Genomic DNA, 60,488 nt, shown 5'->3' on the forward strand with positions numbered 1-60,488 from the left:
AAAACTTCGCATTAGCGCATGTCTTACATTTTTACATTTTATTAATTCATATATTTCATGACTGTAAGAATTGCCTGAATGGAATTGAGCTCTTGCCACAAACTCAGAAAAATCCCTATATTTTTGCAACCCAATGGTGTAGACTTTAGATATTTAAAACTATGAATTGTATTAAATCAAATAGTTTTAATTTTAAAGATTAAGTTTTACACCATTTGCAAAGATGTAGAAAATTAAAAAATTTTAATTTGTGGCAAGTCTGATTTTTTTTGTATGTTTTCAAAATTGTAATGAAATTAATTTATCAACCCTTACCAAAATAAAAAAGAGGAAGACAGGCGTGCAACCATTATTTTGTACACAAGTTGTAATTTAAACTTATTGGGCTTAGGCTGAGATTTCTTTTAAACTTTATTCTAAAATTAAAATGTTGAATTCTCTTGTATTAACTTTATTCTAAATTCAATTTGAGAATTAAAATTCATTTAATGGGTTGGAGACTTAACTTAAATAAAACACTGTATTTATAAACAACAACAATACCCTTGTGTTTCTTTTTCACAGTTGTATGCCGAGTCCATTAGCGCCTGATCAGGGTTCAGTTATGTGTTTGGTGTCTTTTCTGAACCAAACAAAATTGCATGGCGGTAACATTTATCTTTCTATCTATCTCATTATCCAATTAGAGATAAATGCTTGTATCGGCGCTATCAGTAAATGGAAATATTTACTTCTACTGAAACTATAGTGTTTTAATGGCTGATTTTGTTCAGTTATACGTTTTCTGTAAAAGTGAATTTTGCACAAATGGGAAAAAAATAATATTGTCTGAATTCAGTAGGATAGATAATCGACGATATCTTCCTAGATTGTTAATCAGTTAAATGTTAATCAGTGAATGGGACATGGAAACCTATACATGGAGGGCCACAGAAAGGGACTGTAGTGTAGAAAGCGAAATTTCAAGTTACTCTCTTTGCAATGATGGCTAATGTCAGATCTACAATTAGGGTTTCCACCGGAATTCTGGGTTACAGTTTACGTACGGAAATGATCCGGAAATTTTACCATTTCCATTATGGAAAAGTTTCCGGAAATCCGGAAAGATTTCGGGAACGATTTTTTTCCGTAACCCGGAAATTTCCGGGACGTTGTTCTGAAATTTCGGAACGTTACGGAATAGTGTTCCGGAAAATTCCGGTTTACGGAACAATTGTTCTGGAATTTTCCGGAAAAATGTTCTGGAAAACGTTGAAGACATCTTAAACTTATGTAAAAGATAAAACCAGTAAGTAATACTATCTACAGAATAATAGAATGTGCGCCTGGTACTACAATACAACGTGTAGTTTTTAAAAGCTTTTTCTGATCAATAATATAATTACATATATATAAACTTGTTTCTCTTCGAAAGTGACTTGCGAATTTTTGCTTGTAAGAAGCAAGGAGAAAATTATCTGATATGATTACTTTTTATATCAGATAACGATGGTTTCTTCCATTTGATCAGATACGGNCAAAATATGCCTCCCTTTGTCATTGGAAAATTGTAAAAAGTATAATAAAAGTCCCAGTTTTATTTTTTTTTCCTTATAAGCTTTTAAGAACTTCTTGCTTGATTTAATGTTTTTTTGTAAAAAGATGATAAAAGTCCTATTTTTTTTACAAACTTTTAAAAATTAGTTCCCTTCCTGAAACCTTATTGTAAAACATGATTTGTAGGATCTTCCGTTCAAGATTAACAGGGTTCCAGACACTTACACCAACTTCAGGTAAATTTTTCAGCAAAGTACAGTCGTCGTCGTAAATATCAATACAATGAAGACGACTTGTGATTACAATTTTTATTTCTAACAAGCTTTTAAACAGCATGGGTACACATAAACATGGAACCAACGAGAAGCTGCCAATTAACAGCTTCTTGTTGTTTACTTGTAAACTTGCAATTTGCAAAAAGCTTGAAATTGAAAATTAAAAAGTCGTCTTCATTGTATCGATATTAACTTCTACCACTGTATTTTAAATTGTAGTGCTATAACGAATAGTAAAGTGTATAATTCGAACGAAATAATGTCTGGAAATAGGGGTGTACACAGAACTAACGTGGGGGGGGGGGGTATCATGGTAGGGTACCGATTAAAACATCAACTTTTCTACTTAGAGTCTCAGATAACCCCCCCCCCCCTTATATATATATTTAGCCCCTGAGTACGGATAACAAAGAGATTACTTTACAAGGATGAGGAAAAGGTTAAAACATTTTTTGTTTAAAACTTCTATTGCCTTTCTTAGAGCAATTACAAATAGGTCCTTTGCAGAATTTTGATTAAATGTCATGAAAACAAGAAATCCGGGAACTATAAAATATTCCTATTCCCTGAATATGTGTTATCATCTACATGGCTCGCGGATTTTGACTAAAGACGACATTTTGTGTGATCAGAGAAGGTAACTCCAAACACCGTTGGGAATATTGTACGCCAGCGGTTGCTGGGGTGACCTCCTTTTGTTACATAATCAATATCAACAACAACAACAACATCAAAAACTACAGCATCACCATCATCAACAACAAGAACTGCATCACCTCGTTATGCTTGTAAAAAATGTATTTTCAATGATTTAGTTTGCTTGAATTTTACATTAAAGTAGATAACAATATAGATTTTCACGAGTTCTCTTTTTTTCTTTCTTAAGTGTAGAGTATAGAGTGCAGAGTGCAGAGTGCAGAGTGTAGAGTGTAGAGTGTAGAGTGTAGAGTGTAGAGTGTAGAGTGTAGAGTGAAGAGCGTGAAGCGTGTAGGGTGTAGCATGCAGCATGAAGCGTGTAGCAAGTAGCAAGTGGCATGTGGCGTGTAGCGTCTAGAGTATAGTGTATTCCTTATTAAAAGGAATAACCAAAATTGAATATATATATTATTCAACCTGAAAAAAAAATTGTTAAAGGGAGTGTTCGCGAAAAATGAAAGGGGATATAGACTTAATGCGATAAAAAGCGCTTTTGATCGCTACTAATCTTATTTCTATCTGTTCCGTCTATATTAAGAAAATTGTTAAAAACGACTCACACAGAAGAACGCAGTGTCCATACAAATTCGGAAAGATGCAACATTCAACTCGGATCGTAAACAAATCAATTTAATTCTAAACAAATCATTCAGATATTACAAACAGTAGTCATCGATTATTTTTCGACGCATTCGTATATAGTTAATATTTCATAACATTTTTGATTTTGTTTTTTAAAGATAATTTTCGCTGGCGCTGGATTTTCGAACATTCCTGGAAAATATGAAAATGTCGTCTTCATTATCAAAAATCCTCGAAACAGGAATAAATGTTTTCAAAAGTAACTCTCAGATCATGACAAATACAAAATATTAAGAAATATCAACTATTTTCGAATGCGTCGAAAGATAATCGATGAATATTGTTTGTAATATCTGAATGATTTGTTTGGAATTAAATTGATTTGTTTACGATCCGAGTTGAATGTTACATCTTTCTAAATTTGTATGGAATTAGTCGTTTTTAACAATTTTCTCCTTATAGGCGCAACAGATAGAAGTAAGATTAGTAGTGATCAAAAGCGCTTTTTTATCGCACTAAGCCTATACTCCCTTTCATTTTTCGCGAACACTCCCTTTAATGAATTGTTTGTGTGATAAAAAAATTAAATATTAAACGGGACCAATACAACTTTGGCATAGAAATACAATACAAATCATAGGATTTTTGATACACAGGAATTGTGGAGAGTACACAGACCCATTTTACTAAGTTGATTTTCACGGAACTGGAATAGCTATTAATTTAATTTATAACAATATTAAATACACAAAAGATTACCTTCCTTTTATCTGCTCCACTGTAGATAGAAATAAAGATCATGTAAAAACTGTTCTCAATCGAATATCAAACAGAAATCAGATTGGTTGTAAAATAATAATAACCGTTATGCTTTCATCTAACGACCAATATATTAGTTCTTTTTCAATCGAAAATGTATTATAGATATTTGTAAACCGCAAACAAAAATTCTCTTTAGAAAATATCATTTTAGAAATTTGTCTTTTTGATCTTATTTTTCCTGTCGAAAATATATATAATATCGAAAATATATCGAAAATTAAAAAATAACTTTTGCTAAAATATTTTTTTCTGCACTCTCTCATTTTAATGCATCAGAGTATAAGTTTGTTTGGTCGGAGAACATCAAACAACAAGTTAAAACTTAAAATGGAATGCAAGCACAATTTCAAGTGACCACTGTGATTTAAAGGTTCCAAGCTCTCAAGCAAACAGCCTTGAGAATTTTGCCAATTACTTCTTTAAATTCAAAGCTAAAACCAAGTGCTTAATAATGCTAAGATATACATGTAAAGGGCTACAGAAAAGCATAAGTGAGTTAGAGCGGTAAAATCAAAGCCCAAGGCGTTGCGACACTTCAAAGTCGACCCTGTCTAAAAAATTGATGAAACTTTCTAGAAGCAGGCTATTGCTAAATCTATGTGACCCTCTATGCAAAGATAACAATACTAGATTCCCAACCGTACCTTTAAAAGGAAAAATTCGAATGTTAATGTTCATAATTTTAAATTTTCAATAGAGGTTTTGCAACATTTTTACTGTAGGAAGACATCTTCCACAATGATGATGAAATCATGGTTTAAAGAATACCATTGGGAATCCATGGGATTATCATCTATATGCATGAAAGGTCGCTTAAAATTACATTTTACAAAGGAAATGAGTCTTTGCCACAAACTCTGATTTTCTAATCCCTGTATCTTTGCAATCTGATTGAGTTTACCTAAAATTGGACTTTATTTTCTAATCCTCATATCAGTGTAACCTGCTGTCATGAACCTTTGATATTTCATACAATGAATCTTGCTTGACTATAATATCGTAAATACTATGCTTTTGAAATTTAACGAAGGTTTCCGTTAAAGAATGGCAAAAAGCGGTGATTTAAAGAAATCGGTAACGGTTAACGATCCAAAAAAATGCAATATTAATGGTTTCTAAAATATCCTTCGTAACGCCGCTGATAAATGACAATGTACTTTAATCCTGCTTTAATGTAAAGACGACTTTTTAAGTCTTGTTTAGCCTCTAGTGTTTCAGTGGACACATTCGTTTTAACTGCATTCCATTTATAATAAACTGTGTCTGTATACTATATATTTAATAATAATTGACAAATTAAAGAAGATTTATACTTAACTTAAACTTGGGACTGTTGGGACAGTCATATTTGATTGAGTAAAGTTGCCTCTATGGGTAACCATTTATGAAGACAAATAGAAATCTTAAGAATTAATTTTGTATCGATACAAAAGACAGGAATGAAGCGAAGGAGATGCATAAAATTAAGATAAAAAACTAATCTGTGTGTAGTTTTCTCTTAAAGGGAAAGTTAGCGCAATTTCAAGTGAAACTCTATGCTAAAATGGAAATTTCCCCGATTTACAACTGTACCCTTGAAACCTTATTCGTATCAAAAATATGGAAAAACATACCGTCGTTAGTTCTGATCAAAAATATTCCATAAAATATTAATAATATTGAACACTATTCAATTGCAATACCTGCAATTTTCTGCACTTACCTTCTATCTATCTGTATAATAAAGCTCTTAACTCATTATATTTGTATATGTTTTCTATAGCTGACCAAACGGCTGGACCAAATTGGCTGACATTTGTTCAGCGAACCCATGAGTACCCTGAGCACTCCTGTATGCAGAGTCCATTAGCGCCTGATCCAATCAGGGTTCAGTCATGTGTTTGTTGTCTATTCTGAACCAAATAGTATAGAAATAGTATGGCGGTAACATCTATCTTTCTATCTCATTATCCAATTGGAGTTTTGAATCCTTCAATCGGCGCTATCAGTAAATGAAAATTTTTACTTCTGCTGAAACTATGGTGTGAGGGTAAAAAAGAAAAAGAAAAAAAATGTTATCCTTCATAAATCGAAAACTTTTTCTTCTTCAAAATTCGAATTTTTTTTCCTTTGTCTTGAGCTAGTAAAAAAAATGTTTCACGATGTAAGAAAGTAATTGATTTATTGTGTAACATGATTCAGTAACCTTCAAGATATGGTAGAGAGCCCACCTAATATATTTAATACGCAATTTTACAACATTTGGTGGTTTAAAAATCATAATTTTTAGCTCTCAGTTCCCCCATATAGCAAGACTCATAAACTGTAATAGGAATACGACATTTTATCAGTTTTTTATGTATTTAGCGTTGAAACACAAGCTTGAAAACTAACTCATATAGTGAGATGGGCCTGTGGAACACTGTACAGTGTACTATTCATGTACGGGTTTAATGCTAATTTTATTAAATTCATCACTTGAGTCAAACAGTCGTCTTCCTATGTTAAATAAGTTTACAACATTTTCAATAATAAGAATGGATTGAAAAATTAACATTCTTTTTTAGACTTCTGATGTTATGAACTTGAAAATGATTATTATCTTTGTCTTTATTGTGCAAGCAACTGGGCTGCCGCTTAATTGTGCCGAAGACGGTGAAAAATGTATGTAAGTACGGGAGTTTTATTCCATGGTGGTCACCAAAATTAAGTGGAATACATTTACGACATTCGATCCCTGTAAGATATCGTACAAAGTACCCTTTACCATTAGTAATTTTAAAACTGGTAGAAAAAAGCAATTAAATTTGTCGTTGTATTCGACATTATTTTGGAGAACACTGTACTGTATGATCATTTGCATTTCTGACAAGGCAGTAAATTTTAAGTTTTTAATGAAATCTAAAATCCTCCAGATGTTCAGTTTTCCTGGAAAGGATCTTGTGTTTGCGAGGCAGATAATCTTAAAATGTATGGAAATCAAATTGATCTTGGTAAGAAAGGAATTTTAAAATAAAAACATACGACTTAAAGGGACTCTAGACATAATTTCAAGTAACCATTCAAATAATTGTATCATTGCATGTCCTATTTATACTTATGTCCTTAATACACCTTAATCTAAGTAACAACTAACAATGAAGACAATAAATGTGTTTTTCATTGTTAAAAAGTGTTAATTTCTGACAGTTTGCTTTAATGGAAGTTTAATGGAAAGCCTAATACTAAAAATAAAAACGGGTTGACTAAATAAACAAGGATATCTCATTTATACATAATCAGAAAAGGGTTTTACCCCACTAAACAGGAAGAGTCATTTTTAATTACGTCTACAGTCCGCGTTAATGGGAGAGTTCGCAAAAAATGAAAGGGGTCTGATAAGACTTTAATATCGATCGCTACTTATTTTACTTTTAAGGAGAAAATGGTTTAACACGTCCATTTCACTTCACAGAGATGCATTATTCCACTCAGATTGAAAAAATTAAATTAAATTTCAAATTAGGCATTCAAATGTTGCAATCAAAATTTGCTAACTGAAGAGGACGATTTTTTGGCCGCTAGGTATCTCACCTAGCGGCCAAATAATCGTTGTTTAAAGTAAGTACCTCAATTGTCTTGTTTTTTAGGGAGGGAACCCCTGACCCCCATGAGCTTCCATACATTGTGAATTTCAAAATCAAACTTTTTAAGAAATAAAGATAATAAGAGAACCCATTCTGAAGTGAATTTGATTTGTCATAATTATGGTTTAAGTGAAACCTTTCTTAGACAAATTTTTTAAATCTAGATTATTTTTTTAAAAATTATTTTTCATTACAAGATTCATTTAAGTCTAATTTTTTTCTCCACTGCAATTATTGCATAAATAGGCTCATGGCTTTTATATGCTTTCTTGTATGAATAATAATAATAATAATAATAAATTGACCCTGAATAATTACGATCGTGATTTGTCTATGCCTTGTGAAAATTTGACTAGCGATAAATTTTTCAGAGAGTGGATCACTTATTGGAAGTAAACCGGATTGTATTGAGTATTGTAAGGAGCTAGAAGGCTGTGAGTACATTACACAAAACAAGCATACGCAAGAATGCTTCTTTAGTACTGGAAAAGGACCTGTAAACGTTACTGAGGATAAAGGGTATGTTAACAAGAACGTTAGAAAAAGTTGAGAAATAATATTTGAATTCAAGAAATTATTTAATTTGTCAGAATTAATGGAATTAAAGTTAGCAATCAAAATGATTTAAAATGGGTAGCTTAATAGAATGCGCTATCACGCAATTTATACACAAGGTTACCCTTACCAATACAATTTTTTTCTGTTAACGGTTGTGAACACAGAAGCCGAAGATAAAAAACATCAAAATATGTATAATTTTTTTTCTCATGTTTAAAAAAAATCAATCTCGTTTTCATTTTCAACCGTAAATTTTTTTTCTCAAGAACGGCTAGTCCTGTTCGTTAACGATTTAAAAATTAACGGTTTTGCCATTCATTAACGCATTTCATTATACAGTAAAATGACTTAATTGAGTTTCCTGAAGAACTATTAATTTGATGGAACTCAGAATCAAAACACATCAGATTCAAATAAGAATATTAGTATGAATCATTATTTACAACAAAGAAAATATTATTTTCAGATTCACATCATTTCACAAGGGAAAGTCAAAATTTAAACAAGTTTAAGTTAAATAGTAAAAATCCATGAAATTATAAGGTAGGAGAATTGTTACCTAATTTGACTATCTGCAATAGGACTGCAACTCAGGGAATCTTTAAAATGTTTTGTTAAAACAAAAAACCAAATCTGAAATCTGAAAAAACTTTTCTATGTGTATTGGTAAACGTTAAGATACTTTTTTAATGATTCACAAGATAAAGCGGAGAGTACAGTGGTAGGAAGTGATTATCAAGGAAATGAATATCCAGACGATGATAATTCTGATGATACGGTGGTAGGCAGTGATTATCAAGGATATGGGTATGATGATGATGGTGGTTATGGTTATCAAGAGGAGGGTGGCGATGATGACAATGTCAGAGGTAATGGAGATGGAGGATACGGATATGATAATGGCAATGATGTCAATGGTAGAGATAATTATTTTTTTATTATTCAATAACTGCTCAGATGTCAACAAATTAAAAAAAAGATTTAGATTTTATCTAAAAAAAAAGAATAAAACTGGCCATTGCTCAGAATGTTCTAGCCACAAAACGTTTTTAACGGTTAGTTAATATTGTTCAAAAAATGACTTTTCCCGTAGCCCTCCGTTCTTTAGCTAAGAACTAAAAGTTCCATTTGTAAATGGTAGTTATACCACGCTCTCTTAAAGTTTCTGTTCGTTAAAACTTTTTTATTTTTTATTCATAAACATCGTTAACGGAAGAAATATTATTAATAGCTTCATATTAGTTAACGATTTTATAATTATTGGTTTTTGCTGTTAGTTAACGAACGCTATGGTTAGTTTAAAAAAACTTGCCGTTCCTTAACGGAACATTGCAAGCTATAGCAGTGTTCCACATTTTATTTACTTGAATTAGCATAATGCCATTATTTAGACCAAGGTGATACCTATTATGAAGGAGAAGCAGATGAAGGTGATGGAGGGGATGGTGCTGCAGTTGAAGAGGGTGGAGATGGTGGTGGCGGAGCTGCTTATGATGAAGCTGAAGGAGATGATGGAGCTGAATATGACGATAATGCATATGAAGACAGCTATGATGAAGGTGGTGAGGTAAACCGTGAATATGGTAACAATGGGCAGTACAATAATCCATTCCTGGATAGCTCAGAAAATGGGGCAGCAGAGGGAGAAGCTGATACTTATGATGCAGAGTCTGGATATTATTATGAGTATTATTAGATACAATTTTATACAAGGTTGCAAATTTCAAATTGTTAAATAAATTGACAAACTGTTTTTTTTTCATTTATTCAGCATAATTTCCCTGTTATTTATGAAAATATGGGAATTTTTTTTCGAAAACTTCGCAGAGAAGGTGATTATTTTATTTTAATGTCCCAAGGGATGTTATGCAACTTAATATCCCTCAGTTGGGGGGAATTATCAGTTGGTAATATTGGTCAAAAGGCGGTAATGCTATTAAAAATTCATTGAGTTATTACTATTTTGTTTAATGAAGACAATAAATGTGTTTTTCATTGTTAAAAAGTGTTAATTTCTGACAGTTTGCTTTAATGGAAGTTTAATGGAAAGCCTAATACTAAAAATAAAAACGGGTTGACTAAATAAACAAGGATATCTCATTTATACATAATCAGAAAAGGGTTTTACCCCACTAAACAGGAAGAGTCATTTTTAATTACGTCTACAGTCCGCGTTAATGGGAGAGTTCGCAAAAAATGAAAGGGGTCTGATAAGACTTTAATATCGATCGCTACTTATTTTACTTTTAAGGAGAAAATGGTTTAACACGTCCATTTCACTTCACAGAGATGCATTATTCCACTCAGATTGAAAAAATTAAATTAAATTTCAAATTAGGCATTCAAATGTTGCAATCAAAATTTGCTAACTGAAGAGGACGATTTTTTGGCNAATATTAGTAAAATGTTTTGCCATTTCCTTTCCCTATATTCTTATTCCCTGGTCTGAATCAATTTATCCTTATTAATATGTGTCCTTAAGAGTAGTACTGCAGGGCACTATTGGAGTCTTTTCAAATTGTTATTGGTTGGAAATATCAACCGAACTGACAGGCTCATCAAGTCTAGTCAATCATTAAGTTTGAAATCAGTTTTTATTTAACTTTGCATTCACAATTAGCAGTTGGCAAATTTTAGTACGAGGGAGGGAACCCCCGGACACCATGAGCCTCCGCTTTGCAGACACGAGCCTCCCAGATTTACTAGGCAGACCTAGCCTCCTCTATGCAGATCGTGCCTCTGTTATGCAGTGACCTAGCCTTCACCATACAGAACAGCTTTTTTAAAATATTTGTTTTTATGTGTAATACAAAATGTTAACAATTTTTTTGACATAGTGGCATGAGAGGTTTTTCTAAGATAAGAAGTATTTATGAATTATCATTAATAGTTTCTAATTATGACTAACAAAGTGGTATATAAATTTTTAAACATTCTTTAGATGAAAGGAAAATATTTACAGAAAAAAAATTGAATTGAATTGAATTTCATCTTTTATAATCTTTGATTTAAGCAATACCTTTTTTTGTGATTCAACTCAAATCTACAAAATTTCGAAAATTTATTTAAATCTTAACATTTAAAAAAAGGTATTGTTTAAATCAAAGATTACAACAAAACAAACTAAATTTTCTCCAGGAATATTTCTCCAAATATCTTCCTTCAGGCGTAAGAAATGTTTAAACTAGTCATATACAGTGAAACCCTTAATAACGAATACATCGGAAGAATTTATCAAATGTCGTCTTGACAATTTTTCAATGAGTTTTATACTATATTACGTAAATTTCCGTATTTGCGAAAATAAATAAATAGCCATTATTATGCGGGAACAGTTATAAAGAGTTCCATATAATCATTTAATCAAAAAACTAAATATCTGCAACGTTCCATTATCAGAAAGTGAAGAATACGACATTTTTGATGAATTCTGTCGATGTATTCGTTATTAAGGGTTTCACTGTATAAATCTTATAAACCACTTTTCGAGTCCATTTATGTTTTTAATCATGACAATCAATAAATGAAGCTAATTCTTATGCCAATACGTCAAAAAAATTTGTTAACATTTTTCATTACACATAAAAACATTAAAATAAGCTGTTCTGTATGATGGAGGCTCGTTCACTGCATAGCGAAGGCACGGTTTGCATAGCGAAGTCTTGGTCTGCATAGTGGAGGCTCGGTCTGCTTAGCGAATTTGGGAGGCTCGTGTCTGCGTAGCAGGGGCTCATGGCGTCCGGGGGTTCCCTCCCTCGTTGTACTCATAGATTACAAATGACTTTAGGGTTAATTTTAACAAAATAAAGAAGCACCATTTCTCATTACACAGTTTAGGAAACTAAAAAAAAACATCCAAAAATTTGCTTTCTTTGACAATTATTTCTGTAGCCACAAGAAAAATGTGATTTATTTTGCCATTTTTTAATTTGAGAGTTAAAATGTTCGCTAAATCCCCAGTTTTTAATTTAGAATGATGTTTTATATCATTTTGGAAATCCCAAATACTGTTTGAAGACCAAACTTTAAAAGATTACATTGTTTGACAATTAGTCAAATTATTAACAAATTTAGCTAAAAAAATATCGATTTTTCTGCTGCGCACTTCAACTTATGACCATCGTCTCGCCAATTAAAAAATATTTCTTTTATATTTTTTCTCTTTTCTGTATGGTGTAATGTTTCTGAAATGTCCTTATTTATTCATATATCTTCAGAAATGGCCGATCTATAGGCATCTAAGAAAACGGGTGGCTTGACTCTTGTACAGGGTACCCTGATAAGGTTTTATTCAATTTCCGGTGTAGACTGGGGTTTTTTACTCAGATTTTTTTTTTAATAATGCAATCAACGGTAACAACAATAACTTTCCAATAAGCTATCAATAACGTAACTTCACCAATAAATAAAGAAATTGTGATATATTCCCATTCTTGATCCAAACACACCTCGTACAATGCCCATAACTTGAAATTTAAAACATTTTGCTCTAGAATGCCACTTTTGACCCTAAAATTTACTCGAAATGAACTAGGGCTCTTTTATAAGTTTTGCATCTTGCAAAAAAGTCACTAAAAGTTGACTTTATTTTCCGCATTTTAAATGAACTATTTCCCGCATAACAAGTTAAATCTTCAATGTAAAAACAAAATCATTTTAATATTCAGATTTCTCTAAGCTGTAATGATTTTTAAATTATTAAAACACAGTATGCTTTTTTCTAATTTGTTTATATTTTAAATGAACTGAAATATTTCATACGAGGTAAAATGCGGAATTTTTTTTATCAAAATAGGGATATGTTAGAAAATAAAACCGAGTATCAACTTATTCTTTGAGTCTTATTTTTATGTATAAAGAATGTGCTTAGAAACATGCTTGAACTCAGAATTTCTTCCTGTTTTTAGTTTAAAGTTGACATTTCTTGATTTCACATTTAGTTTTAGCCATTTCTTAAAAATGTATGGTATAGTTTTGTTCAGCTCGGCCTGGAATATATACGTTTGGAAAAGATAACTTTGCAGACTTGGCCCATTTTTAACACTCAGGTTAAAACTGAATATTAGTAAAATGTTTTATCGACGACCTCCCCATTTATCTAGCAACATTTCTTAACACAGCACAACGATCTTTAGCAAATTAAAAAGCCTAAACGCATTCTTTTCAGAGACACCTGTAGGCTGTATTTAGTATTGTACACAATTCAGAAACATGTTTTGTTTAAGAAGTTGAGTAAATAAATAAAAATTCAGTAGAAAAAATAAACTAAATATATCACAAAATATATTTATTAAAAAGAATTTACATGTTGGTTTTTCATAGATATTAATTATGAGTACTTGATACATAAATTCTTTTAAAATTCATTTAATAGATTTAGGAGGTAAATAAGTCTTCAAATCTGAGTTTTGAATTAATTAATGAATAAGTTAATTTTTTGAATTTAGAAGCTTGTTCTACAAAATTTTCTTAATTAGAACTTAAATTTTACTGTACCGGCCTGTCCTTCATTTCTTACAATGGTGACCTCTGACCACTGACCAAGGAGAGACCGACAAGAGAAGTGATTGGAAATAAACTTTTAAGATAGATTTTGAAGGTTCCAAACCCCAAGATATAGGCATGGCCAGGGTTTCCAGGGGTAGCTGTTGAGGTTAACCTTGTGGAGGAGCTGGGTCGGAGATCGGAGGTTGAAGGTTTTTAAAACTAAGCTTCAAGCTCGCCTCCTTCATAGCTAACCGTTGACATGCTTGAATCAAGGTGGAGCAAAGATCGCTTGCTTTACTCATTCGTTCGCCAGACTCACAAAACCGGGAAATCATCTAAAAAATAGCATTTTTTACAAAGAAAATAGCATTTTTACAAAAGGTATAAAGGTTTACAATTTAAAAAATACCACCCCCCCATGCCGTAATGTAAGGGAGGTAAGGGGAGATTTCTGTTACCTCCATTTTATTGAGGGTTTGAGATTTGTCTGCACTCTCAGGTATTCTCGCATTGAAGGTCTTCAATAATGATTTTATAGCATCTATCGTCTTCTGCCTTTCTCTGGGGTCTATAGAAACTCCTGAAAGATTTAACAATTAATAAGGATAAAAAAAAACAGATGCGACAGCAATTCAATCAAATCAGAACTTCTGTGTTGTGTATAGGGTTTCTAAATTTTCGATTTATCTCTTCCGCGAAATTTCGATAAAAAACGAAAACAAAAGTATCGATCATTTGAGCAAAACTTAGCGAAAATTTTCGTGGCGAGAAAAGAGATCCTTTTCGTGGCGAGAAAAGAGATCCTATGTAAGTACCTTTAACTTGAATATTATGATCAAGGTTTTGTAATCCATCCAACAACTCAACCATCATGTTTCCAGTATTCAATAGCTGGGATTTCAGACCTCCACCATCCTCTCCCCCATCTTCTTCTCCTTCTCTTTCATGTCCTTTAGTTCCAAGAACTATAGGACCTAATGTGTTCAAGATGTCCTAAAAGTAAAAAAAGAAACGTTAAATCTAGGGGCTTTCTTGCATTTTCGGCCCTTCTAACATTGAGTGTTAGAAATGGGCACAAATTTAAAGACTGGGGTTTTAGGATCCCGGCCCATATCAAGAGTAAAAGTAGATAATTAAATTTATAACCAATATTTTATTAAACATCACAAGGACAACAATTCCCAAATTAAAACTATTTTCTGAAATCAAAATCATAAAAGGAGTTCTTTTAAAAACCCCTTGACCGGTTTCAAAACTATGTCAGGTTTTACATTTTCGAACATATCCTGAATTTGAATCATTGTCGCGTTATCGAGACAAAACCCACTACTACAAAAAAAATCACTGAGAGAAAAAATTATTTCATGAAGCCTAAATTAACTGCTGAATTATATTTAGAATCTTAGCTCTAACATTTTATTTGTTAAATAAGAAAAAAAAGTTGATTTAGTTTCCTGCATTTCTAATTAAATCTACAGTGTAAGCACAAAATAAAATTAATAATTTTATTTCTCAATGCCGTAATTTTTTTTTATTTACAAAAGAACACTTTGTTTGTATTTTAACTTATTTAATATCTTGTTTTGTGACGTAAGTGCGTAAATACTTTAAAATTCACATTGATATGAATTCGAGTAATTGTCTCAAAACCAGGATATGTTTTAAAAACGCAACATGAGCTGATCTGATATGAGCTACAATTGACCAGCTCCTGTATATAGTCTAGTATACCTGTATATCTGATATGAGCTGTATATTTACCAGATCCTGTATAAACCCTGGTATACCTGTATATCTGATATCAGCTGTATATTGACCAGCTCCTGCATATAGTCTAGTATACCTGTATATCTGATATGAGCTGTATATTGACCAGCTCCTGTATATACCCTGGTATACCTGTATATCTGATATCAGCTGTATATTGACCAGCTCCTGTATATACACTGGTATACCTGTATATCTGATATGAGCTGTACATTGACCAGATCCTGTATATACCCTGGTATACCTGTATATCTGATATGAGCTGTATATTGACCAGCTCCTGCATATTAGTGATTGTCTGATATCTCTTCTCTTCCAGTAACCTCCAACCTTCAAAGAGCTTCCTTTCACATTCCTTAACCAACAAACTTTTTAACAAAATCACATGCGAGCAATTTATGGTGGATCGATTTTACACTCCCCCCCACCCCATAAAGATTCAGGTGTCTGAGGAATAAATATACCTCTAACAATACTAAGAACTTTCCCTAAAAAATTAAAAAAAACTTTAAAACGGAGATCTGATAGCTATTTAAGAAAAAAAATAGATACAAATGTTTATTATAAGACAGAATAAAATTATTGAAAATTATCGGTAATGGTATTAAAATAGTTTATATGATTGAGATAAAAAAACCTTTTCTGTTCTCTCAAGTGCCTTTTTGGAAGCAAGTAGAATATACTGGGACTGGATGTATCTTGAGTAAATTAGGTCGTATTCTTCTTCACTAAATATTCAAGAATTAACAAGTTAGATCAGCAGATTTTTAATTTAATTCTGTAAATCGAATCGAATCGAATCGAATCGAATCGAATGGAATCAAATCAAATCGAATGGAATCGAATCGAATCGAATCGAATCGAATCGAATCTACTAGATCAAGAAAAAAAGTATTTAAATCATTTCAATATAGTTCTCCAGGCTAATTTTTTAATCATCCCACCATTGTTAAAAAATGGCAATAATTTTAATAAACGACAGTCAAAAAAATATTACACCTTCGTCTTTTAGTAACAATTATTAAATAATTTTATAATAAAATAATTGAATTAATAGAAATACTAGATGTGTTTGTAACTTATGAGCTAAAAACATGATTTTCAGTCAACAATTTAAAGGGCTATACGTGTAATAATTTCAAGTGACCCTCCATGCAAAGATGACAAAGCACAACGGTACACTTAAAAGCTTTGTCTGATCAAGTATGAATTAGAGATCAATGTTTTTGTTTCTTTAAACTGTTTATTTCAATTTTCGGGTTCTCTGCAAAAGTGATTTTTTTTGCTTTTTAAGAAGCAATAAAGAAACCATCATAATTAACCACTTCTATTAGTCAGAAAAATTACGATATAATTACACTTTTGATCAGATGAAGGTTTCAAGTTTCATCATTGCCATCTTTGCATAGAGAACCACTGAAATTACGATTACAGTCCATTTAAAAAACAAGTTGAACTCTCTGATAGATATTTACCTCATGTCTTCTGGGTCTAGGGTTTCCTCAAACACTACTCCAGGCTTAAAAGCTGTATTTGCTACTGCAAATATTCACATCATCAGAAAAACGCCTGAACCGATTAGGACGTTTTTTTGTGGTATCTCACATAGTTCCCGAGAAAGGTTAATGCAGGATTAGAATATAAAAGTTTTGCTGCACAACTATTTGGATTTAAAAATAGTTTGAAAATCCACCCATGAGAAGAGGAAAATCCACCCATGAGAAGAGGAAAATCTGTGAAACTTTGTAATGAAAGGCATGCAGAAAGATGAACGAAAAAAGCCAAGACTTTACCAAGAAAATGAGCACTTAAAGTGTCCTTTACTTATGCCAAAGAAAAAGAAAATTGACGGTCTTAGCCATGTTTTATTTCCAAATTTCTAAAATTGGTGTCTAATATTCATGGCATTTTGAAATCAAAGAGACTAGGCACGTAATTTTAAGAACCTGTCCAGATGTTTAAAAAGGAAACATATCCGATTTACATTTACAAGACTTTAAACATGGAATACACTCATACATTTAGAAAACGCAGGAGTTCTCCTAGATGTATTTAAAAATAAATCCGAGGAATTGCCGGTTTTCTACTCATCTGCAAGTCAATTTTATAGAAAACCACGACTCATGACTCATAAAATAAATATTCAGATAGAAACACATGGATATCCTAATCCCTTTTCTCAAACGAAGATTTAAAGGTTACCATTGTTAACAGGAAACGCCAAACAATAAGTGGGGGACCCTTAAAATTACGTCAACCGCCTTCTTTGATTGACTCTTGCATCGGAGCTAGGTCCAAATATACAATTACAAAATTATGTCTTGATTCTGTTGCCTTTTTAACGGTTTTCCAGTGAACATAACTATTTCCGATGATTAGTTTCCTTTGAAAGCAGTTTGCGCTGGATTTCTCGGTTTATAAGTTGTTTGAGGTCTAGGTCTTCCTCTGATGGTAGTTTTCCGGGTTGTGTTTAAACCAGGACGGGTTGGTTCAGGGAGTAGGGTTGACTCCAGGTCTCCAGGGTTAGCTGAAGCTCCGGGATTGGAGAGGAAAGGAAGAGAACTGACTGGAACAGGAGCAGTTTCATTCAAAAGATCAGCAGTCTATATAAATTTTAAATTAAGGACGGATTAAAAACAAAACTGATTTTTATTTATAAAATACAGGGGTTTCTCTACTTAACAAATTTTATACACAAAAAATCTGCCACCATTAGTATCAAAGTCCACAAATCTGCTGTAAATAGCATCTTGTCTATAAAATCTACTACAGTATCTCGTCCATAAAATCTGCCACAATTAGTATCAAAGTCTACAAATCTGCTGTAAATAGCATCTTGTATATAAAATCTACTACAGTATCTCGTCCATAAAATCTGACACAATTAGTATCAAAGCCCACAAATCTGCTGTAAATAGCATCTTGTCTATAAAATCTACTACAGTATCTCGTCCATAAAATCTGCCGTAAATGGTATCTTTCCATAAAATCTGCCGTAAATGGTATCTTTCCATAAAATCTGCCGTAAATAGTTCTTTCCATAAAATCTGCCAAAAATAGTATAGCCTATAAATATAATATAAAGTATAAATATAAAATATCCTACAAAATCTGTCAAATATAATATAAAGTATAAATATAAAATATCCTACAAAATCTGTCACAAAAATGTCTTTAATGTTAAGAAATAAAGAGCATTATCTACCAACATCTTCCTTTCCTGTACACATAAAGGGTATTATGTACAGCTTTAATTTATGGTGCACACTGTCAACATGAAGGGTATTATTTACAGCATTATGTAATGGTGTAATGGTGTACCCTGTACATATGAAGGGTATTATTTACAACATTAAGTTAATGTACACTGTACACATGAAGAGTATGTGTACAGCTTCAATTTAATGGTGTACACTGTACACATGAAGGTTATGTGTACAACTTCAAGTTAATGGTTTACAATGTTCACCAGAAGGGTATTATTTACAGCATGAAGTTAATGGTATAAACTGTACACATTAAGAGTATGTGTACAGCTTTAAGTTAATGTACACTGTAGACATGAAGGGTATGTGTACAGCTTTAAGTTAATGGTGTACACTGTCATGGAGGGTATTATTTACAGCATGAAGTTAATGGTATAAACTGTACACATTAAGAGTATGTGTACAGCTTTAAGTAATGTACACTGTACACCTGAAGGGTATGTGTACAGCTTTAGTTAATGATGTACACTGTAGACATAAAGGCTATGTGTACAGCTTTAAGTTAATGGTGTACATTGTATACATGAAGGGTATTATTTACAACATTAAGTTAATGGTGTACACTGTACATATGAAGGGTATGTGTACAGCTTTAAGTTAATGGTGTACACTGTCATGAAGGGTATGTGAACAGCTTTAAGTTAATGGTGTAGACTGTCATGAAGGGTATTATTTACAGCATGAAGTTAATGGTGTAAACTGTACACATGAAGAGTATCTGTACAGCTTTAAGTTAATGTACACTGTACACATGAAGGGTATGTGTACAGCTTTAAGTTAATGGTGTGCACTGTCATGAAGGGTATTATTTGCAGCATGAAGTTAATGGTGTAAACTGTACACATGAAGGGTATGTGTACAGCTTTAAGTTAATGGTGTACACTGTCATGAAGGGTATTATTTAGAGCTTTAAGTTAATGGTGTACAGTGGTACACTGTACACATGAAGGGTATGTGTACAGCTATAAGTTGATGATGTAAACTGTACGTTAGGGTGTACCAACAAACAAAAAGTGTGAACGTTATTCTATCCTTTTGTCATTGGACCCTAAGTTAAAAATTAGCTTTAAAATTTATTTTAAAAAAACATTTCTCAGCAAAATATCACATTTGAAATTTTCCAAAATTTCTTTATCAAACACATTTTGTGTGGCTGAGTTTAGATGAGATTAGATGAGGCTGATCTTTGCAAGCAGCCTCCAGTTTAGGTCATCTAACCAGATTAAGAGAAAATCTTCAGATTTAAATAATTTGGAAATTCTGCATGCTGCCCTTTTTTGTAAAAATTGAGGTTATAGACATTCGATTAAAAAAGTTCTTTTAGATCCTTGCATTTGACAAAAACTGAAAGATAAGCATAATTTTTGCTCACACCAGAGAAAATGGTGAAATTACTTTGCTGTAAGAAGTGCTGAAAAAAGTACTAAGTACATAAAAGAGTAGCTACCTGTGTACTAATAACACTATGTACTGAGTACATATGAAGAAATATACCTGTGTACCGGGAAAAGTACATATCCTGCTGGCATCCCAAGAATCTGTCCTCAATTACACTCAAGATAAAATATTTGTAAAAAATAACAAAAAAACTTCAAAAACTTAAAATTTAAAATCTACAATTTTCTTTTATAGAACGTAAACAAAAATTTATAGAATTCCACATATTTATAAATTTCATTTGTAAGTTGTTAACTGTTGAGTATTTTTTTCCTAAAACAGTAACTGAAGCATATTCACCCTCAGTTGGTGTAGATGACCCTCTGAAACAAGAGAGAATAAAAACAGTGAAGTTGCGATCCAACAAAAACTTGAATGCCTCAATTCCTTCTATCTATCTACTATATATACTTTGCTCGTCTGTTTGTATCCAATAAACGTCCAAACGACAACTCATTTGACCTAGGGTAGGATATGGAAATATTTGAAAATACGCAATAAGAAAAGAAAATCCGCGAAATGACATTAACCAAAAAAAACTGACAGCTTGAAAAGCATCCGTTAATTAGAAAAGGGACACAAATAACCGTGGAAGCCCAGTAACATATATTTCAGTTCATTTTATTTCCAGCACCGACCTGTAGGGATTTTTGATTATTGTTTCAGGTGTTCTTTCCCTTCCTTCCTCGTTTCCCTAGATAAACACTATACACTATACACTACAGATATAACAAATACATTTCCTTAGATTTGAGTTTCTAATTTTTAACGTCTCGATTTTAAGGGTTTAAAAAGTTAGCAAAGCCCCCTGCCTTAATTTTTATGGCTGAGTATGCTTTATCCTTAAAATCTTTGTCTGGTCAAACATGAGTAAGATTTTCATGCTTATCTGATAAAAAAATTTTCATTCTGAAAACAATGGAGGTTTTACTAGAATTGAACACTTTTTTAGCCAGAAAAATGACGATATCTTCCACATTAGAGATCAGGAACTTGAGTTTAAAGTTTACCGTTGTGGACTTAAATTACAGCGAGAAAAACGACAAATAAATCCGGAAATCCTTAAATATGTTTTTTAAAGAAAAATGTCTTACATGAGTTCCATTGGTGGGACCTCTACCAATCCTAGCTCCACCTCCTTGTCCCGCCCTAGTTGCTGGACCCCCCATAGCTCCCAGTCCCACCTGAACTCTACCAGTCCGTACTCCACCCCCTCCCATTGATCGAACTCCGGTCAATACATTGGCAGGTTTTCCCCCTCTAGTAGAGACAGGAACCAATCCTGAAAAAATTTGTTTTTATTTCAATAGTAAACCGAATAAGCTACATTTTTCCCTGTCACAATTTGCCACTAACATTTATTTTATATAATTATAACGAGAAATCAAACTCAGTAATTCAGTGGAAAAAAAACTATTTATAGTGTTGAATTCAAATCATATGTGTCAGAGCAACTTCAATGACGTTAGGAATTTTATTTTGGCAACTCTCTGTAGTTTCGTCTTTCTTTTCAGTTTTACAAATTTAGTTTTAGAAAATTTTGCAAATATTTTTGCATATTTGAATTCGCCGTGGCAAAGGCTTTTCAAAAATGTATAATTTATCATATTTCGCGCACTTTTTGTTATGGTACATTATTGCTCCATAACTTGATATCGCAATAAATATTTGCAATTTTGTAATTTTTTTGCAGATTAAACCTGACGTCGGTTAAGCCTGAATAGGGTTAAACCTTTCTAATAGGGGATAACATTCTATGCAAATATTGTTATATTTGTTAAGCTGTTTTATATTGCATCATAGCTCAAAGAGAGAAACATCAAAACGTCATGTTTTTGTTCAAGAAAGGGGAAGAAAGGTGCACCCTTCTCATGTGTTTATACCATTTTAAAACCAGATTTATAGGGACTGTATACGTAACTTTAAGTGACCCTAAATTGATGAGAGTGGCTGGTCCGATTCACAATGGTACCCTTATAAACTGTGTCGGATCGGATCAAAACTTAAAATCTTAAGACTCTGTTATATTAATTTCCTAAGCCGATCATCATTTTCTTTAGATACATTAAAAACAAAAATTGAGAATTTTGTTTAAAGTTTTTCTTCTTAACCTTTTCGTCAAGATGGGTGTTTACATAAGAAATAAGAAATAATTATNGTTAAAAAATTTACAATTACAATTACAATTTTTGTAATATCAAGAAACGAACAAACTAAATGGACGGTACTCATCGGTTCAAGACGCAACTTTTAATACCCATATCAACATGTTTTAAAATTAATCAAATTTTTTCTTTTCTAAATGTTGCTTCAAGTTTGCCACTGCATAACTTTTGACATTTTCGATACAATAGTTTCACCCTTCGCTTACCTGAATATATTCTTCATTTTTTAGCAATCAGTGCTTAGGATCTAATTAATTTTGGTGCGGATCCGGATCCAGGTTAATTCTCAAAGATTTACTGAATTTTCTTTAACAAAAAATATTTTGAAATTTTTTATTTTATTTTTTTTTCGCTCACTTTTTCCCTAAAACTTGATGAACCATTTAGAAATGAGAAAGTTTGTATAATCTCTCTTTTTCAAAAATTCAGATTTGGGTTTTAGGGGTAAAAAAGTTTTTTTTTTGCAGTTTATCGTTGATATTTTACCCCTTGAAACCGGATCCGTGGATCCGCATAATTTTGCGGATCCGAACCCAGGGAGCCAAAATCTTGCGGATCCAACAGATCCGGATCCTAAGCAAGCTGGTTTCAATACATCATGTATCATGAGTTTAACGATCTGATGTTTCAGATCTGGAAGTCCAGCTTTGGACTAGGACAGGTTAGTACTTGCGCTTCTTAAAATACCTTTAACTGGCCCTCCTCCTCTTCTTTTAGTTTCTGCTCCGGCTCTCTGTAAAGGGAAATATTAGAGATGTAAATATATTTCTAAGGACTAGTTTGTTAAGCAAAAGGTAGTACGTGAAACACTTCAAAAATGCACTAAGCGATAGGGGTCATCGATTTAGGACTTTATTTAAAAACTAGAAATTCACAACATAGCAATTCTTTGTTTGAATTTCGTGTCATATCTTTCTTGGATTTTATGCTGAATATTAATTTGAAAACCATTAACAAATTTGCAAATGTAATAAGTTAGAGCACGAGCGAGAATTTACAAAATAAACGATTTAAAAAAAAAGTTTTTAGACTATTAGTAGTTTGCCTTGTACAATTTTTTATGTTGTCGAGTCTGAATTGAGCATGAAATTTCCAAGAAAAATAACCAATGGGGGTTTCCGATTTATTAGGCTACAAATTGGCACAAAGCCTTGTCAATAGGGTTACTATAGTTGTTTAAGCGATTATATCAATATAATAAAGATATTTTTTTCAATTTTGATTTATATTAAGATCTTTAAAACAACATGGATACACAAAAACATAGAAACAAGGAGAAACTGTAAATTTAAAAAGCTTCTCTTTTTTATTTGTAAACTGTAGTTAACAATTAAAGCTTGAATGAAAAAGTGGTCTTAATCAAACTGATATTTTTGCATAAACCATATGAACCTAAAGTCTAAGATCTATCACCCCTTATAAGGAAATCGCTCTGCAATCTCTCAGAAATAAAATAAAATCGACTTTCAGGTTGACCTCCTTACTCTCGACTCCTCAAACTTGAAATTAATAATTCAAAGTAATGTCTGGAGAAAGGTCTTACGCCTTCCAGACAGTATGGTTCTATATTTATTTTTGTTCTGATACTTTTTCCGGATTGTTATACTGACAGTGCTTAGGATCCGGATCCAACAGATCCGCAAGATTTTGGCTTCTTGGATCCGGATCCGAAAAAATATGCAGATTGCGGATCCACGGATCGGGCTTTAAGGGGTAAAATATCAACAAAAAACTGAAGAAAATAACTTTTTTATTCCTAAAACTCAAATTTGAACTTTTGAAAAAAGAGAAGTTAAAAAAAGTCCTCATTTCTGAATGGTTCAGTAAGTTTTAGGATAATAATAAGCGAAAAAAATAAAACAAAAAATTTGAAATTTTTTTTGTTTAAAAAATTCAGTAAATCTTTAAGAGATGACTTGGATCCGGATCCATTTTTTTCCAGTGCGGATTCAGAATCCAGATACGAATCATCAAAATTAAATGGATCCTAAGCACAGGTTATAAACCAGTTAAAAGTAAAATATAAAATTAAAGTTAAACCACTGAAAACTTTTCTTACTTTGAATAAAATAATTTATTTTCTTACTTTGGCAACTGAGGCAGCTGTGGGTTTAAATAAACGGCTTGTAATCAATACCTTCGAGATTTTATCCATTTTCGTTATTTTTATCCTTTTTTCAATAGATTTTGTTAAACTTTTCCGAGTTTAGGCTAAATAAAATAAAGAGAGACAACTATAGATGAAAATTGAATTTTAAAAATCCAAATACCTAACACGTGCATTTTAAGATTGCCATGTTTGCATTTTTAGAATAATTTTGTTTTTGACAAAACAACACATTCAAATCATATTTGTGTTACTTTACTTATATCAATTATGCTACTTAACCTAGAAAAAAATGTTATACAGCGAATTAGAAGCTTCATGCACAAATTTAAATTCAGTATCTAACAAAAGAAAGATTTTTCTAGAACTGAGGAAACCCTAATAAACTTTAAAAATATTCGAAAAAAGGTTTCGATCTAAGTGCAGTTATTTATTATTTTGTCTTTCCTTAATCCATTTTTATTAGAATTTTCTTTCAGTCGTATTTCGATACGATAGCTGGATAAAATTCCTTTTTAGTTCCTGGAGGTCCACCAGATTTATTTTCAGATGATTCTGCACTCTTCTTCTCAGGTTTAATTTGAGAATTATTTCCAGGATTAACTCCACTCCTGTTCAACGATTTCTCTCCACTTTTGCTCAAGCATTTCTCTCCACTTTTGCTCAAGGGTATTTCGCCATTTTTGCTCGACACTTTCTCTCCACTTACACTCAAGCATTCTTCTTCACTTTTGCCGATAGATTTTTCACTCCTTCCCGAAGAATTTTCTCCATTTTCAGTCGACATATCTCCATTATTACCTCCTTCTCTAACATCAATTGAAAATTCTTCATCTTTAGAATTTTCCCCTGAAAACTTCAACCCGTCAGAATCAGCTTTCTTGGTTTCCATTGCTGTAATCTGAAAAACAGCGAAATCTTAACCTTAAATTTAGGTCATATTTTATAATTATTACAAAACGTCGTATTTTTCTAAAATCCAAAAACAAATTCTTTTTATCACAATTAAGTTACAAGAAATCGAAACACTAACATTTATCAAATGATAAAATCTATTAAAAAACGTGTGCAGTGTATCCTACAACTTTATGTTAACATTTAGAAGAGAATACAATAAGGAATTAAACCATATAAAACAGTCTTCCATATTTAAATATTATGCTCGGACACCCTTCTTATAACAATCTGGGAGATCTCCTGAATGTTCCCTCGTCTCTTAGCTCCGCCTTATATGGTCGGTAGGCGGAGTATGGTTTCTTGTTGGGGTGTGACGTGGCGTAGTTCTCTCCGCCCTATATGGTCGGTATGCGGAGTATGGTTTCTTGTAAGGGGTGTGACGTGGCGTAGTTCTCTCCGAATTCGCCCCCTGCACTCGTTCAGCCAGGACTCATGAGAAGGTCGGATTCGATGCTGTGTGTCCTTCAGACGAGGATGTTTTGGTTAAGTATTCTCAGCCTCCGCTACAGCAGGTTTCCTCTTCTCCTTCTTACTGGTTGCCGTTTGGTCAGAGTGATCTAAAACAAAAATATATTTAAATATTTTGCTTTTATGTTTGTATTCCATAAACGTGGATAAACGAATAAACTGATCATCACACTAATCCCCAGGGAAGGTTTATTTAATGTCAAAATTTATTAACAATAGGCTTTAAGGGTGCTTCGCGCCCATCTTCTATTTAATTGTGAACATTCTATCTTTGTATCATAGTAAAACAATAACAAAAAATGTTAGTGGATTTTATAAAATTTAATTAAAATCGAATTTTGTTGGAGGTAAGTTATGAAATTTTTATCACCCATGAACCTTTCCTTCGGTCATGTGAGGTCCCACACAAAATAGGGGTCCAATCAGTTGAGCCGTTTTGGCGTTTATTCATTCAAACGATAAACAAAAACAAACAGACAAGGAAAGTATATTTATAAAAATATGACCCTCCGTATTTTAAAATCAGTGTTGATTAAATCTTAATTCTAATCGCAGAAAAAGAATTAAAACGTCTATTTTGAAGAGTGGAAACGGGTTTTGAAATATTTGATAGTTAAGGGATAGTCTAGATAAATTAACAAAAACAGACAAGTTCTTTCACCCATTTTCTACTGTTCACCCAAAAATTTCTAAAAACCATTTTTTCCTCAATTCAAAGACAAAATACTCATTTTTTAAAAACCCCTGAAATCAGTATGTTTATAACCTACTTGATAAAAATCTAAAAGTTATGAATTTCAAGACCGTTTAACATTAGCATTAATGTTTTGACATTCTCTAAGCGGACTTCTAACATCCTCATTGTAACCTTACTCCCCCTCTATAACCTACTCAACAGACCTACCTCCTATCCTTAACCTACTAATCAACCGACCTACCTCCCCTCCATAACCTGCAAATCAACCGACCTACCTCCCCTCTTTAACCTAGTCAACCGAACTACCTCCCATCTCCTCTCCATAACCTATTCAACAGACCTACCTTCCATCCTTAACCTACTAATCAACCGACCTACCTCCCCTCCATAACCTGGTAATCAATCGACCAACCTCCCCTCCATTTATACTTACTTATCAACCGACCAACCTCCCCTCCATTTATACCTACTTATCAACCGACCAACCTCCCCTCCATTTATACCTACTTATCAACCGACCAACCTCCCCTGTAACCTACCGTTTGTCCCGCAGGATATTCCTGTTTAGTGGATTGTTCCTTCTCCAAGAACCTTGTAGATATCCTGAACATAGTCCACAGCAAGCTGGGGATCTCCAATATCATCCTGAAAATCCGCGAAATTACATTTATTTTAATTACTAGCTGAAGGGTCCGGCGTTGCCCATGAAAAAAAAAGATTTTGAAAAAAAACTGGGAAAAAAAATATCGATTTTTTTTATCCTATAACACCCCCCGGCCACCCAAGAGTGCCCACAACAAATTTCAGCCCAATCGGTCCAGCCGTTTGGCCGGCTATACGCAACATATATAAATATTTTAATGTCTAGTTTAATTATATAGATTTGTATTACATCTAGTCTAGAAGTTCTTGAATGGGGTTGAACAAAAGTTATAGTAACTGAAAAGTCTAATTTATGACAAAAAATGCGAATTTAAATTTGACGGAACTTTTTGTAGTTTCAAGTTATTCTCCAATTTTAGAGTGACATGTCCCGAATCACAATGGTACCTCATTTATCTCGTTCATTATTATTAAATTTAAAGGTTAAAAAGGTATGGGAATCAAACATCCATTCAACATTTTTGAAATCAACTGACCTTGTCGATGTCCTCAATCTCTGGAACTGCGATATTTATTCCGGAGACGTAAATCTCCTACGCCTCGTCCTTCAAAACATACATCTTCTTATCTTCCTTCTTCAATTTCTCTTCAACCTGAACAATAAAAACAAATATATTTATTTTATATATTTTCCTAAAAAATCAACTCCCCTCTGTCCCTCTTCTTTGAAATCTTTTATATACTTACTAAGATAGGCATGAAAATCTGTAATTGGAGGGTCAGTTCAAATTTCTGCGAGTAAAAAAAATTCGGCGCCACATACTCCGATGTGGCTTGCTACAAATATCTTTTGTGAAATAAAATAAAAAATCTTATATTTTTGAACTTAATGAGTTTTCCTTGTCTCTGATATCTCCCAGAACACCCCTGGTTCCCCTGGGAGCAGGTTGAATATACTGTTTGCCGTCAATCTGTCCTCTATCATATTTATAGCTAGGTTGGAGACGGTCAACACACGGGCTCTGCTAGTTGGCATTTTTATTACTAAAAAAAGAGAGAAGTGATATAAATGGTCATTTCCTTAAAATATTTAAATTTTACATAAAATGACACAACGGTAAGTAAGCAATATAATAAGGGATGGCACAATTTATAATATAAAAATAATCAACAAATTTTCAATTTAGGCTTCCTAATAAAAAACAAAACAAANCCCGTGTCCCCCTCCTATCAATTTTGTACATAGGTCTGAAAGGAAGTGTCTTAACTTAACCTAACCCTTGGCCGCATCGCTCGGCCCCCTAGCCCATCCTAGCCACGGCGCTAGGCCCAGAAAGTGTCTTAACCTAACCTAACCCTAAATAACAAAAAAATAAATAATAAATTTGCTGAAAAATAAATGGTCATGTACAAAATTCGTTCCTGGGACAGACCCTTAAATCTTGAAACGATGGTTTAAAGTTTAATCTGATCGCGCGAAATTTTGTGTCTGAAAATAAACTGATCATGAAGCTGAACATGTTGATTTGTACCGATATATTAACCGACCTATTTATTATTATTTTCGTGAACACTTTTTCGGTTTCAAATTAACCTAAATAATTTGCAGGAAGAAGTCCAACGATCATGCTGCGAAATTGCTTTCTGCTTACAATAAACATTGAAAATTTAAATATCCTATAATCCTTCTCTTAAGTTTTCCGCGAAGAATTGCGTAATCAGAGGCCTCCTTCCTGCCGCCTGTGATAGGTCAGATATTCAATCATCTGTTAAATCTGACCAATGAGAGACAAGGTAACAGCTCTACCGCCAGAAGCCGTTCCTTCCATTTACAACAATGGCCGACAACTTGACGTCTTCTATATCGGTCGTCAAATGTACGGATAAATTATCTTTCTATTGAGACATCTACCGCATCTAACGGCCAACAAATCGTCCCAGAATTACGTAAACTACAGGGTGTCCCACATCATATTAGACCGTCAATGGGTCTAAAATTGCGATGGGCTAATAAGAAAATTGAATTAGAATAAATCAATTTGAAAAATAACATAAGGCTTATATAATAATTTTCTTGCGGAAAATGATAAGTTTTTCGAGTATTAAGGGTTTATTTTGTCGTTAAAGATTAGAGATAATCTAATATGATATGGGAAACTCTGTAGTACACCACTATCTGTAGAGATCATAGAGAGAACGGGCTCAATTGAAAAAAGCATTATGATTAAATGTCGTCTTTGAATATTTGACATTTTTAAATTATGTAACAGAATAACAAACATCGGTCGGTGAATATTTGTTTGAACTATTGAATTGGTCGTTGGGTTATATCAGGTTATGTCGGGTTATTCGGGTTACCTAACTGCAGTCTCATACATGGTCCAATCCACTTGGAATTGGTCAAGTTGTAGCAAAAATGCAAAATTCATATTGTATTTAAAGGAACTGTAACGGAAAAATGAAAAGGGGTACCTGCAAGTAACAATTTTGCGGAAATTAACAGGAAAGATTCCTGGGAATCCGCGGAAATTCCCAGGAATCTTTCGCAGAAAAATAGGTGAAACTGTCGACAGCTATTCCAAGGAATTTCTTATAACCCGGCCATTCCACGGAACCAATATGGCCTGAAGAATTTTTGTAACCCATTTGGAGAAAATTCTCATAACTCTATCCAAGGAATTTCTTGTAACCTGCAATTCCAGGAAATTTCTTGTTACCAATTCTGCAGAAAAATCGTCGAAAATGTCGACAAAGTTTGTGGAAATTCTTTGGAATTTTCAGAGAAAGTTTGTCGGAACCAATTCCAGGGATTTTCCTGGTAACTATTCCCAAGATTTTCTCAAGAGTTCCTCAGGAATCCTTTTTGAGAAAAGCGGAACTTGAAAGTTCTGTGATGAATTCCTGAGAAGTACTCAGGAATTTCCGGAGAAATTAACTTATTATAAGGTCTGTTTAAACTATATATTTGGTGTTCCTCATGTTCATATTGGACTACTGAATTCACAAGTTGAGTCTAAAAGTCGACTTCCATTCGTGAGTTTTCTAGCTATCACTGTACTAAATTTGTTTCATTTTAATAATATAGAATGATCTTCTGCTATGATAAAGGTAAAAATAACGCATATCTCATTTTCATAAAAAATGCCAAATATTTACGGAAAAAATTTTTCAGATTTCAATAAACAAAATTTTCTTCTCCAGTGGTATGGCAATTATATAAAAAAAATAAAACGAATTTGAATTTAAATTTTTTTCAAGCTTTTATCGAATTACAGTTTATACACGTTTAAGGCAAGCTTTTCTTTTGACAGCTTTCAATTGTTTCCATGTTTGTGTATCCTTGCTGTTTAACAGCTTTTGATATAAATCTAAGTAAATTTATTACTGTATTCATATACAGGGTGTCACACGAAATATGACGTAGCAAGACGACTTGAACGCCGTTTTAGACTTTTTATTATAAATTACTGCATTTTTTGTCAATAATCTAGTCTTAGTATTTCCAAAATGTACTTTGGTATTTTTTGTACTTTCAATATTACCCGAGATATGAAAATTTCGTTCAAATTTCGACAATTTTATTTTTTTAGCAAAATCAAAATCTTATTATCTCCAGATAATATCGACGGCATAAAAAGGCAGACCACATTATGGAAATCCCAGGAATAGGAGAATTTTATGGTTAATGTTTGCAGAATCATAAATGTTTAAGTAGGTTTAACGACTTAATTTGTCCCATGTAAATTCCAAGAACAAAACAACATTCCAGTCGATCTTGTTACCGTCATGTTTCATGGAACACCCTGTTTATGCGACGACGATTGTACAACAGGATGAAATTTTATAGGCTACAATCTTCGCAACGGCCTGTAAATTGTTCTGCCTATTAATAAAGGGGTTGCTTAGAGACTCCACATTTCAAGACGTTCTTTTAACTATTTTTTTTCTAAGATCACGGGAAAGAATTTGCCGACAAAAGTACATCATTAATATCTGTAGGAATAAATACTGCTAACTTAAGATTACATCATACATCATATCGTCAAAAACTAAACGCATATAAATATATAATTCTAATATAATTATTTTATTGATAAAATATATATTCTTATAGTATAAAAAAGCACTGATGCATCGATACAAAAATACAATTTAACAAAATACAAAATCGGGAACCTGTCAATTAAACTTGTTGGTTAATTCAAGTAAAACTTTGTAATGCAAAATGTTGACACTGTACATATAGGGCAGTGAAGCATTAATAACATTCTAGTATAAAATGTCGAATTTCAAGGGGTTAGTCGTCTTCAAACTTCAACATTGGTCGTCTTCATACTACTTTTCAAGGCAAGTAGTCTGCACAATAACAGCGGTCACCTAAATGATTAATTAAAAAAATTTGAAATTTTAACAGTTTGAAATAAACCCAACAAACCCAACGGGGCATTTCTTATGTTATTTTTAAGTCAGCCTTTTCTGGATTCCATCAGCAAAACTGTTGTAGTCATATATTTCATAAAATTTGCTTACCCTGTAGGGATCGCAGTTAGAGGATGGTCTTCGGTCCTCCAGGTATCCGTATCCTTGTTCAGCAACCTCCCTGGTCATAGAATTGTTAATTTTCGTTTGGGTTTACTTTTAAACTTGAAACAAAACTTCCAAGATTTTAAAATTGTTAAGTCTGCTTTTATTAATTTTTGCTTTTAATGGTAAAAGGATCCTAAAATGATTGTTAAAACACAATCGTTTTTGGATCGTTTTTGGATCGTTTTTGGATACATCTTCTGCCATGTTCAAAATTTTACATAGTATAAGAAAGAAAAGTGTTTAGAATAAACAATTTTACAAACATTTGCTTTTCTTACGCTTTGCCCAAAGTTGACCTGGAACGTAAATTTATGGGAAAAAATCGACCCAATGTACATGACTACCTGGGAATACGGATACTACAGCCTCTGTTAGCAACTCCAGCGGAGAAATCGTGAATAGACGAAGTCTCGTGGGCCCCGGTCAACCTACGCTCGTTATCCTCCACAAATAATTATGATAAAGGGACTGTGCGTGTAAATTACAGGAACCCACCATTTAACGAGTAGCAGATCCTTTTCAGATCCCTCTAGATCAAAGATAAGCGGGATTTAACTCCAAATTATTTATAATCTATTTGTACATTTATCTGCAGATACAATCAAAGGGAACCGTTGTGAATCGGACATGCGACGCGTTAAATGGAGAGTTATTTAAAAATACGCAACATTTAGGAAATATTTTATGACATCGCTTTAGCTGTTATAGAACTTTAACCAAGAAAAAATGTTCGGAAAATTTTGATATTATTTTAACATTTTTGTAAAAACTCTTTTACCTTTCCATCCCTAGGATCGTAAGCCCTAATATGCCTGATGTGATGCTTAGACATTTTATCAATAGCCTCCTCGATAGCTTTCATTCCTCCTGGTACTCTCATAGCTTCAGTTGAGAAGTTAGTATGAGCTCCGGCTCCGTTCCAGTCTCCAGTCATAGGTTTAGGATCTAGAGAGACAACCACTCCAAACTCTTCTGCTACCCTAGAAAAAGACAATAATTTTTTACAAGATCAAATAGAGTTCAACAGATGGTTACTAAAAACGGACTGTACGCGTAGCTTCAAGTGATCCTAAATGCAAAAATGCCTGATTTACAACATTACCCTTAAAAAAGCGTCGTCTGATCTGTAGCATGAATTATATATGCATGACTTTATTTATTTAATCTGTTAATTTTTATTTGTGGTTTTGCTTGTCAAGTAGCAATGGAGAAAACAACGGTATCATCCACAGTTTTGATCAAGGGTTGCATCAGTTTTATGTCGGGTATTGCCATTTGCATGGATGGTCACTTGACATTGCGCTTATAGTCCCTTTAAGCATTATAATTTATGTAAGAATAACCCGCAAACGATCTCTAGGTTGAATAAAGCCTTCTGCCTTGCATATAATCTTTTATGAAACTATTATGTGCTTTATCATTCTTTCTCACTTCATCGTGAATTTTATAATGAACGTGCTATAAAGTAATTATCATGCTATAAAGTTAAATTAGCAATATATTATAGCACGTGTGCTATAAAGTTTTGGTAGGTTTCCGGATTTTCTTCAAACAAATTAGGAAATTTTCAAAAAATTTTTTTCAATTGAAATAAAAATAAAATTGAAATCAACTTTATATATTTTCTTCTGCTATGTTTCAAAGCTTATTTGATCTAAAAATAGCCATTTCATAAAATTACCAGTAACACTATTATTTTGGCAGAACGTGCTATACAGTTTTGGTCTTAAATTTTCTCAATTTTGACAAAACAAGAACTAAAGTTTACTCTTTAAAGTTTCATTTTTCAAACTTCAAATAGAAAAATTTAAAAAGTTCAAAGACGACCTTTAATAATTCAACACTTATGATGGAAAACCAACGCTGATATCTTCCCCTATAAGTTGTTCAGATTAAGATCTAAATGGAACCTGGTGTAAATCGGAAGTGAATTAATAAAATTTAATTTTAACCTGTGCAAAATGTATCTAGCGACCCAGAGATCATCTCCCATATCAATTCCTTCTGTTGGTCCAACCTTGGGTTAAATAGTGGATCGATTAAAAGAAATTCATGATTGATCAAATGTAATCAATTATTATTAATTTTATTCCATTTTAATCAATTTTATTTACCCATTTATTTATACCCAAATATGATGCATTTTAGTCAAATCCCAATTGATCAATAATATTAAGTAAGTAATCATTGATCATCAAAATTAATGGTAATTTCATAGAGAAAAAGTGGTTGAAAAAGTGGTCATGTACAAAATTGAAAATCGTTCTCTAAGACGGACCCAAATTAATATAATTATAAAAGCAAAACAAACCGAATTAGACAAAATTAGAACACTGGAACTAACATTAGACCAGTTAAAAATAAAACCTGACATTTCTTCAATGATTAATAAAGCAAATAACCAAGGAAATGAGTCTTTCCCACAAACTCTGATTTGCTAATCCAAATATTTTTCCCCCCAATGGGATTGGGGGGATGAATGCAAGGGTAGGATAAGGATGGGGGGATGGAGTTGTAAAATAAACAAGATTAATCGAGTTTAAACTTGTTATACAAGTTTTAGACCAGACCATCGCTTGATTTCATTTATACAGGGTGTAATAATAAAATCTGAAAACATTTATAATTTCACTACACAGGGTGTCCTAATAAAAGCAGAAAACGTTTATAATTTCACGACACAGGGTATAAAAGAAGAAAACATTTATAATTTCAATGCACAGGATGTCCTAATAAAAGCAGAAAACATTTATAATTTCACGACACAGGGTATAAAAGCAGAAAACATTTATAATTTCACTACACAGGGTGTCCTAAAAAAAAGCAGAAAACATATATAATTTCACTACACAGGGTGTTCTAAAAAAAAGCAGAAAAAAATTTATAATTTCACTATCGAGAGTGTCCTGATAAAATCTGAAAACTTTTATGATTTTACTACACAGGGATATATCAATTTTAAAGTTTTTTTAAAAGCGGAAACGGTTTAAAAAATATGCGGAAACGGACCTAAAATATGGGAATCCCCTCAAAAATATTGGGAAATCCCTCGAAAATATTTTATTTAAATAAAGCGGAAATGGATCTAAAATTTTGGTAAATCGATCTAAGAAAAAAGAAAACTCCTCAAAATCTGACTTTAGAGGAATTTCCGAAAACTCTAAGAAATTGCGGAAAAATATCAAAACTGAGTAATTTGAAGGGTTTCTGCTAATTTTAGAATACTTTCCGTGTTAGCACGTTTCCATGTCACCCAGGGTGTCCTAATAAAACTGAAAATTTTATGATTTTTTTTACACAGGGTGTCCTAATAAAAACTGAAAACTTTTATGATTTTACTAAACAAGGTGTCCTAATTAAAGCTGAGCACATTTATGATGTCACTATACCAGTAAAAACAGAAGACATTAATGATTTCAATATACTGGATGTCCTAGTAAAAAGAAAAAACATTGTGTTTTCATTATAAAGGGTGTCCTAGTGAGAAAAAAAATTACGTAAATTTTTAACTAACCTGGAACTCCCATTGGGCGGGCATAACTTCAGCATTTGTACCAGATACCCTAAACAAAATTATTTTTTAGTAGAATAATCACACTTCTATAATTCAACTATGAAGCAAAAATCATAGAAGGGGGGGGGGAGAGTAGTTGGAATCCACCCCCCCCTGCTATATTAAACAAAAATTGCTGCCCAAACGGATAAGGGTTAAAACCTTAGAAACTTTGTATTTAAACAGGTTTCCTCATTGCGCAAGATTAATATAACATCCCTCCCCCCCTTCCTTCCCGGGGTTAGCGGGTGAAAAAGTCAATTTTAAACAATATTTTTCACCGAGATTGAGTAAATTGGGAAGGTTCGTGTTTTTGTTTGTTGAAATTAAGTTTTTTAAAGGCTTAGTTAATGATTATTTCTGAATTTAATATTTCATAAGATTTTAATCCAATATATTATCGAGTATAAGTGCAATTTCAAATGACCATATTCCATGAAAAAGGCAATGCCCGATTTACAACGGTACAAAAAAGTTTTTTTTTTCTAATCCAGTATGAATTATAAATAATTATTATAAAGGGGATGGTGGAGTTGGCACAACTAATTAGGCGTGCACCAAAAAAATTGGAAGATTTGAACCAAAAATGAAGGCAGGGCCCCCCCCCCCCTACATCAAATGTGCCAACTCCACCATCCCCTTTGAAAATTGATTATTTTAAATTATGTTCTCTCTGCTCCAGGAGATGTTATCAGAATAACACTTTTAAACTTAGAAAATCAACAATAGCTTCCATTTTATAGATCATGCAGATAGAGGTTTCAAGAGTACGTACATATCACTTAAATTTACGCTACCAGATTCTTTGAAGGAAAGAACATAATGAGGTCTAACGTAGAATTTCGAGGGGTGGAGGAGGGGGGCCACTAAAATTCTGGAATTATCTCTCCCCCCCCATCCCGCTTTCAATTTCTAGGAATTAAAAAATCAAGATATCGATATAAATAGGATAAGGGGGGGGGGAGTTAAAGTACACGTAAATCTTGAAAAATAAATCACCACCCTTCTTCCCCTCCCTCTAGTTAAATTCTAAGAATTACTAACTAATAAGTTCGAGATATGTGGGGTTAAAACAGGTTTTTTTTCATTATAAACATACAACATCATTTATTAGTTACAATTCCTACGATGATATGGGTAAATAGAAAAAGATGGGATGGGTAAATACATTAAATGGGATGGGTAAATAGATTTAGATGAGATGGGTAAATAGAAAAGATGGGATGGGTAAATAGAAAAAGAAAGGATGGGTAATTAGAAAAAGATGGGATGGGTAAATATATTTAGATGGGATGGGTAAATAGAAAAGATGGGATGGGTAAATAGAAAAAGATGGGATGGGTAAATATATTTAGATGAGATGGGTAAATAGAAAAAGATGGGATGGGTAAATAAATTAAATGGGATGGCTGAATAGATTTAGATGAGATGGGTAAATAGAAATAGATGGGATGGGTAAATATAAATAGATGGGATGGGTAAATATATTTAAATGGGATGGGTAAATATATTTAAATGGGATGAGTAAATAGAAAAAGATGGGATGGGTAAATATATTAAATGGGATGGGAAAATAGATTTAGATGAGATGGGTAAATAGATTTCAATGGGATGGGTAAATATATTTAAATGGAATGGGTAAATATATTTAAATGGAATGGGTAAATATATTTAAATGAGATGGGTAAATTTATTTAAATGAGATGGGTAAATATATTTAAATGAGATGGGTAAATATATTTAAATGGGATGGGTAAAGGGAAACAAATTTTATATTTGAAAAACCATTTTAAACATTTGTTTTGAACGAGATGCTTAAATTGTAATTGAAGTATTTTTTTTAAAAATAGTATGACATGGTAAATGAACAATATGTTTAAATATTTTACCTGGGCCAGAAGAGTGTACTCCTGTTCTATTCCAAACCAAGGGTGATCATCCTTAGCCTTGGTCATTATCTCAAGGCATTGCTACAACATAGAGCAAATTAAGACACGCCTACAATATCAAGAAAATTTAGAGGCGCCTACAATATCAAGAAAATTTAGAGGCGCCTACAATATCTAGAAAATTTAGACAAGCCTACAATATCTAGAAGATAAGACACGCTTAAAACAATAAAATTAAGAAAAGCCTACAATAATAAAATCAAGATACGCCTCATCCGACATCAGAAAAAGACACGCCTACAATCATAAAATTAAATCACGCCTATACACCAAGAAAGCAATCACGCTTACAACACCAAGAAAATTTTACACGCCCTAAATTAGGACACGACTAACTATAAGACAATTAAGACACAACTAACAATAAGACAATTAAGACGCGCCTAACAAAGACAATTAAGAAATGCCTAACTATAAGACAATTAAGACACGACTAACTATAAGACAATTAAGACAGGCCTAAATATAAAATAATTAAGACACGACTATACAACAAAACATTTTCGCCGCACCTAAATTTTACACGCTTAAACTGTTGAGAAATTTAAGACACGCCTACAATTCATAGAATGAGTTAAAACACGCCTACAATACATAGAATGAGTTAAGACAACCCTACATCATCAAGAAAATTAAAGCACAAAAAAAATTGAGACACTTCTTCAACAGAAAAATCAAGTCTTCAAGCTTACAAATTTAGAAACGCTATGGGGGTAAAAATTAAAAGTTAACGCAGACATTAAAAAAAGTATAAGTTCATGAAGAGAGGCATAAACAAATCAAAAACACATTTTAGAAACAAGAAAATCAAGAAATAAACATTTTAGAAACAGGAAAATCAAGGAATACACATTTTAGAAACAGGAAAATCAAGGAATACACATTTTAGAAACAGGAAAATCAAGGAATACACATTTTAGAAACAGGAAAATCAAGGAATACACATTTTAGAAACAGGAAAATCAAGGAATACACATTTTAGAAACAGGAAAATCAAGGAATACACATTTTAGAAACAGGAAAATCAAGGAATACACATTTTAGAAACAGGAAAATCAAGGAATACACATTTTAGAAACAGGAAAATCAAGGAATACACATTTTAGAAACAGGAAAATCAAGGAATACACATTTTAGAAACAGGAAAATCAAGGAATACACATTTTAGAAACAGGAAAATCAAGGAATACACATTTTAGAAACAGGAAAATCAAGGAATACACATTTTAGAAACAGGAAAATCAAGGAATACACATTTTAGAAACAGGAAAATCAAGGAATACACATTTTAGAAACAGGAAAATCAAGGAATACACATTTTAGAAACAGGAAAATCAAGGAATACACATTTTAGAAACAGGAAAATCAAGGAATACACATTTTAGAAACAGGAAAATCAAGGAATACACATTTTAGAAACAGGAAAATCAAGGAATACACATTTTAGAAACAGGAAAATCAAGGAATACACATTTTAGAAACAGGAAAATCAAGGAATACACATTTTAGAAACAGGAAAATCAAGGAATACACATTTTAGAAACAGGAAAATCAAGGAATACACATTTTAGAAACAGGAAAANCTAATATAGAAATAAAGAAAACTAATATAGAAAAGAAGACTGCATTAATTTTAAAGTTTTATATTTAAAGTTTTATATTTCTATATATTTAATTTGCTTCATTGAACGCTTATGTTTTTGTTTTTTTTCAAAATCGGGTTTAATGACAATCCGGAAAAGTGGTAAAGCCCTCTAAAGCTCTCAAATCCAACCATTAGGTCATGTAATAAGTTCTATCTATCTATCGTAGGCCCCAATAAACAATACCCATACGTATATTAAGTAATAAACCGCGAAATTCAATTTCGGAATTAAATATTTTAGCAATCAACGTCGATATAAATGAAACTATCAATCAAACCCATCTTTAAAACAAATTTGATAAAATATAAAAATTCTAATAAGAGAACTTTTGAGAAATATTTGACCTTTCTATGATTGGTATCAGTGGGTTCTTTGTTGTATTTATAAGTTTCACACATCACAAGGATATTGTCTCCTAGCCTGAAAAAAAACTCATTTAAAAAAATCTGTTCAGAGATGAAAACTATAGAATTATCATTTATTCCTGACTAGCCTGCAAGTCAAAAAGTCAAAAAGGTATGAAAAATGTTTAACTTTGTGACCTTGTTGCTCCTCTAATTTTGATTCCCCCCCAAGTATGAGAAAAGAAATTAATTTAAGCACATATTAGAGCTACAAAGGTTTTGTTATTCTCAATGGCTATTCAGAAAGAGGAGTAATTAATGAAAACATGTTATTTTCTAAGATAGGGTCACATCAACTAACTGTACATGGATAGATAATAAGATACAAAGCTACACAACGTGAAATAAACTTTTTACTTTTAAACATAAAAGCCACCTGAAGGGGTCAGGATAGATTTTGACCGGGTGGAGGTAGGTGTCAGAGTTCTTTCCTTCAGCCTGAAATATGTATCTATATACTAAAGCTCTTCGCTCATCAAAATATATACTTTGCTTGTCTGTCTGTTTTGGTGTTTGTCTGTTTGTTTGCAAACAATAAACGTCAACATAACGGCTGATGGTCGAATTTTTATAGTTGGCTAAACGGCTGAAATTTATTTTAGGGAACCCGGCCATGGGGCAAATCGTAATTTAATTTTTCATTGTGTTTTTTAAAATTCAACAGGCAAGAATAATAAACAAGGCGTTTTGGGCGCTTCGCGCCCATCTCATATTTCAATGGTGAACATTTTCTTTGTATATATTGTAGAACGAAACAAAAAAGCTGGTAGATTTTAAAAAAAAAATTTCGTGGATTTTTTTTAATGTAAATTGAATTTTGTTGAGATGTAAATATTTGAAATTTTGATCATTCATAAGCCTTCTCTGAAGACACGTGAAGTCTCGCACAAAATTTGGGCCCGATCGGTTCAGCCGTTTTGATGTCTATTGGATAAAAACAAACAGACAGCAGGCAAAGTACATAGATTAACGAACTAGGGAACCTTCATATGAAAAGTTGTATATCTTTACAAATTTGTTTCATGAAAACTAATTGAATTATATTTTTTTTGATTCTAATGTTTAGTCAAGCTTCCTAGACAATTGAATTCCGGAATTTTGCAGCAGAGGCAATGTAGAAAAGGAAATCTTTGGAAGATAGAAAAATGGCTATTTATTTTTTATTGTTAATCGGATAAAGGGTTAAACGGAACTTCGGACAGTTTTGAACTTTAAACATTTTGAATTCAGGGTCACTAAAAAATAGGCCAACAGTCCCTTTCACAAGAAATTCGTCCCTGATTTTTAAAACATTAAAATACAAAACTGTGCCAAATTCTGGAATGTGACATTAATATTTTAAGTTAATAGTTAATTTCTGTAATTCCGGAAAATTAAATCGGAAATACTAACATTAAGATTTTGTTATGTTATCGTTTTCGTTATTGTTGTTAATGCTGTTGTTATATCTATTATCATTGTTTTTGTTGTTGTTATAATTGCAGTTAATGTTGCTATAGTTGTAGTTAATATTGTTGCTATTGCTAATCTTGTTAATGTTGTTGTTGATGGTGTTGTTAATGTTGTTGTTAATGTTGTTGTTGATGGTGTTGTAGATTTTGTTGTTGATGTTGTTGTTAATGGTGTTGTTAATGCTGTTGTTATTTCTATTATCATTGTTTTTGTTGTTGTAGTTAATATTGTTGCTATTGCTAATCTTGTTAATGTTGTTGTTGATGGTGTTGTTAATGTTGTTGTTAATGTTGTTGTTAATGTTGTTGTTGATGATGTTGTAGATTTTGTTGTTGATGTTGTTGTTGAAATACTAACATTAAGATTTTGTTAAGTTATCGTTTTCGTTATTGTTGTTAATGCTGTTGTTATTTCTATAATCATTGTTGTTGTTATAATTGCAGTTAATGTTGCTATAGTTGTAGTTAATGTTGTTGCTATTGTTAATCTTGTTAATGTTGTTGTTGATGGTGTTGTAGATGTTGTTGTTGATGTTGTTGATGGCGTTGGGGATGTTGTTGTTGTTGGTGTTGTTATTAATCACCTGATAAGTTGAGCTTCCATCATAGTTCCAGATTGGTAGTTCAGAAACATCAGCTGGTTTCTTCTCTAAGGTCTTAGTTTTAGCCCTTAAACCTTCTCCTGTTCCATCTATCCAGATATACAGGGCTTGAACCCTGAATAAAAAAAACTTAAAATAATTTTGGAAAGAAATTTCAATGTATTTCGCACAATATCAAACCAAATTTGTGAGTTAAAGGTTCACACAATGTTCTAAATTTCAAAAACTTTTGTTATTTTGATTTTTGATATAACGAACAAAAGTAATGGTTTCTTCTAATAGTGCACTATAAAAATATTCAGTAACAGTTTACACTGCTTTTGATTTGAACAAATAATAAGATGGAGATGTAAAAGTTTTCTTATTCGATATAAATATGTATTATTTAATTCCCTTGACAACCTTTGATCCTAAAATATGTATTATTTAATTCCCTTGACAACCTTTGATCCTAAAATATACTTAGATGTTTCAGCCTGAAAAGATAATTTTGTTTATCTTCGATAATTTTATTTTTAAAAGAAATATGCAGATTCATTTCTGCAAAGATTTTTTATATTTAACGTGGGTGAAATAAATTAGTTGAGTTTAATTACGTTTGGGTTGAGTTTGGGCTGAATTTGGGTTGAGTTTCGGTTGAGTTTCGATCATTACGTTTGAGTTGAGTTTGGGTTGAATTTGGGTTGAGTTTAGGTTGAATTAGGGTTGAGTTTGGTTGAGTTTCGATTAAGTTACGGTCATGTTACGTTCAAGTTACGGTCAAGTTACGGTCAAGTTACAGTCAAGTTATGGTCAAGTTTCGGTCAAGTTTCGGTCAAGTTTCGGTCAAGCTTCGGTCAAGTCTCGGTCGAGTCTCGGTCGAGTCTCGGTCGAGTTTGGTCGAGTTTTGGTCGAGTTCCGGTCGAGTTTCGATCGAGTTTCGGTCGAGTTTTGGTCAAGTTTTGTTCGGGTCGAGTAGTTGAGTTTAGGTTAGGTTTAGGTTAGGTTTAGGTTAAGTTTAGGTCGAGTTTACGTCGAGTTTAGGTTAAGTTTAGGTCGAGTTTACGTCGAGTTTAGGTTAAGTTTAGGCTAAGTTTAGGCTCAGTTTAGGCTCAGTTTAGGCTAAGTTTAGGCTAAGTTTAGGCTAAGTTTAGGCTAAGTTTAGGCTAAGTTTAGGCTAAGTTTAGGCTAAGTTTAGGCTAAGTTTAGGTTAAGTTTAGGTTAAGTTTAGGTTAAGTTTAGGTTAAGTTTAGGTTAAGTTTAGGTTAAGTTTAGGTCGAGTTTAGGTTAAGTTTAGGCTAAGTTTATGTTGAGTTTAGTTTAAGTTTAGGTTAAGTTTAGATTCAATCAAGATTATTTTAGGTTCTGAGTATAAAAACTGTTTTTATTACTGCAATGTTAGAATATTTACTATGAGAAATATTGTTTACCTCCCACCCTGGGGCAAATCCAGGAACTTTTTTAGAACCAACTTGTCAGTTTGGGCGTTGTTGTTCTGCATGATGCTGAAAAAAATTCAAAATTATTTGAAGATATAAAAACATTGAGGTTTTGATCCTTTTACAAAACAAATTCGCTTTAAAGATTTTTCCACAAACATTTCTTGTTATCTGATTTATTTCTTGACGAAATCTTAAGAATGGTTTAGATGAACATGTAAATTAAAAGACAATTTCTGAACCTCATCAAGGTTTAAGAAATAATAAAGAAGGAGTTATATGAGTGTACAAGGACATTTGATGGAATACTACAGATAAATAATTATCATCTTATCTCTTAACTTTCATATGTTGAGAGTAGGGTTTCCATTTTTCCGGAATAAATTTTAGCTCAATGTTAAACAGGAAAGCAATGTTAAAACATTAAAATTTACAGTTACAGTTTTCACTTTCTCTACAATATTTTTGACAAATTAGTTTTTATTTTTCAGGAGGGTCATCGAATAGGCTAGCCCCCTCCGTATTTGATCAGGATGGGATAAAATGAACCATATAAAGAAGAGTTTGTAAAAACTAGGCTTTACAATGGTGAATTAAAAAACAAACATTTTTGCCGCACAAACTTTTAGATTAAAGTTATGACTTTAAATGGTTCTTTGAACATGAGACTCGATGATTACGTAGGGCATATACTTTAGATTTTTGGGACAAAAAATCGTCCGGGAAATTGTTCCGGAATTCCGGATTTCCGGGACCTTTCCCCAAATGGAAATTGAAAAAAGTTCCAAAACATTTCCGTAGGTAAGCATAACCCGGAATTCTGGTGGAAACCCTAATTGAGAGTAAACTGACAATATATATATATATTTAAACTCGTCTCCAGGCAACTTTAAACAAACACTTTTTTGTGGTTAACATGGAAAATTTTGATATATTAAAAAACATTATTCTCCAAAAGTTGTTCTTTTGGTAAAAATGTTGTCCTGAAAATGTTGTCCTGAAAATGTTGTCCTGAAAATGTTGTCCTGAAAATGTTGTCCTGAAAATGTTGTCCTGAAAATGTTGTCCTGAAAATTTGTGTCAAAATTTTATTTTTAATAATTTGAACGTTTAACTCAATTTTTATTTATTTACTATATTCTCAAACTTTAAATGAGTTTCTTCAAAGTCTAAAACCTTAATAATTGTATGAATTCTTTTTTGTTCTGTTTTACAGCGAAAAAAAAGAAAAATTCACTTATAAGAAAAACACTACTAGACATTCAAAGATGTCAAAGTGATTTAGAGTTTATAAAATGCTAAATGTACACAATTCAGTACATTTGTGTACAAGTGTACAACTATTTTAATTCGTGTACTTTGTTCAGTAGATTTGTAGAGTCCAAAACTTTAGGGTTATCAAAACAGAATAAAATTGCCAAGTAAATATAATTATTTAAAAATCCGGTAAAATGTTCGCTGAAAATGAGTAAACGTCTAATTCAATTTGGAATTGGAAACCCTACGGTTTGAGTCCGTCCTTGGGTGAAGGATTTCACCGAATGAAAAGATTACCGTAATATGACCTCAGAATATGAAATAATTATAATGAAAATGAATTTTTCTGTTTATGTAGCACTACTACTAGCCACTTAATAACTTAATTTGAGACATTTTAAAAGAATTGTTAAAAAAATTAAACAAGTTTTATTGTAGTGTAACAAATAAACACTAAACTGTATGACGACTTTTCCCAATTACTTAAATATGTAATATGTGAATTTTTAGTTTTTCAATTTTAAAACAAAACCCTTAAGAACATATGGGTTTGGCTCAAATATAATCGATCTGAAATGTAAAAGAACTTCCTAAAGTTAGTTAAAAATAGCATTCCAATAATAAATTTTTCTAAAAATCCTCGGAAATCATTGCACAGTGTAAACTTACGTTACTCTGTACTCTAACTGATAATCTAGACGACTACTAGGTATTGAAGAAGAATTGATGAAGAAAGGGTAAATTGCCCGTCAATTATAATCATATAAATCGATTTTTTGCTTTCACAGCAAATAATTGTTTGCTGACAAGCAAATGAATATCAACCAAAATTAAATATCAAGCAAAATAAAATATCAACCAAAATCAAATACCAACCAAAATCAAATATCAACTAAAATCAAATATCAACAAAAATCAAATATCAACTAAAATCAAATATCAACTAAAATCAAATATCAACCAAAATCAAATAACAACTAAAATCAAATATCAACTAAAATCAAATATCAACTAAAATCAAATATCAACCAAAATCAAATATCAACCAAAATCAAATATCAACTACAATTTAATAGCCCTATTACTAAAGAAGTTATTTCGATTCACTAATTTACTGATAAATACTTTTTTCAAAAAACAAGACTGCTTTATAATGAGGATTTTTTTGGTTTCTAAAGAAGGAAAAACAGCACGTTTTCCCCAAGAACTAGCAGCCTTACATATAAGGATATTTATGCAACAAGCCATTCATTGACACGAGGAAAATGTGCAAAATTGCAGCGTCAAACGTGACGCAAGATGGCAACTATTACTAAGCGTTTTGCACAATTGTTCCAATACTGCATTCAGACGTTTTTTTTTAAAGGTTGATAAACAAGTCAGTTTTTTTAAAAGATGCATTTGCACTTTGCAGTATATTAGATTGATGTGAATAATTGCTATCGCCTTGATGTTTTTTAATTTCCAGAAAAAATAATTCATTAGATTTACTTACAATGTACTTATGATAAAGTACATTAGATTTACTTACAATGTACTTATGATACAGTACATTAGATTTACTTACAATGTACTTATGATACAGTACATTAGATTTGCTTACAATGTACTTATGATACAGTATATTAGATTTACTTACAATGTACTTATGATACAGTACATTAGATTTACTTACAATGTACTTATGATACAGTACATTAGATTTACTTTCAATGTACTTATGGTACAGTACATTAATCTGCAGGATTGTGACCAATTGTTGTCTCTTGAGAAAGTTGAAATAATGATTTTGATTTATTATATTTTTATATTTTTACTACAGTGAAACCCTTAATAACGAATACATCGAAAGAATCAATCAAATGTCGTATTCTTCACTTTCTGATGATGGAATGTTGCAGATATTTAGGTTTTTAATTAAATGATTATATGGAACTCTTTAAAACTGTTCCCACATATTCATGGCTATTTATTTTGCAAATATCCCCCCCCCCCACACACAATTTAAGGGTGCTTGATAAGAAACAAATCATTCGCTATTGATAATATAATATTTACAAACAAAAAGAAATATTTGTCATGCAACATCTTTTTATCAGATATAGACAGCAATCATTATTATTGGGTTATACAAAGAATTGTAACTTTTTCTTCCCCTTAATCATACATGATAAAATGGTAAATGAAGACAACTTCTCTAAATATACAGTGCTCCCCAAAATAAAATGGTAAGCATTGGCGACTTCTCAAAATATACAGTGCTTCCCTAAATAAAATAACAAGCATTGAAAACTTCTTATAAATATACAGTGCTCCCCAAAATAAGATGGTAAGCATAGACGACTTCTCAGAAATATTCAGTGCTCCCCGAAATGATATGGAAAGTGAAGACGACTTCTAATAAATATACAGTGCTCCTCAAAATAATATGGCAAGAATATACGACTTCTCTTAAATATTCAGTGCTCCCCAAAATAATATAGTAAATAAAGACGACTTCTCATAAATATAGTGCTTCCCAAAACTATATGGTAAGCATAGAAGACTGCTCATAAATATACAGAGCTCCTCAAAATAATATGGTAAGTGATGATGACTTTTCATAAATATACAGTGCTTCTTGAAAAATAGATTGCATATTAAAGAAAAGTCGTCTTCACATCACCCTTTTGTTACCGTGTATTTATTAAAAGCCACCAATCTTTACCATTCAATTTTGGGAAGCACTGTTTATTTAATACAAGTCGTCTTTATTTTCCACTTTATTTTGGAGAGCACTTAATATTTAAGAGAAGTCATCTATTCCTACTATATTTTTTGAGGGGAGCACTGTTTATTTATAAGAAGTCGTCTTCATTTTCCATATCATTTTGGGAAGCACTGTATATTCTGAAAAGTCGCCAATACTTACCATTTTATTTTGGGAAGCACTATATATTTAGGAGAAGTTGTCTTCATTTACCATTTTATCACGTATGATTATGTCCCTTTTCCACGTACTGCACCTAATAACAATGATCAGTGTAGTTGATTAACCTAAATACACACGTCAGAATCTAGCGTACATTTTCCTCCAAATGTCCTGACGGGGCCACTTTTGTATGCAGGGTCACTTTAAACTATGCTTACATTCCCTTTCAAATTGTTAGGCTGGAATATATCTTTTTTTAAATGATTTAATTTTAAAACAAACATTGTTTTATCACAAAACAATGCCTAAAGCTGTAGTTAGCAAGGTGTAACCTTAACATTTGTATTTAAGTCAATGCATTTATTGTTGTTTTTTTGTTGCACCAAGTGCATTAATTTGCAAATTTTGCTGACAAGCTTTGCAGTCTCACAATATATAGTATAGGCTGGGCAAAACTGCATTTATCCAGATTTAGAACAAGACGATTCTGCACCAGGAGGTCGAGGACTACAGGTAAGTGCTCCAGACGAAAACAAAGGGCAAACCTCTGAAAATCCTTTCTAACCTGATGTTAACCTTTCACTAGGTCCAGTTTAAAAAAAAAAAACTGTGCAACCGTATGAATTGTTTGTGAAATCTCAAAGGTTTGGTAACGAGTTTCTATCAGGCCTGGTCACAATGTTCATCAGTGGTAATCCCCGCAAGGATTCCATGATCCATCTGGTTTAGGAACCATTTGGAAATCTTTTGGAACTCTTCCTTGGCGGCTGCCAATTTCACCTGATCCATCTTGATCACATGCTTAATCTGGTGGTCTGGGAGTTGACCAGGGAGGCAAGGATTCCAAGCAGCAGGATATTTGTCAATATCAGCGGCAAGCTTGGAGATTGAGGCAATGGCGGAGTCGGTGGGTGAAAACAGAGGAATAGCAAAAGGTTTCAACAAGGAGTGTTGAATAACTTGACCTCTGGCTGGGTCCGCCAGGAAATCAAATTCAGCCAAAAAATCTGCTCCAAGAATAGGATTATCCATGGCGGCTAGCAAGAACGGAAATAGAGATATATGAGTAAACCGTTGACGGGCAGGCTGCTTAATTTCTCCTCCTCCTGTAGGCTCTCTTGAAACTGAAAGGAGGACGGCAATTATTATCCCCAGTGCCAAAACATTTGTGGACATAATACTCTCTGGAGCTAATTAGCAGGACCTGGAGTCTTGCTGCTCCCATGTCCACAAGCATGGGACGCAGAGGAGGGGGTCTGCTGGTTGAACCCAACGAGCGTACCAATAACTTGTCTGCTTGCAAGGGATTTTTAAAACCCTTGGCAACTAGATATTGCATCTCATCTCAACTGGTAATCATTACAGGAATAGGTCAAGAAATAAACTACCTGGAACCTCGTTTTCAGGGAGAAGAGCTATCATGGCTCCAATCAGTGAAGTAGGTCGATGGCCTCCTAACCCAGGGTGATGAATGAGTTTCGTCACTCTCTGCCAGTGTGTCAGAGTATAGGACAAGACCAATTTGGCCTTGAGGTCCTCGTAGGGGGTAGAAGACTAGGATGCGGAGCTCATGATCAGGCTTCTGACAGAGACCATGATGTTTTGTGGCAGCTTCTGAACAACATGGTTGTGTTTTGTATGCGAATGAGTAACCTGAGCATTTCTATATGTGGATTCAGTGTGCTTGAACCAGAGCTCAGGGTCCTTGATCCAAAAAACTGGAAGCTTGACAGCAATCTTGGTGATGTACTCAGTCAAGATGGAAACTTCTACGGTTATGATGATGCAGATTTTTGCTATAATTAACGAAACAGATCACTGACTGTTCGGAGTCGGGTCACCAATATAGAGGTCTTGAGGATGGTCTCAAAAAAACGAGGCTAGACTTGATTCCGTGTAATATATATTTCTTCATAGTAATACAAGATAACTCTAAAAACAGTCTTCAATATTACACGACTAAAACTATATAGATATATTTGGTTTGGCGAATCAGAGGACGGAAGCTGTGGAAATATAGTCTTCCACAATTATAATAATAATAAAAATAGAATTTTTTAATTCGAAGTTTTAATTTTTTTTTTGATTTTTGAAAGAACACTTTCGATTTTTGAAGTGAGAAGTAATAGATCTAAGGAGGGTGGCCACGGAGAACTCAAGGATTCCACAAAAAAAAGTGAATAAAGACCAAATTTATAAGTATTTCCAAAATGCATAGTCTGGCTTTTTTATGTTTTTGAAATAAGCAGAGATAGAAAACCTTTAGTTCAGTTATGATCAATGTTAATTTGATAGATTTTTCGTGGGACACCACACGCATACATATATATAATTATATATATACATATATATACATCGTGGGACACCACACGCATACCTTTATATATATTTATATACATATATATACATATACTAGAAATTCAAGGCGCCCTTCTTTCTAGGCTTTTAGGGCGCTTCGCGCCCATCTTCTATTTAAATTGTGAACATGTTCTTTTTGTTTACAATTAAAAACCTCTAAAACACAAATTTTTAAAATTTCAATCATTCATAACCTTCGCTGGGGTCCCTAGATGTCCCACAAAAAATTTGGGCCCGATCGGTTCAGCCGTTTTGACGTTTATTGGATACAAACAGACAGACAGACAAACAAAATAATAATAATAATAATAATAAATAGACAAAAAATACTTTCTCGGTTTCGTTAAAAATAAAGACAAAGAATTTCTTGCAATTTTCGAAATGTGATAACCTTGATATTTAATTCTACAGTGAGCACATGCAAATTTTGGTATATGAAGACGATTATTAGACTCAAATTAAGACTTTAAAAAGTCCAATAGACATGAGAGACAGCAGTTGTGTAGCGTAATCAGGCCCATTTCACTCAATAGGTGATTTAATTATTATTTGAACTTATTGCTTTTTAGGAACATAAACTACACTATAAGCACTGTTTTCATGTCGTCTTCCAATTCAGCAGTTTTCTGCTTCTCGCTGTAGTGAATCGAGCTTTTGTAATATATGTTTATTTGATATTGTAAATGTAAAGTAAGCACCAAACACTCAAGAATAGGAAGACGACTTTCCGTTTAGACTTTAAAAATTGTCCAAAATACATGAGAGACAGCAACTGTGTAGTGTTAACAGGTCCATTTCACTCAATCAGTCTTTAACTTCTTGGTGGAACAATTTGCTTTTTTTGCAACATAAAATGTTTTTGTTTTATGTTTTTATGTTATCTTCCAATTCCACAGTTTTTATAATATGTTTATTTAGTAAATATTTGAAAATTACTTACATTCCCGCCATTTCCTTTCTCTAGCCTGGGAATATTTTAAATCCTGAAAAAAACTCCAATTAAACAATTTGTTTGTACTTTCTTATCAAACTTGCAGTTTATCCAAGACAGATTGCAAACAATTCACTTTAAAGGGACTGCTGGTGACATTTACCCTTGACATGACTTTAGAGACGATTATTAAGGTTCATTTTTTTTCCGTTATATTAAAGGGACTGTAAGTGTAATTTCTAGTGACTCTTTATGCAAAGAGAGGGATGTCTAATTTACAACGGTACCCTTTATAACCTTAAAAACCTTTCACTCGAGGGCAGAGCAATCTGTGTGGATATCTCTCAAATGATGTTCAAATTTTAAACTGAAATGTACGCTGGCGTACATTGTGAACTCAACACAGCTGACGTTACATTCCTTCAAAAATCCCGAGGCTGTTTTCAAAAATTCAATATAGGTCTTAATTTTCGAAATATAGTTGGTGGAAGCCTTGAACCAAACCAGATTGGAAATAAAACGATAAACACAATTTTTTAGTAAATATATTTCGACATTTCTGTGCAGTTCATTTATTTATTTATTTATTGGTAACTGTTGTAAAAATGAAAGATTCACTGGAAATTACGCCTAAAATACCTTTCTTTCAAGTTTCGTGCATTTAGATTTTTGCAAAATATATAAAGGTAAATAAATAATAATAATCAGCTCTATTGATGTTAGATGAAAATATAAGAATATGGGTGGCTGGGGGGGGGGCTATTGGGGTTAAGCCCCCCCCCCTAGAAAATATTCGTCACTGGAAAACATTGTAATTATTTGCAATTGATTTCTTTGCATAATAATTTTGTTTATTATTTAAATTACAATAAAGTTCAAATCTGCTGGCAATACGAAAGGATAATTAAGCAACAGATTTTTAACAATTTAAGTTACGACAATATGTCTTGCCCTCACGTTGAACTTTTTTACAATCTCAATTTTTCTGTTTATTTTTCATAAATATTATTTTGTTGACATTTTTTATATTCTCTAATTTATGATTACACTGTGATCAAAGAACGAGTAAAGGCCCAAAAGTTTTTAAGTTTTTGACCTTGACCAATCATACCAAATGTTAACGCACTTGGGTTAAACACTTTCATGCACAAAAAGTACATTAATTAATGCGTAAATCTTAAGAAATGGAGTATGAAGGTTATGAAGGCAATCTTATTAGGCATTAGGTAAATTCCCAAACGCATTTTCCCAAGGGCGACTTCCCGAGTATCAATTTCCCAAGTGAAACTTCACAAATGTGCAATTTCCCAAGCGGCAACTTCCTAAAGGTTAGGTTAGGCCCTCTGAGGTGCCGGCCGCAGGCTACAATGGGGGCCGAGCGCTGCGGCTAGGATGGGCTAGGGGGCTAGCGCCGAAGCTAGAACAGGCTTATGGGTTAAGCTCTTCGGCTAGGTCAGACTTGGGAAGTTGCCGCTTGGGATATTGCACATTTGGGAATTTGCCACTTGGGAAATTACCCTTGGGAAGATGCCGCTTGGGAAAGTACCTAACATCTAGAGTTTTAAATGAACTTGAAACATTATGAAGCGAATTCAAATGTGCAAAGATAATAAGTTTGTACTAAAGAAAAACTAAAAAATGCAAATTCACATTAAAGGCATATGTGCAAAAAGAAGTGCCTCGTTAGGTATCTTAAAAAAAAAGTTATTTAAAATGTTATCTGATGCCTACATCAAAGTGCAATAAACCCTTTTCTTATTATTGCAAAAAATGAATATAGAACTTTGGAGATGTTAGTACATGCTTAATCTTATTCTGTTAAACGTACTAAACTTAAAACTGAAAAATCAATTATTTTGTTATGCTGCACCTCGGTCTTACTAAATTTAACTAGTAATCCCTGACTTATTGTAAACTTTCAAAACCTAGTAATATTTATCATATTGTAAACGTTTTAATTTTAATTAGGTGGGGATAATACCCGAAAAAGCAAATAGCTAACTCCACCTAATTGCTATAATTATATAAATATAGTAAACAATATAAAAATAGTTACAGATTTTTTGCCTGTAACATTACAACTTGTATGTGTATTATTAGCAATAAACTATATCTTATCTTATTTTATCTTATGCAAAATATCAGTGCAAAACTTCCTTTCCAGATTTTTAACTTCCTTATAGACAAAAGCTATACTAGCTTGATATATATAGACATGAACTATACTAGCTTGATATATATAGACATGAACTATACTAGCGAGATATTGAAATTTAATGACTATGAAGCAAACGTAAGAATATGGTTTATCGTTATTAGTCTGACTGAACATTTTGTAATTTGAAGTAAATCTCCATTTATATAGTTGCATGTCCTATTCACATGTGTACCCTTAAGTATATTGTTGCATGTCCTATTCACAACTGTACTCTTAAATATATAGTTGCATGTCCTATTCACAGCTGAACCCTTTAAAAATATAGTTGCATGTCCTATTCACATGTGTACTCTTAAATATATAGTTTCATGTCCTATTCACAGCTGTACTCTTAAATATATAGCTGCATGTCCTATTCACAGCTGTACCTTAAATATATAGTTGCATGTCCTATTCACAGCTGAACCCTTAAATATATAGTTGCATGTCCTATTTACAGCTGTACTCTTAAATATATAGTTGCATGTCCTATTCACAACTGTACTCTTAAATATATAGTTGCATGTCCTATTTACAGCTGTACTCTTAAATATATAGTTGCATGTCCTATTTACAGCTGTACTCTTAAATATATAGTTGCATGTCCTATTCACAACTGTACTCTTAAATATATAGTTGCATGTCCTATTTACAGCTGTACTCTTAAATATATAGTTGCATGTCCTATTTACAGCTGTACTCTTAAATATATAGTTGCATGTCCTATTCACAACTGTATCCTTGAATATATAGTTGCATGTCTTATTTACAGCTGTATCCTTAAATATATAGTTGCATGTCCTATTCACAGCTGTACTCTTAAATATATAGTTGCATGTCCTATTCACAGCTGTACTCTTAAATATATAGTTGCATGTCTTATTCACAGCTGTACCCTTAAATATATAGTTGCATGTCCTATTCACAGCTGTACCTTTAAATATATAGTTGCATGTCCTATTCACAACTGTATCCTAAAATATATAGTTGCATGTCCTATTCACAACTGTACCCTTAAATATATAGTTGCATGTCCTATTCACAACTGTACTCTTAAATATATAGGTGCATGTCCTATTCACAACTGTACTCTTAAATATATAGTTGCATGTCTTATTCACAACTGTACCCTTAAATATATAGTTGCATGTCCTATTCACAACTCTACTCTTAAATATATAGTTGCATGTCCTATTCACAACTGTACTCTTAAATATATAGTTGCATGTCCTATTCACAACTGTACCCTTAAATATATAGTTGCATGTCCTATTCACAAGGTTGACAAATAAACGCAGCAAATTATATCAAAAATCAAGATGACATTTAAGTCGTCCTGCATACTGTCATGTTTCGTGGGACACCCTGTATATTTACACAGCAATTAATTATATACAGTTAAACCCAAATATCAAATACATCGAAAAAGTTCATCAAATGTCGTCTTGACAATTTTCAATGGGTTTCATACTATTTTGCGTGAATCTAAGTATTTGCGAAAATACATAAATAGCCATGAATATGCGGGAACAGTTTTAAAGAGCTTCGTATAATTATTTCATTGAAAAACTAAATATCTGTAATTTTCGGTGTCGTATCGTTTGTACTAATGATTGATTGGACTAACGTACATTCGCACTAACGTTCATTCGGACTAACGTTTTATTTGAGGGTTAGTTTAGGTTAAGACAATTTCTGGGCCGAACGCTGCGGCTAGGACAGGCTAGGGGACCGAGCGCCGCGGCTAGGCCAGGCTAGGGGGCCGGGCGCTGCGGCCACATGTGATCAGAAAGTGAAGAATACGACATTTGATACTTTCTTTCGAAGTATTTGATATTTAGGGTTTAACTGTTTTTAGTGCGCATGTTATTGCATATTTCATTAAGGGTTACCCACAAAGGATGCTATTTCAGAGACGACTGTACAGAATTTATACTGTCTGTTTCCATGTATTTTTGGATTCTCTACAACCATATAAACTCGTTTCTTTCTTTACTAAATCATATAATAATTGCTAAATAATCATTACACGAGCTCTTAATTGATTAATGCCAAACCAATTGGAACGATCAGCTATCAATGTCAGCACGGACACAAGCACTTAATCTATCAATGCCAGATCAATGGGCACAATCAGCTATCAATGTCTACAAGGACACAAGCACTTAATCCATCAATGCCAAACCATTGGGCACAATCAGCTATCAATGTCTACAAGGACACGAGCACTTAATCCATCAATGCCAGATCAATGGGCACAATCAGCTATCAATGTCTACAAGGACACAAGCACTTAATCCATATATGCCAGATTAATGGGCACAATCAGCTTTTAATGTCTACAAGGACACGAGCACTTAATCCATCAATGCCAGATCAATGGGCACAATCAGCTATCAATGTCTACAAGGACACGAGCACTTAATCCATCAATGCCAGATCAATCGGCACAATCAGCTATCAATGTCTTCAAGGACACAAGCACTTAATCCATCAATGCCAAACCATTGGGCATGATCTCAGCGCTTATGATTTAACGAGGACCAAATTACTCTCAACACTGTAATCAAAGCGGAGTCTCCATATCAACTCCATATATTTCTAGATATTTGATTAAAGTCAAATAGATTATCAAGTTCAATAGGTGGCAACAGAGAAATGGACCAATTATACACGACGTCACAAGTGTCAAATATAACAAGGAAAACAAAATTTTCTCACATTAGTTGACATGTTTTCAAAGATTAAATGAATAAGCATAAAAACAGAAACTTAAGAACTCATAAAATTGCACTTATTTCACTGTAAGATAAGCACTCTATTCTAAAGTTAATCGATCACTATTATTAATAATTTTGTCGGACACAAACAGTGAGTTGACACTTGTGACGTCAGAATACAGCTGTACTGAGAGTGTACAAATTCTACGTTGCCATCTATTGCACTAGAATCTATTTGATTAAAGTTAGGTTTTAACAGCATAATTTTAAGTTATGCGTTGTCAAATATAACAAAGTTAAGCAATATGGGTTTGATTGAGTTATATATATGCATATCTAGGTTTGGTTAATGGCAATTCATGACTTCCATATTTACAAATGAGCGCATTTAACTCTATGGACAATGTACAACATAATTTATCTAGATTACTGTGGGGCCTCTGTATTTATAACACTTCTATATGTTTTCCGACAGAAGAAATGCCCAAGCTTCTTATTGAAAATAATCAGTTTTAAAATTGTTAATTCATGATCTCATCAGACAATTTTAAGGGTTCCGTTGTGAATCAGTCCCGCCTTTAAGATACAATGTATGATGTAAAATCGAGAATTTGCGTTCAAAGTTTTCACCGAAAGTATTTTACCTTCCTAAGCTATGAACACGATCAGACTGAGATAAAGAAAATTTTCCTCCGTTTATAAGTTGTCCGAGATTGGGAATGAAATGCGCGAACCGACGACAATTGGCGCCGCAAGTTTTCTGAGCGGGAAAGGCGGAAGGGGATGAATGCAATTGCAAACAACTCTCGCAGATCAGAGGAAATTTGTCGGTGGAGGTGTGAGGGGGGGGGGGGGTTAGGAGGGACATGTCAAAATTTGGTTCGCTGTAGGTGACAAGAGTTCATAATTTAAGCAAACGTTGATGGTTAAATTATATTGGTTAAAATTTGTGGTCTTCAAAGCACAAATTATTCCTTACTCGTGAGTTTGTAATGTATCTATATATATGTATATATATATATGAAGTTGTAATCTCTGTTTGTCTGTTTGTTCGTCCGACTGAGAAACCCCATGACCGATTTGCCTTTAATTTTGATTGAAAAACTCCGGAGAGCCACTTGAATGTTATTATTCTGGTTTTGAGATTCTAAATTGAGTGAATTGACTTTTAATAGCAAAAATGTTGTTTCCCGGTAAAACGATGGGAGACTGGGATTATCTCTTAGTAACCTAAGGAGCGCTGGGTCTGGATTATATATATTAACATGTGTGTATCAATTTACTAAGAACTATTTAAGCCTATTCTTGCGACTCCTACCTCCTACCTCCTATCTGGATTATATATATTAACATGTGTGTATCAATTTACTAAGAACTATTTAAGCCTATTCTTGCGACTTTTCTGCCATATTATTAGCTTAAGACTGTTTTGCTAAATGCAGTTAGAATCAGAAAACTGAGGAAAAGGAGGACGACTTTCTATATTTCTACAATTGAGCTAAATCTTTGTTTTGACCCACTTTCAGTTGTCAGATTTTGATAACTTTTAGCTTTTTGGAAACGGATTGCACAAGTTTTGCAAAGAAATTTTGCAAATTATTTGCACACAACCCGTCCAAAGAAATTTACGCATTTTTCGTTTTTCTCAATTACACATCAGGTTATTTAAGATTTTGCACATTTTTTGCATATTTTAAATCACAAGATCAAGGCTTTTCAAAAATGTATATTTTATCAATTTTTGGACATTTTTTGCAAACATTTTTACTATATATAACTGGATATTGCAAAAAAAAATTCTTGTAAATTTGCATTTTTTGCATATTATAAAAGTGCAGAGCATAATAGCTTTCCAATGATGTGTCATTTGTCATATTTGGACATCAAACATGGAATTAAGGGGGGGGGGGGGCGTATTCTGGTTTTCTAGTACCCAGCAGGGATAGGGTTAAAATAATAACTTGAGTCAAAAAAGTCATTATCTATTTCCCAAAGTTTTATGGGATCACTGCATGAATTCTTAACAAACAGTAAATTGCAGAAGTATTTGTAAAATATTTAGAATGCTGATGACGTTAGATAGTTAATATTGAATAGTTTGAAAAAGCTTACTTCAGATTAGATCCCGACAAAAATGGTTTTGAAAATGCTAACAGCGATTTCTTACACATTGACATTTTTCAATGACAAAAATATTCATATTTTATTATATCACGATTGCTTTTATTATTATTATAATTTAAACAAGAAGTTTAATAATATTATTTTTTAGCATAATTTTTATAGTTCTTATTATGATTGATATTTGTGTTGTGGTTATTAAACGAATATCCTCATTCTGGACATTTATATTACGTAGATTATATAACCTAATTTTACAAATATGTCCTCAATTACTGCATGAATTCAACTTTTTTTTTTTTTCTCCAACTTCTTATCTTCATTTTTAGACTAAATAATTTAACTTCTGAAGAAAGTAAAAGAAATAAAACTCGTTTAGAACTGTTTATCACAAAGAAAGAAAGGAAAATTCAAGAATGCGAATAAAAAAGTTAAATTCATCCTAAGACAAGGAAGGAAAAACAAAAATGAAGGAAAGGGTTACGCAGCTATGGGTGTGGGGGGGATGCAATAGGAGGTGTTAATACAGATAGGGGAGGGTGTGGGTACAGGATCAAGGGAAGGTGAGGGCTAAAGTAAAATGAAAAAAAAACTGTTTTATCGATTCATAATTATCTCGTCATTCATGAGTGAATTTTGAAATATGAAACTTTGCAGAGAACAAACGTTTACAGTTTAGATCTAGGTTAGAACTAGAACTAGAACTAGAAAACACAAACACAAACACAAACACAAACATGGAATAGAACTAGAACTAGACAAGATATAGAACTAAAAAGCTAGAACTAGAACTATAGAGGCTATCCACTTTTCAAACCTCTCAAAATTGTCAGACACACTTTGTATGCGTATATTATACAGTTGTGAGTATGTGAAGACAGATAAATATTAACCTATACTTGAATAATTGTATGGAAAACTATGAGAAATGTCAACTATAATTGTTGAGCATATATCCAGCCCTATTTATAATTTTCATTCCTTTGAATATTATATGTTTAGATTTAATTTAAATATCGACAAGTAGTTGAACTACGTAGACAAGATGCCGCCACTTCTCTTGTACACCGATTATTAAAAATTATATTATACTTTCTATTTGAGTTGCACAGAGATGTTAAATTCTTGTTTTCAAGATTTTTGCATCGTGACAAAAAAAGCAGAATTAAGAGCCAAACACGAGATTATTTTTTTTGCAGCAAACGTTTTTTCCTGTCAATTACATTGTAAAAGTTAAAAAAGATTCCGAACTTTTGCTTGCTTTATCATAAAAGTTAGACATGCAAATTATGCTAGAATTGCATTTCTGCATCTCATGGAAACAAATTAGATTTTACTCCTACCTCCTACCTCCTACCTCATACGTCATACGTCATACCCCCCACCTCAGACCTTATACTTTCCATTTGTCTAATCGCCTGTAAATCGTACTGCAAGAATTGAATTGTACTGCTCTGTACAATGTTGCAATTAAAAGAAGAGATTCCGGCCCAAGAAAGTAAAAAAAGAATTCACCCTTTACAGTTTTTGTGTAAAAACTTAAAAATGAATAGTCGAAATTATTTTGTAATACTATTTTTTTTCAAACATTATCTAGCACGTATACTTTGCTAGTCTGTTTGTATCCAAAAAACGTCAAAACGGCTGAACCCCAAACAGGCCCAAATTTTGTGTGGGACCTTACATGACCCCAGGGAAGGTTTATAGATAATCAAAGTTTCAAATAACCTGCCTTCAACAAAATTCGATTTCCATTAAATTAGAAAACTCCACAATTTTTTTTTAAAAAACCGCAAATTTTGTTTGTTTTTATTTTACTTGAAGAATTGAAGAAGAAGATGTGCGAAAAGCGCCCTAAAAACCTAGTTTTCCATACTTTATTATTGTTATTTTCAGCATTGATTTTCCTTGGACTAACCAGGACGAGATGCGTTCGGGTTTTCCATTTTCCGAATTTATTCGCGTGTTGTTCTGTGATTTTTTTTTCTAATTTCACTGTTAAAAAGCACCCACGGACAAACAGAGTTAATAAAGATAAAAAGCAATGGATTTAAGTTTATTATGTCAAATTAGTCATCAAAAGTTTATGTTTATTGGACTTGGACCAAAGTGTGTAATCAACTTGACATTATTTAAATTATTATTTTCATAATTTTTTTATTACTGTCATCTTAACTCGCAATATCTTTATTATTATTATTATTATCTTTATTATCGAAACAATTATTTTGAACTATAAATATCTGTTATTTAAGCCGGTTCCTAATGATGTGTTTTCTTAGTAACGTATAGACTATAAAGTACACGATGCTGTTATCTTCTCAGCTTAATCTGTAATCAGTTGGATTAACTTGCAGTTTCTCAGTAAACAGTGTATACAAGAACAGAGTGATAATATACACACTTGAAGCTTGTTCAAACAAAATGGAAGCTTTTATTGGAACCTGGACATTTGTGGAGTCGGACAACTTTGAACCCTATCTCAAAGGTAATTTTTCATAAGTTTTGGTGATCACTGGCCTCAGCGATTCTTTCTCAGATTCCCTTTTTCTTCTCGTTTTTCTCAAAGAAATGATTCATGCAGTGCATACATTTTTTTGCCTTTCAATGGCCTGTTTAATGGGGGGGNATGAATATTGAATATATCCGTTCTACTCTTTATTCAATCAATTTATCATTGAAAGCTGATGTATCAATTGATTTCAATTGGATGAACAATCTATAATTAAGAGACTGTTATTGATTTTTACACACAATTTGTTTAAAATTTAGTTTTCTGTAGATATTTATAGATTACTTGGTTTATGTCAACTTCAGGTTTTTGCGGATATTTTGTTTTGATTTGGCGCATATACATAATGAATTATTACTAGAATTTTTTTCATTCAATTTTGATGTTTCACTAACCTTCTCTGTGGTTATATAAGGTCTCACACAAAATTGGGGCCCGATCGGTTCAGCCGTTTTGACGGAGTAGTGATAATCTGGCCTTTATACATCGTGCAATATAGTAGTAGGTAATAGGTATGCATAATACTCTCTTTTTTCAGCTTTGGGCATCGCCGCACCTCTGAGAAAACTAGGTACTTAAAAAACATTAAATTCGTGATAAATGTTAAATTTTTTTGACATTTTATTTCTTTAGCAAACCTGACTACACCAACAGTTATTATCTCAGACCTTGGAAACGGTAATAAACATTTCTTTTTTCTTTCTACTTCTAGTAATTTACTTTTTGGGTCACATCTTTAAATATGTCATTTAAAGTCGTCTTTACATTCTCATCCTTTGTGGATAATCCTGTCCTTTAAATGTGTATTGCAGTTTCTTAGACAAAGGCTTGGATTTTATAAAT

General features: G+C 32.6%; 4 protein-coding genes across 9 annotated transcripts; 2 read left to right on the forward strand and 2 right to left on the reverse strand.

Annotated features, from left to right (window-relative positions):
- Window positions 1–6,056: 6,056 nt before the first annotated feature.
- LOC111714741 (glycine-rich RNA-binding protein 2) lies at window positions 6,057–9,828 on the forward strand. 5 transcript variants are annotated; one of them, XM_023489907.1, is made up of 8 exons: window positions 6,057–6,108; window positions 6,458–6,554; window positions 6,806–6,883; window positions 7,888–8,035; window positions 8,541–8,559; window positions 8,656–8,668; window positions 8,776–8,991; window positions 9,466–9,828. In XM_023489907.1, the coding sequence occupies exons 1-8, from the start codon at window positions 6,106–6,108 to the stop codon at window positions 9,768–9,770; spliced, it is 879 nt and encodes a 292-aa protein (XP_023345675.1). In that variant the 5' UTR covers window positions 6,057–6,105; the 3' UTR covers window positions 9,771–9,828. The 5 variants fall into 5 exon arrangements, with proteins under 5 accessions (XP_023345675.1, XP_023345674.1, XP_023345673.1 ...); XM_023489906.1 differs by lacking the exon at window positions 6,057–6,108 and adding an exon at window positions 6,151–6,332 and having other exon boundaries at window positions 8,782–8,991; XM_023489905.1 differs by lacking the exon at window positions 6,057–6,108 and adding an exon at window positions 6,155–6,332.
- Window positions 9,829–13,344: 3,516 nt separating this feature from the next.
- LOC111714738 (uncharacterized) lies at window positions 13,345–25,225 on the reverse strand. Of its 2 annotated transcripts, XM_023489902.1 has the most exons (14): window positions 24,815–25,225; window positions 24,283–24,333; window positions 22,884–22,929; window positions 21,126–21,313; window positions 20,670–20,725; window positions 20,305–20,354; window positions 20,089–20,132; window positions 17,712–17,931; window positions 16,804–16,867; window positions 15,966–16,056; window positions 15,573–15,683; window positions 14,377–14,554; window positions 14,020–14,141; window positions 13,345–13,896 (listed from the first exon to the last, which is right to left on the reverse strand). In XM_023489902.1, exons 1-14 carry the CDS (start codon window positions 25,193–25,195, stop codon window positions 13,729–13,731), a joined length of 1,770 nt encoding a protein of 589 aa, XP_023345670.1. In that variant the 5' UTR covers window positions 25,196–25,225; the 3' UTR covers window positions 13,345–13,728. The 2 variants fall into 2 exon arrangements, with proteins under 2 accessions (XP_023345670.1, XP_023345671.1); XM_023489903.1 differs by lacking the exon at window positions 24,283–24,333.
- A 5,885-nt stretch (window positions 25,226–31,110) lies between these two features.
- On the reverse strand, window positions 31,111–50,147 carry LOC111714737 (glutamine synthetase 2 cytoplasmic). The gene is made up of 12 exons (XM_023489901.1): window positions 50,105–50,147; window positions 42,630–42,704; window positions 41,203–41,335; window positions 39,544–39,605; window positions 39,108–39,183; window positions 36,977–37,138; window positions 35,130–35,192; window positions 33,568–33,632; window positions 32,394–32,595; window positions 31,960–32,057; window positions 31,559–31,628; window positions 31,111–31,405 (listed from the first exon to the last, which is right to left on the reverse strand). Exons 1-12 carry the CDS (start codon window positions 50,113–50,115, stop codon window positions 31,364–31,366), a joined length of 1,059 nt encoding a protein of 352 aa, XP_023345669.1. The 5' UTR covers window positions 50,116–50,147; the 3' UTR covers window positions 31,111–31,363.
- A 9,283-nt stretch (window positions 50,148–59,430) lies between these two features.
- On the forward strand, window positions 59,431–60,323 carry LOC111714739 (myelin P2 protein; the record flags this gene model as incomplete). Its single annotated transcript, XM_023489904.1, is given in 3 exon segments — window positions 59,431–59,621; window positions 60,184–60,216; window positions 60,279–60,323. Coding segments are annotated over 3 exon segments (142 nt in total), but the record flags the coding sequence as incomplete, so codon positions are not given.
- Between the last annotated feature and the right edge of the window lie 165 nt (window positions 60,324–60,488).

The sequence above is a fragment of the Eurytemora carolleeae genome, unplaced genomic scaffold (genome assembly GCF_000591075.1).
Source record: "Eurytemora carolleeae unplaced genomic scaffold, Eaff_2.0 scaffold1639, whole genome shotgun sequence".
Classification (NCBI taxonomy): Eukaryota; Metazoa; Arthropoda; class Copepoda; order Calanoida; family Temoridae; genus Eurytemora; species Eurytemora carolleeae.

Excerpts from the sequence above, each read along its gene's own strand:
- LOC111714741 (XM_023489905.1), top strand. The coding sequence starts at position 6,297 with ATGGGCCTGTGGAACACTGTACAGTGTACTATTCAT. Across the intron at positions 6,555-6,805 it reads TGCCGAAGACGGTGAAAAAT|ATGTTCAGTTTTCCTGGAAA; the intron begins GTATGTAAGTAC and ends AAAATCCTCCAG. Across the intron at positions 6,884-7,887 it reads TGGAAATCAAATTGATCTTG|AGAGTGGATCACTTATTGGA; the intron begins GTAAGAAAGGAA and ends TAAATTTTTCAG.
- LOC111714738 (XM_023489902.1), bottom strand. The coding sequence starts at position 25,195 with ATGGAAACCAAGAAAGCTGATTCTGACGGGTTGAAGTTTTCAGGGGAA. Across the intron at positions 24,334-24,814 it reads GACCTCCAGGAACTAAAAAG|GTATTGATTACAAGCCGTTT; the intron begins GAATTTTATCCA and ends AAAATCTCGAAG. Across the intron at positions 20,355-20,669 it reads ATAATCAAAAATCCCTACAG|AGGGTCATCTACACCAACTG; the intron begins GTCGGTGCTGGA and ends CTCTTGTTTCAG.
- LOC111714737 (XM_023489901.1), bottom strand. Across the intron at positions 39,184-39,543 it reads ATCTATCCTGACCCCTTCAG|GCTAGGAGACAATATCCTTG; the intron begins GTGGCTTTTATG and ends GTTTTTTTTCAG. Across the intron at positions 31,629-31,959 it reads TGTAGTATCCGTATTCCCAG|GGAGGTTGCTGAACAAGGAT; the intron begins GTAGTCATGTAC and ends TTCTATGACCAG.